At 39.8% G+C, this 72,089-nt stretch overlaps 1 protein-coding gene across 1 annotated transcript; it reads left to right on the top strand.

Moving 5' to 3' along the window:
* Positions 1 to 22,840: 22,840 nt before the first annotated feature.
* On the top strand, positions 22,841 to 63,543 carry LOC131765808 (polycomb protein SUZ12-like). The gene is given in 13 exon segments (XM_067006905.1): positions 22,841 to 23,084; positions 23,292 to 23,399; positions 37,107 to 37,168; positions 37,273 to 37,417; positions 37,613 to 37,903; positions 40,234 to 40,286; positions 40,366 to 40,430; positions 45,003 to 45,071; positions 52,468 to 52,517; positions 55,686 to 55,771; positions 57,549 to 57,780; positions 58,903 to 58,996; positions 63,423 to 63,543. Coding segments are annotated over 13 exon segments (1,620 nt in total).
* Positions 63,544 to 72,089: the final 8,546 nt, after the last annotated feature.

Below are 72,089 nucleotides of genomic sequence, written 5' to 3'. Positions count from 1 at the left end.
ATATCTTAGGGGCTCAGTAAGTGTCTGTTGAATCCATAATTGGAGAGAGAGGACAAGGCTTAGGAGGGCAGATCAAGGCTTTGTTTTCTACATGTTGAGTAGAAGATGGTTCAAACCAGGAGCTCTTGAACCTGATCCTCTTCCCCGGTGAGCGGGGATACAACCCGAGCCCCCTGCAGTGGAAGCGTGGAGTCCTAACCTCTGGACTACCAGGGAAGTCCCCCGTGTACCTTTAACTGAGGTCACAAGCTCCAGCGCAGAATAGGAGGCACACGTGAGGTGGATGAGGTCGATTTGCTCCAGTGTGAGGCGCACGGCATCCTGTTGGTGGGTCTGGTGTGGGACGTAGGCTGACCAGAACTGAGGGAAGGCCAGGGCTTGGTTTGGGGTTTGGAACTCCTGGGGCTTCTCATAGCCTCCTCAGCTGGCACAGCACTCACTGTGCCCAGAAGTCACCTGTAATGCGTTGTTTTTTCTGTGGTACTTGGATGCCCGTCAGGGTGGCTCACGGTGACCCCTGTAGCCCCCAGCATCCATGGCATGGCACTTTCTAGGTCACTATGGTAACATAGTTCTGATGTGACTAACCTGTGGTGTCTGAGGCCCCCAAACTACCCCACTATTCCCCAGCAGCCACGGTGGCACCCTGTGTGTCCCCTTGGTACCTGCGCATCCACGAGACTGTCTTTCAGCCTGTCCAAGGTGGTCTGGCTGTGGCTGAACTTGTGCAGTTTAACATCCTGGAGCCCATTGTGGTGCAACTGCCTCAGGACCAGGGGCATGTCGTTGTGGCTGGAGGGAGGTCAAGGCAAATGTGGGGGGGCCCTTAGGTTTTGGGATCAGGCAGGACACATTGCCTGGACTGGGGCAGCCTGGAGGTGCCCCACCTCACACTGTCACACAGATGATACTAGGAGCAGCTGCGGCCTGGGCTGAAGGGTTCCCACGAGGGAGGGGATGACAGAGAAGGGGAAGGGCATCCATAGATGATGGAGAGGACATCCAGGGGTGGTGTGATGGAGCCTCCCCACTAGCTCTGCATGCTCCAGACCTCCTCTCCTGCCCAGTGCGAGGCTAGGCCCCCACCGGCCCCCAGCAGCCCGCACACACTGCAGCCACCCGTCCCCAAGCGGGAAGTCCAGCATCAGGGCCCGCGTGCGCTCCCGCGGATTTGGGGTGCTGGAGGTGGCCGGCGTGGTGTGCACGCGGGTTACCGGCCGCAGCAGCAGACCCAGCAGGAGCAGCAGACCCAGCAGAGGCCACTGGCTGAGTGAGCGAGGAACTTTGAGGTCTCCCGAGGGCAAGATGCGCAGGGCCAGGCAGGCGGGCACAGGCGGGTCTGAGAGGGCGATGGGGTTGTGCCCGTCAACACAGGCCACCCAGTGGCGCGGCCTCGCGAGGGGGCCAAGTTGAGGGAGGGGATACAGAGTCAGAGGACCCTGTGACCTGTGTGTGGAGAGCCACGATCTGTGAAGCCCAGCAGCTACAGGGCGGCACCGCCCTCCCGGCCCCTGCTTAGAGGGAGCTCCCACGGGCTCAGCTGGCCTCTGCTGAGAGCCCACTGTCCTCCCATCGCGTGTGCCGTCTGCCCCCGGCCCTCTTCCCACTCCCACTGCTCCGAGGGGGCGCCCTAGGTTGCTCTCCCCCACCTCTAAATTTCCTGTCCAAGCTGGGGTGTTTCTCTCAGAGGGCCACCTGCAGCCGAGGCCTCCCGGGAGCACACCTCGTCCCCATCCGCCTGCAGCCGGCCCCGCCCACGCCGAGAGCTACGTGCGAGTGTCTCTGTGGCCACAAGTCCTCTGAGCTCCTGGTTTCCCGATACTGGGACATTGGGGCTGGTATGGGGGAAGAGATAGTTTCTGGAAATGGGGGGATAACCTTGTGAGCTCTGGATTCAGGAAGGCGCCCTCTGCCCCTGCCCTTCTCTCTTCACCTACTTGACTCTCCAGCCTTCATGACCATTCTCTGTGGACTTCAACCAGCACCTGGGACCTATCAGGAACCTCCCACACTTCGGTCAGCCAGCCTCAGGAAAGAGCGCCCTCAGGAGTTGCTACACCTCCCCAGGGCCCGAATAGAGGGACTTTGGGGATGTGAACTGAACAACCTTCTGGGGAGAGTCAGCGACCCTTTTACTCACCAGAGCAGGAACCCAGTCCGTACGGTATATGAATGGAAGGATATGAAGTCATTTCCATGGCAGCAGAGCCCCCAGTGCAGCACCCTTCCTCCCAGAGCTGCTGGCTGTCCTTCTGGCCAGGATCCCTCCTACCTCAGCATGGAAGGCCCGGCCTCGTGGAGAAGTATAGGTTCTGAGGAGAGATCTGTCACCTGGCTTCTCTTGCTACACTTGCCTTCTCTCGTGGCCCTTGTGGCTCTAGCTTTCCCAGAAACCTCAAGGGCTCAGTGCCTGTGCTTGCTCAGAGGCCGCACGCCATTCCCCTTTTCCAGCCTCAGGCCCTCCCCGTTGCTGCCTCTGCTAGGGGCCCCTCCCCCCCACCCCACACACACTGGGGATGTGCCTTCTCACAGAAGCTCAACCACTGAGATGCTTTAGGGACTGTGCCCAAACTCCTTCATCCCCAGCCTCTCATGTTTTTGCTCTGATCCCTGGCACCCCCTGGAGCTGTTCTACCTTTGAAACCTTTCCCGGGTGGCAGGAGTGCCTAGCACAGGGGTAGTGACCTAAGTTTGAGCAGTGGCGACCCTAGAAATCTGTTACAGGAAAACATTTTACTGAGCAGTAGAGGACCCCACTGGGGACAGAAGGGGCTGGGAATAAAGGAGCATGTGAACCTCGGGGCAGGGTGCGTGCTGCTTGACTCTCCATCCTGTTCTTGCTTCAGGGCTCATGGTCCAATCACCTCCGCGGCATGTGGGATCTTCCCGGACTGGGGCACGACCCTGTGCCCCCTGCATCAGCAGGCACACTCTTAACCACTGCACCACCAGGGAAGCCCTAAAGTAAATTTTTTATTTTACCTACTGGGAATAAGTCTTCAAACAAACAAACAAAAGACCTTTGTCCTTCTACATAAGTAATTAACCTTGAGGTAGCATCCAACTATCTCCCTAGAAACTTCAAAAAGATCAGTGATTACCAGACACAGTGAATGAACCTGAGGACACGGGACGGGAGAAGGGTAAGCTGGGATGAAGTGAGAGCATGGCATGGACACATATACACTACTAAATGTAAAATAGATAGGTAGTTGGAAGCAGCTGCATAGCACAGGGAGATCAGCCCTGTGCTGTGTGTCCACCTAGAGGGATGGGATAGGGAGGTCGGGAGGGAGTCGCAAGAGGGAGGGGATATGGATATGTAGGTATATGTATAGCTGATTCACTTTGTTATACAGCAGAAACTAACACACCAGTATAAAGCAATTATACTCCAATAAAGATGTTTGAAAAACAAAGATCAGCTATTACCAGGCAAGACTGCTTTTGGTAAAAATGACCCACGGTTTGTAACTGTCTCTGGACGAGGAGAGCTATGAATGGTAGAGAGCCACTGCTCTGGGTTTTCTTGAGCATTTGCCTCCTGAAACTGAGCACAGTTCACAGATATACTATCTGGAAGCTGCACCTATCCAGGGGTCCTCTATGGCAGTGTGGCTCCTCTGCCCACTCCCGTGCTCTCATGCCCTCCCACCAAAGACAAGCCTCCGAATGGCTGACAGTACTAACACTGTCTTGTTGTATCCTTTGGAATCAACCAGTGCCAAATGTAGCCGATTTTGAGTCTCGTGTGCTATATACCTAATACTCCAGAACACACACTGAAGCACCTTCACTATAAAATGTTGTACTGCTGGGCTTCCCTGGTGGCACAGTGGCTAAGAATCCGGCTGCCAATGCAAGGGACACGGGTTCGAGCCCTTGGCCCAGGAAGATCCCACATGCCGCGGAGCAACTAAGCCCTTGCGCCACAACTACTGAAGCCTACGTGCCTAGAGCCTGCGCTCTGCAACAAGAGAAGCCACCACAATGAGAAGCCTCCGCCCCACAACAAAGAGTAGCCCCCTCTCACTGCAACTCGAGAATGCCCGCATGTGGCAGCGAAGACCCAATGCAGCCAAAAATTAAATAAATGAATAAATAAATATTTTTTTTTTAAAATAAAAATATCATACTGCTTACACAATGTTCACAAGAGAAGTCCTTCTCTTAGAAAACTTGAGCACCTACTCTGTGCTAATCACTCTTGTAAAATCTGTATTAATATTTTCCCCTTTATGTTTCTGAAATCCTCAGATTTGACTGCCTCCAAACAGAATTCCTCTCAAAGAACTGAAGAGTTTCTTCCACCATCAGCTAAAAAGAAACTTAGTCCTTCTTGCTCACAGGTACAACACCTGGCACAGTAACTAGTTCACAGTAGCAGGGATGAACTAAGAGGCAGCTATTCGGGAATAAAAACTGCTGAGGCCAAGTTCATATCCTCAAGTTCTCAAAATAATTCTCTTAGGTTTATCAAGCAAAATAAATTACAAAATGGCTTGAGTCTACAAAAACGATAGAAAAAGAACTGACAAGGATTTCACCATACCTGGCTTGTTCAAATGAATGGGCAACATGGCAGAGAATACCTTGCTAAGTTGAACTTTGGTAGCCTGGAAAAGAAGAAAAATTCTACTTCCTACACAGCAAAGTCATTGCTATTAGACTCTAAGTGATCTGCACTGTACCCTCACCAACTGTGAACTCCAATGAGGTGACATCTGCTATTGCTAAGGACATATAAAGAAATACAGATTCACTCAGGGTTCTCTTCTAACTAAACCACTTAACATAAACATTTTAAATATCTAAAAAATGTTTTCAACTTTACTGAACATATATGCATAAAGACCCTTTTCTTTTCAGCTGATATAGAAGCCATTTATATAGTCATTCGAATATGCAAATGTTGTTACACTGACGTTCAGCCTTCTTGGGTTCTTTCCCCATTTGTTAACTTTACACACCTTTGGAGAAAACATGGAGTTCAGTAGTCAAGCATGAGGTTTAAAATGCAGACTAACCAAAAGCAGGAAAGAGGGACCAAGACAGGGCTGCCCAATACTCACCCACTTCTTACAAAAGACTACATAAGACAGCCAAAGTGGAACATCATCCTGCAAGAAAAGCAATGGAGTAAGTTGCCTGAATTTGAATTTTATATACAATACACCTTTGCATTCATTAATTTTGTTTGCAACAGAGGCAGATTTCAGAAAATCCAATGTGCCACATCCCTCAGCCTATTAGGCTGTTCCTTACCCGCCTTAGATCTCTTAGCCATGACAACTTGTTCCGTCCCCCCACTCCCACCTACTATGATCTAAGACAAAATTTGTCATCTATCCAATTTGTTCAACGCACTTCTGAAATGGTCTCAATCAGAGGCAGCAAACTAAAATTTGTCATTCCCAAGAATCCAAAGTACTTCCCATGTAATATATCCCGATCCCAGAACCAAACTTGAAGAAAACCAAGTTACTGAGGTGCTGCGCCTACTCTAACCTTATATTCCACTTCCAAGTACCCCAGCTCGGGGTACTTTAGAGACATATCCAAATCCCAGACAATTTTCTGAGCCTTAAATATGAATCAAATCGACTGTTTTCAGCATCATCCTCACAGACTAACTCTCAGGTAATGCGATCAATTTTCTTAATGGTTTGATAAGTGGTTTCAAGTCATGGTGTTATCATTAGAATAAGTATTGAGATACCCAAGATAAGAATCCACAACCATACATCTGAATATCCATATTCATAATACGTATAATACACATCTTCACATCCCTTACAGCTAAGGGCACTCTGAACACTTACTTTCCACTTGGCTGATGCACGTCGGAAGACACCTTGTACCCGGTGTACGATAGAATTTTCAATCTCATCCTTCTTAAATGAATACCCAATATGCTAAAAAGGGACATTAAAAAAAACCTCAGCTTAATCCCATTTATCCAAAGCAGCATGCCCAGTTGATTTTTTTTTTTTTTTTTTTTTTTTTTTTTTTTGCGGTATGCGGGCCTCTCACTGTTGTGGCCTCTCCCATTGCGGAGCACAGGCTCCGGACGCACAGGCTCAGCGGCCATGGCTCACGGGCTTAGTTGCTCCGCGGCATGTGGGATCTTCCCGGACAAGGGCACGAACCCGTGTCTCCTGCATCGGCAGGCGGACTCTCAACCACTGCGCCACCAGGGAAGCCCCCCAGTTGATCTTTAAACAATACTGGTAGAGAAAGCAAATAATTACAAGTATCATTATGAGCACATCACCACACAATTATCAATGCCAACTACTTCCCAAACCCAAGTTCTAGCTTTGCAGTCACACTATTTAATTCTATATTTTTTTCCAACTTCCAGAAAATCATCTACTTACAACTCGTCTTCGCTGGATCTGTTCCAAAAGATTGATTTCATACTATGAAAGAAAAACATACAAAAAAAGAGAAAACAAAAAAAGTATAACCTTTTATATAGAGGAGATGCATTTAGTCAAAATCATAATGTAAATAAAAATTAAGAACATAAAACAGAAAATAATTTGCTATCAAGAAACCTAATTTACAGTAAATGTCTAGCATTCACTAAAAATTCACCTTACATCTGCAAAACTCAAAAATACATACATTAGCATGCATCTAAACATCTTACATACAAAGAAAGCATGTTACTAAAACTCTAAGACTTCTAAGATTTACAATATCAATCTAACTTCCTAGTCTACAACAGTGTGTTCAAACTTTTAGGAAACTAACCATTCAAAAATTTTAGCTGATGCACAAGCAAATAAAGCAGATAAACAGGGTTGTACTAGCTGAAACAGGGCACCTAATTGGCTCTCCCTACCTTCGCCTCCAAAGGACCACTGAGAACTTCTAAGACTCTCCAAAAAGCACTACTATATAATTCCTCTCTAAGCTTGAAGACTACTAGAGACAGAAGGCACAGAACCTTACAAGATTGCATGCTTCATTTTAAAACTGTCTTATGAAATATTTGAAGCACACAGAACATGCATGCAGCTACCACACAGCTACGTCAAAGCCTACATTTTACTATATTTGGTTCAAAACGTTTTTAGAAATAAAACATTTCAAATAAAGGCAAAGCCCCCCGTGTCTGATTCCACTCTTCTCCCTCTCCAGAGGAAATGATGATCTTGACTCAGGTGTTTATCATTCACAAGCATGACTTCAAACTTTATTATAATGCTGTCTTGAATGCTTTTAAACTTTATACAAATGATATCATACTGAACTCATCACTCCATATTTTTACTGAACATTATGACTTTAGATATATCCCTGCTGTCATGTGGAATTCAAGTCCATTCATTTTAACTGCTGTATAGCATTTCTTTATACGAACGTGCAATTTACCTATGCTTCCTCCTGTGATGCGTATGTTTCCAATTTTTCTATTACAAATAGCTGCAATTAATATTCTTGTACAGATCTTCTTGTGGATATATCCAGGAACTTTACCACTAACATATAAGCTCCCCAAGGCCATGATTTCTGTCTGCTTAATTTATTGTTGTACCCCATCAGTGCCATGTACGTAACAGGTACTCAATATATACTGTATGACTGAATGAATGAAATTGCTGGGTCACACAGTACACGGATCTTCAACTTCATGGGATATTGCCAAACTGCTCTTGAAAGTGGTGGGACAAATTATATGCTGATAGTGTCAGTCTTTAAAACGTTTATTAATATGATGGATATAAAGTAGTACCGCACCCTGGTTTTAATTGATACTTACCTGATTACTAACGAGGCTAACATCTTTTCAAAAGTTTACCAATGACTGATGTTTCCCCTTTGTGAACTGCATGTACCTATACCTCCAGTTGTTTTCATTTTCTTTCCATTTATTTGTCATTTCTTCTTGATTTGTAGTTTTTTACATATTCTAGATTCTGACTATATATGTTGCAAATATTTTCTCTCATTTTGTGGCTCATCTTTTTACATTATTTATGATGTCTTTTTTGCACAGAAATTTTTTACCTTTAACGTAGTCAAATCAATCTTCTCTTTCATGGTTTGTGCTTTCACAGTCTTCTTCATTTTAAGAAACTTTTCCCTACCAGAATGTAAACTGGTACAGCCACTATGGAAAACAGTACAGAGTTTCCTTAAAAAACTAAAAACATACAGTTGCCATATGATCCAGCAATCCCACTCCTGGGCATACATCCAGAGAAAACTATAATTGGAAAAGATACATGCACCCCAGTGTGCCTAGCAGCACTATTTACTATTTACCAAGACATGGAAGCAACCTAAATGTCCATCAACAGATTTGGATAAAGAAGATGTGTCATATATATGTAATGGAATACTACTCAGCCATAAAAAAGAATAAAATAATGCCATTTGCAGCAACATGGATGGACCTACAGACTATCATAGTAAGTAAAGTAAGTCAGAAAGAGAAAGACAAATACCGTATGATATCACTTATATGTGGAATCTAAAATATGACACACATAAACTTACTAACGAAACAGAAACAGACCCACAGACATAGAAAACAAACTCAGGTTATCAAAAGGGAAACAGGATGGGGGAGGGTTAAGTTAGGAGTTTGGGATTAGAAGATACAAACTACTATATGTAAAATAGATAAACAACAAGATCCTACTGTATAGCACAGGGTACTACACTCAGTATCCTGAAATAACCCATAATAGAAAAGAATATGAAAAATATGTATACATATGGATAGCTGAATCACTTTGCCGTCCACCAGAAACTAACGCAACATTGTAATTCAACTATACTTCAATTTAGAAAAAAAAAAACCTTTCCCTACCTGAAGTCATTCATATTTTTTGTAGAAGATTTCGTTTTCCCACCACATTTAGCTATTCAATTCCATAGGAATTTATTTTTGCATGAGGAAGGGATCTAATTTTATTTTTTCAATGTGGATAATCAGAACCTCAATATAAAATGCCACTTATGTCTCATAGCAAGTATATGTGGTTGTGTGCAGGCAGAGAGGGTATACATGTAAGAGAGGTGTGCATGTGAGTTGTTATATCTACTTACTTATTTCAATTTGTGCTCTAAAACTAAACAAATCAACCTAATCCACACATAGCTCTTCAAATATATGAAGAGTGAAATTATTTGCCATTTCTTAAGTCTCCCTAAGGTTAAACATCTCCATTTCCTTCAATGATTCCTCCCAGAACAAGGTTTACATCCTGGCTGCCTTCTAACCAACCTCTCAAAGTCCTTCTTAAAATGTCATCCTGAGCTGACAATGCTCCAGACATAGTCTGACAAGTGCAAAATACTTTTTTTCGAACCATTTCGAAACATTCTACTGAATGCCTACTGTTTGCAACCTCCTCTGCTCAGCTGACTTACCCAACACGCCACTTCTATTCATTTAATCGCTTAGATTATATGTTTTGACATGATATACTTCTTGATCTATTTTGATATAGCAATCTACTGAGCCTTAGGACCTCCTTCAAATACAAGATTCTTAGCCAGATCTCATATATTGTTCATTCAGTAGGTTTTTTTAAAAGCTAAACTTAGCTAAACTTTTATAATGTTTATTAGTGTTAAAGTATAAGATTTATTTGTTTGGGTTTTTAATTTTATTTATTTATTGGCTGTGTTGGGTCTTCGTTGCTGCACACGGGCTTTCTCTCATTGCGGAGAGCAGGGGCTACTCTACATTGCGGTGCATGGGCTTCTCATTGCAGTGGCTTCTCTTGTTGTGGAGCACAGGCTCTAGGCACATGGGCTCAGTAGTTGTGGCTCACAGGCTCTAGAGAGCAGGCTCAGTAGTTGTGGAGCACGGGCTTAGTTGCTCTGCGGCATGTGGGATCTTCCCGGAGCAGGGCTCGAACCCATGTCCCCTGCACTGGTAGGTGGACTCTTAACCACTGTGCCACCATGGAAGTCCCAAGGTATAAGATTTATAACATCTTATTATTGGATTCTTTCTGAATTCTGATTTTATCATCCAACACATTATTCTCTCCCACTGAAAACTGATCTAGCATGTGTGTGTGTGTGTGTGTGTGTGTGTGTGTGTGTGTGTGTGTGTGTGTGTATTTTTGGGGGGCGGTGCTGCGTTGGGTCTTCGTTGCTTGTGTGTGGGCTTTCTCTAGTTGCAGCATGCAAGCTCTAGAGTGCAGGCTCAGTAGTTGTGGCGCATGGGCTTAGTTGCCCCACGGCATGTGGGATCTTCCCAGTCCAGGGATCGAACCTGTGTCCCCTGCATTGGTAGGCGGATTCTTAACCACTGGACCACCAGGGAAGTCCCAAGCATGTATATTTTATCTTCACTCAAATCTTCCATTCATTTACAGGACTGAAGAATCTTGCAGCATACCTCACCTCTCTCTAAATCGACAGGCCTCAGGCACATAAGCGTTAACTTCCTAACCACGTGCTATCATCAAACTCACTTTCCTTTATTTTTCCCCACAAGACATAATTGATCAAACCTCTTGCTGAAATCCTGATACACTGGGTCTTTGTCAGACTCTGATCTACTAACCCTATAGAAGAAAAAAAAAGTTCAGTTTGCCAAGGACCAAAGCCTTAGTGGAGCAACACTATTACCAAATTACCTCTATTCCTGTTCAAAAATTACCTGTCTAATCATCAGTTCCAGAATTTTGTAGAAAACTGACATCAAGCTCACTATTCTATAACTGATTTTAAATTTGTGAGGGGATTAAAAAGTAACAAAATTATTCACTTACTTGAACATAATTGATAAAGTCTTCCTTAAAAAGAGTTCTTTCCTATATTCTGTATTCTAGATCTGAAGCCTTTTTAATGATAGCCCTTAGGAGAAAGCCATTTAAAATGTAACACTTGGGCTTCCCTGGTGGCGCAGTGGTTGAGAACCCACCTGCCGATGCAGGGGACACGGGTTCGTGCCTTGGTCTGGGAGGATCCCACATGCCGCGGAGCGGCTGGGCCCGTGAGCCATGGCTGCTGAGCCTGCGCGTCCGGAGCCTGTGCTCCGCAATGGGAGAGGCCCCAACAGTGAGGCCCGCATACCACAAAAGAAAAAAAAAAATGTAACACTTGAAACAAGAAGTTAAATAAATAACTTTGGAATTTTTAAAGTATTTTTAATATATTTGAAACATCTATTTGCCAAAATATATAATTCCCAAATAATTATCCTTCATAAGCAAGTACATATTCTTTTATTTTATAAATTTATTTTTATTTTTGGCTGCATTGGGTCTTCATTGCTGCCTGTGGGCTTTCTCTAGTTGTGGTGAGTGGAGTCTACTCTTCCTTGCTGTGCAGGGGCTTCTCATTGCGGTGGCTTCTCTTGTTGGGGAGCACGGGCTCTAGGCATGCAGGCTTCAGTAGTTGTGTCTCACAGACTCTAGAGCGCAGGCTCAGTAGTTGTTGCGCATGGGCTTAGTTGCTTCACGGCATGTGGGATCTTCCCGGACCAGGGCTCGAACCCGTATCCCCTGCATTGGCAGGTGGATTCTTAACCACTGCACCACCAGGGAAGTCCCCATATTCTCTTACATAATTATCTCTGTGTTCTTTTTTATTATTATGAAAGTATAGTTGATTTACAATATACTAGTTTCAGGACTTCTGTGGTCTTAAGGGCATGAAGATGTACCTTAAAACTTTCATGAAAATCACCTTAATCGATTGCCAGGACCACTGACATTCCCACCAGCAAAGTAAATAATGTTAAGTAGTACTTTACATTATTTATATGTGCTATTAGTAGAGATTTCTTTTCCTCCTAATTCAAGTCACTTGGGCTTTAATAATCATCAAATTTCTTTCCTAAATCCTCTTATTTCTGAATTTTCAACAGGTAGATATAAAAAAAAAACCTACATTGTCTCTACCTCTATCACTACTGCAAAGGGCTTATGGGAGAAGACTCACTGTATTTAGCTAAGGAATGAACTAGAGTCCACTCTTATTAAAGAGTCCACAATATGTTGCATTTCATAAACAAATGTTTACTTTAAGGTTCCCATAGCCAAAGTACAACATTCGCAGTCATTGTAAAATGAAGAAATAGTCACAGTAAACCATTAAAAACTATTATACAAATTAATGAGTAACAACTATATACTAGTTGTTGGCTAAGCCCTGGGGTAAAATATAAAATCGAATTAAATGATCCCCATCTTCAAGTCTTGTTAGAATTATCTACTCCTCCTGGGCTCCCACGGCTCTCTGTTCACATCTCTAGGGCAGTACTCAACTACAATCAACTTTGAGTACGCTGCACTGTGATCAAAATGTTTCACTTGTCTGTCTCCCCCACAATACTGTGTCAGGGCAGCTAGCTCTTGATGGGCGGGTATCCTGGTTTTATCCCCTTTATAGCCTCAGAACATCCTTCATGAAGAGCTGTCAATATGTTTGAGGGGTAAATGGACGGATCACCTTGCAATGAATGAGAAATTAGTTCTGGGCATCATCAGAATCTGGAAATGGGCTTCTACCACATTAAAAAAAATAAACACAACCCAAGTGCCCCCTATCCCTGCCCCCCGCCACACACACGCCCCAGCCTCCCCCTACCCTCCCCAGCCCTTCCTCTTCCTCCGTTCTCTCACTTAATCTCTGCACGACTGAACAGTCCAATGAGCTCCAGCTGTTGCAATTCGGGGAGTCGATCCTCTATGCGTTCCTGAATTATCTCCGCCATGAGGTCAAACTCTACAACCTGGAAAAGACCTTCTCACAGCCAAGACGCGCAGGAAGCTCCCACTCCCTATTCCAGGGACCCGGCCTTGATGCTCGCACGTGTTGATGTAAGGTACGCCCCAGGTCCCGCCTTTTCCGCTTCCGCCGCCTGGCTGTTGGACAGGGACCCCTGGCTCTCCCCCTGGCGGCTGACTGTGGGTTTGCAGCGAGCACCGCCCCCCTTCTCTGGAGGACAGGAATCGAGGGGTGGGGCTAGGATGGGGGCGGGGCTCAGTGCGCGGGATCTGGGATCGCAAAAATCACCTCGGGTCTAGAGGGGTTACCTGAAAGGGGCGTGAAATGCATTTTCTGCAAGATATCGCCTCCTTTTATTCTGCTTTCCAACACCAAGAACCAAAATACAACCAAACCGGGGCTTCCCTGGTGGCACAGTGGTTAAGACGCTGCGCTCCCAATGCAGGCGACCTAGGTTCCATCCCTGGTCAGGGAACTAGATCCCACATGCATGCCGCAACTAAGAGTTTGCATGCCACAACTAAAGAGCCCGCAAGCCACAACTAAGGAGGCTGCTTGCTGCAACAAAGACCCAGTGCAACTAAACAAATACATAAATATTTTTTAAAAAATACAAACAAACCGAAGGGAAAGGCTAGAGGATATCATAAAATTATAGCAAACATTTCAATGAGGCATAATGAAAATTGTAGGGGGCGCTAAAACGGATCAGGCTGTCCCAAACACTATGTCTTTGCTTTCAACTAGATTTAGTAAACCAGTGTGATCCTGGTTTTCCATGTGCCAATTAGACGGCTGGTTGATTTTTAAATGGGGAGACATTTTTATTACTTAAAAACTATACTGGCTTTGTAGACGCAATCTTTCAAAATATGGCCCTGGGTGCGTATCAGAAACTGTATTTTTTCAGAAGAGGGAATCTTGGTATTGAAAAGTTTGGGAGTTACCCAAAGAAGAATCAATACGATATAGACCCTCCTTCAACCTTTGCCCAAGCAACTTAGCATTTCTAAGAGAAACGTCAGACAACCGAGCTTGAAAGCGACATTGCTGGTGTAATTACTAAACCTAAAATATTAACTACATGGCTCAGTTCTTTTTAAGTTCTGGAAGATGATTTAAAAAAACCACAGCTGGAGTTCTTGCTAGACCTGTTTACTTCAACATTGGCATTAGCACCTTGATCCTCCGTGTGATTTATTAAAGAGGAATATATGCTTAGCAAGAGTTCCACCCTTGACCCTTGTGCCTTTCCTTTCCACTGGTCTCGGAATTTAGGCTAAGGTTGGCTTGATTCTTGATTCCCTCACCTCTAAGACATGAGGGAAGTGGATGTAAAACAAAGATGGAATTTCTTTGTAATAGGAAAGTCTTTAGGGGCCTGTGCTAACAGTAAGAGCAGGAATGCCACTAGAAAGTAAGGTCCATATGGGCAGGGGATTTGTGTTTGTTTTGTCTACTTCAATACCTGGGCACTTAGAACAATGCCTAAAATATAATAAGCACTCAATTAGTAAAATCATGACAGAATAAGAAAATGTACTAAATGTTCTTTAGGTCCAAAGGAGTCAGCAAGCTCTGAGAGATTGTAATCTTTCCTTTCAAGGCAAATTTGATGGATAACTACATCAAATCAACCCAACTATAAACACTTTCCTCCCTTATTTTCAAATTTAGCTTCTATGTTTATCTTGCTCTAGGAATTATCATAACTATAATGGCAAAAACTTCGTGCCTCTTCTGCATCTCATAATAATAGCTATCACTTATTTAGGACTTACTATGTGCCCAGCTCCTATATGCACTGTTCTAAGTTTCTTATATATTAACTCTTCTACTCCTATCACAAACATTTTAAAATATCAACACAAGAAGGAGCTCTTGAAGAGGTAAAAAGCACCTTATAGAGAAAGATCAATACAGCAGAAGAAACTGTCTTTGCATAATGGCCACTGGGTCTCAGAATACTTAGCTGAGCACACCTTCTAAGTAAGGAACCCAAGGGCCTGAGAAAAAGTGCTCTTGAGTCTGGAGTTCTAAGGTGTACCTCAGAAAGCTTGACATATCTTTACTCCTTTATTTGACCTTTAAAATTCACCATAGATGTCAGATTTGTAAGCAGGTATGGACTGGTAGGGGGCACAATGGAGCCTTCTGGGTGCTGGAAATTTCTATATCTGATCTAGGTGGCCATTATATGAATGTATACGTATATAAAAATCCATCCATTGAGGTATACACTTAAGATTCATGCACTTGCGGCTTCCCTGGTGGCGCAGCAGTTAAGAATCCACTTGCCAATGCAGGGGATACGTGTTCGAGCCCTGGTCCGGGAAGATCCCAGATGCTGCGGAGCAATTAAGCCCGTGCGTCACAACTACTGAGCCTGCGCGCTAGAGCCTGTGAGCCACAACTACTGAGGCCCACGTGCCACAGCTACTGAAGCCCGCACACCTAGAGCCCATGCTCCACATCAAGAGAAGCCACCGCAATGAGAAGCCCACGCACCGCAACAAAGAGTAGCCCCCGCTCACTGCAACTAAAAGAAAGCCCGCGCACATCAACAAGGACCCAATGCAGCCAAAAATAAATTATTTATTTTTAAAGTTATAAAAATTATTTTAAAAGATTCTTGCCTTTTATGAAAATTATACTTTAAAAGAAAAAATTAATGACCAGCTCTCTCTTTGAGGATATTGTTCTCTTCAAGAGCTTCAACTATTATTTTTAGGAGTGTGGCAGGGTCAAAATACTGAAACACAAAAGACAAAAGCCTTCTCCCTCTCTGAAAGACTTCATTTGAATTTTGCATTCTAGCCCACGATAGATTAGTATTTGTTCGAATATAAATTATTGTGGGTTTTTTCCCAGCTTGTCAAGTAAGATTAATCCCAGAAGGATGTAACCTGCTCACCCCACGTTAGAGAAACACTTGGCCCCATTGCAATGCTCGCGAGACAGTTTGGAAAATAGTGAAGAGGGGTCTCAGTTAGGGTCCCAAGACAATCTTTTAAGGAGTCTGGCAGATGAACAGTAGCCAGATGTTTGCAAATCAAGTTAAAATTTCTATTATGGCCTTCAAATTATTTAAATGTTAATTTCAAAGTAAACTTGAGCTCTTCCCTAGAGTATTCATTGTCACGTCTGAAGATTAAGGTCACCAACAGCTCAGTGGTTAAAAACAGCAGAAAAGGTAATTCCTTGGCAGTCCAGTGGTTAGGACTCGGCACTTTCACTGCTGGGGCCTGGATTCAACACCTGGTTGGGAAACTAAGAACCCAGAAGCCGCGTGGTGCAGCCAAAAAAAAAAAAAAGAACAAAGCAACAACAGCAGAAAAAGAAAGGTTCCTCTCTTTTTTCCATTATTCCTGTTGTTATTATTATTAGGTGAAGAGAAGTACCTAATTTCAGTGATAATGAGAGGAGAGACGCCTGGAATCCCATCCCCCTACCTTGTTCAAAGTCCCCTGCCTGCTTCTCCCACACAGAGAACCCTGGTAGACTTCAAAGTCAGAGCAGAAGTGATAGACAGAGTCTGGTCTTTGATGCCTAAGAACATCGTATCCCTCAGTTTGATGTGAATGCAAAGTATATGTACCTTTCAAACCTTTCATGTTACCTCACAGTTGCTAACAACAAAGCTGAAAAGTTTGAGGTGACACACATCAAAATATTTGGAAACAGGAACTTTTCATTTCTTTTTCTATCATATATAGCTTCTTTTACTTTGTGAACCACACTGGATAGTAAATTACTTCTGGCACGCAGCCTTGTCAGCTTGCCAAATTTCAACCGGAGCAAGTTTTTACGGCCGGGCTAATAAGCCCTGAAAATTAGGAGGTAAGTATAATGGAAATAATGACATGGTCTTTAACTGCAGGAGCCTAGAATGACAACGTGAGAGTGTAATAGATTCTACTTTTCAAAGTTTTTTTTTAATTCTAGTGAAATCCTTTTTAAAAATTTTAGGTTCTTGTAGTTCAAAACACATGTAAATGGAAAGAGTGTCTTTTAATTGGTGAAAAGCATTTTTGAGGTTTTTTTCCCCTGTGGCTTAAGTTATTGCTTTTTGCAAACTCGAAACAAACAAAACCAAAAAGAAAACCAAGAATATGGTAGTTTGAGGATAACAACCTACTATTAAAACAAACTAAGATCTTGAAAAAACATGTTTGGAAATGATTGGCTTCCAGGATGGGGCCTGGCGATTGTTTGTGTATGAATACATTTCATCAAAACCATAGCTCATTAGTTACATCAACTTGTTTTCAGTTTGCCCCCAATCCAGATAGAATCCCCAGTCCCTGCTAAGTAACTTTCAGGTCTTTATGGAACAAATCTTCAAAAGATGGAAAATTAATATCACATTTAATTGTTATTGCTGAAAGAAACAGGTAGTATCTATTGCAAGGTAGTATCCATTTCTCTAAATTTAATTCTTACATCCATTCCCCTTGCACAGTTTACAAATGACAAGGAAAATTCTTTTTCCCCTTCTCGTTCTGCCCTCCAATTAGACCTGGACTGTTTAGCTTCAGCATCACATGCTCAGTCCCAAACTGTTTAAGCAAAGAAGAGGTTTGGAGTTGTGTTGTGTGTGTGTGTGTGTGTGTGTTTAACTATACTAAAATAATATGGCCTTGCTCCAAAACTGCCAGCTCTCTTATAGCTCCCCAACTATACTGTGCTGTTTTATACTTCTATTAACACTCACTATTTCCTGTGCCTGGGATGTCTTTGTCCCCTTATCCACTTGGCAAATTTAGCTCATGGGAAAAAAAAGGAAGCCTGCCCTTAATGCCCCACTATCCCATCATCACCACCAATTTGTGTACTTATGTATATACATTTATATAAAGGGCTCAGTCTTCCTGTTTTGTTTTGTTTTTGGCTGCACCATGAGGCTTGCGGGATCTTAGTTCCTTGACCAGGGATTGAACCCAGGCTCCAGCAGTGAAAGTGCCAAGTCCTCACCACTGGACCGCAGGGAATTCTACTAAAGGGTTCAATCTTTGAACCTCTTTTACTCCGTTCTCACTAATTCTCTAGGTCCATAAAACAAGAAACTTATCTAGGTCCGTAACATCAGATGTCATCTTTCAGTGCTGTCCAATAGAATGCCAGTGATGATGGGAATGTTCCACATCTGCACTGTCCAATACAAGAGCCTCAAGCCTCATGCGGCTGTTAAGTATGTGAAATGTGGCTAGAGCAACTGAGAAACTGAATTTTTAATGTCATTTAATTTAAATTTAAATTGCCACATGCAGCTAGTGGCTGTCACATTGGACAGCATAGATCTATGTGACTTCCATATTTCTAACACCAGTTCATAACTGTCCCCTGAACTCCAGACTCATGCCAGTATACCCAACTGCCTACTCAGTATCTCCACTTGCAGATCTTACAGGCATTTGAAAATTAGTACATTCAAAACCAAGCTACTGATGTTCTCCCCCAGTATCTGCTCTTGCTGTAATCTTCTCCATCTTGGTTAATGGCAATTCCATTCTTCTAGTTTCTCAGACCACAAACCTTGCAGTTGTCCCTGACTCCACATCTAATTTGTCAGCAATCCTCTCTGTTCTACAAAATATAGCCAGAATATGACCTCTCCCCAGCATTACTACTGCAATCATCCTAGTGTACACCACCATTATCCCTCACCTGGATTATTGCTAAAGCCTCCGACTCTTGTCTCCCTGCTTTCTTCCTGGCCCTCTTGAGTCTGTTCTTAACAGGAGTCTATTCTTAAGAACAGCCAAGGGGCTTACCTGGTGGTGCAGTGGTGGAGAGTCCACCTGCCGATTCAGGGGATACGGGCTCGTGCCCCGGTCCGGGAACATCCCACATGCCGTGGAGCGGCTAGGCCCTTGAGCCACGGCCGCTGAGCCTGGCGCGTCCGAAGCCTGCACTCCGCAACGGGAGAGGACACAACAGTGAGAGGCCCGCGTACCGCAAAAAATACAAATAATTTTAGAAAGAACAGCCAATGTTATTTTGTTAGAATATAAGTTAGACCACATCACTCCTCTGCTCAAAGCTCTGCAGTGGCTTCATGACTCAGAGTAAAAACTAAAACTCTTCCACAAGCCTAGAAACTTCCTACAATCTGGTGCCCTGCCCCTCCCTTTCCTTTCTGACCTTATTTCTCACCTGCTCTAGTTTCCTCCACTGCAGATACATTAGATTCCTTGGTATCCCTCCACAGGGCAATGCAGGGCCTTTGCACTGGCTATTCTCACTGCCTGGAATTCTCTTATGCAGATAAATTCTTGGCTCATTCTTTCACCTCCTTCAATCTTTCTCAAATATCACTCTCTTGGGGAAGCTTTTCGTATTTAAAATTGCAGCTCCTATCCTCAACAATCCTTAATTCTACTTTCTTGCTTTTTTTCCCTCCATATCACTGATCACCATCCAACATGTTACAGTAGTGTTTATTATTTGTGTCTCTTCTGGCTTACACTGAAACAGAAGCTCCATGGAGCTGACATTTTTTGCTGTTCAATCTCCAGGGTTAGGTGCATAGTAAGTGCTCATTACATATTTGTTGAATAAATGAATGAATATTTGTGCAGTTTACTACTTAGTGTGTGCTGTAACTTTTTTCTTTAATCTACGTCTACCCTGTATAATACTGTGACTTCCATGACAAAGAGAACAAATATTTTATTTATCTTTGAAGTCCCTAAAACCTAGTGTTGGAAAACATTAGGTACTCAATAAATATTCACTGAAAAGAAACAACTCTACTAACACATACTATCTAAGAGTCACTCGCAGAGTTTAATATGCCCAAAACCCTTCCTGCAGGAAACTGATCTACCCACAGCTACTTTTTTCTTACCACCTGACCCTGGGCAATTTGCCACTACTGCTCAGACCACAAGTAAGCTCCTGACTCAAGAACAACCCTTCCATTGGCTGGCCAAAAACCTATAATGTACCCTGGCATGAAAAGATGAAATGAACTAACTTAACTTTCCCTCTTTGGATTCTGAATTAAGAAGTAAAAAGAGAATTACGTGGGGCTTCCCTGGTGGGGCAGTGGTTGAGAGTCTGCCTGCCAATGCAGGGGACACGGGTTCGGGCCCTGGCCTGGGAGGATCCCACATGCCGCGGAGCAACTGGGCCCGTGAGCCACAACTACTGAGCCTGCTTATCTGGAGCCCGTGCTCCACAACAAGAGAGGCTGCAACAGTGAGAGGCCCGCGCACCATGATGAGGAGTGGCCCCCGCTCGCTACAACTAGAGAAGGCCCTCACACAGAAACGAAGACCCAACACAGCCAGAAATAAATAAATAAATAAATATTTTAAAAAAATTACGTGATGGGAACATGTGAGTTAAAACAAAAGAGAATCCAAGAATTAAAGATAGGAGCTTGAGGAGCCTGGCAAGGCAAAGTTTTAAGGTAGCAGAAACTACATTAAGTAGAAACTCCGAAATATAGAAAAGGTGTACAGAGTAAAAGGGGATGGGGGAAGGAACACAGTACCTAAGAGAGAGTCACTGAATAACATTAATAAGCGTGCCCTGGAATGAGGATCCACAGACTCCGGCAATTGAAGTCCCATTTGAACTGTTTTGAATCCAGTACTCTTGAAATTCTGGGCCCCTTCTTGCTCTCTGTGTCACGATAATGCCCAGTTGCTTGAGGTGCCTTAAAGAGATTGTCCCTGTAATTTACAACCCTCAACCTAACTAAAACACCATTCTTGGTTCATACAGTTGCGGTCACCTGTCAAAGAGTGAGAGTATTGCATTTTCGTATTTTCTACCAAATGATACACTTGAGATGTTCTTCAGAGCCTTTGACAATTGACCCTTTGAGCTTTGAACCTTTATTGGGAGGCACAGGGACAAATGTTCTCTTCAGAGCTGTTTGGTTTCCCTTAAAGTCACCCTCCTGTGGCAAGCCAGGATCCACGTATACTGTGAATGTACCTTGCTTTAAACAGATTTGAAACTCTGGATTTACAGCAATAGATTATTACGGGGTCACTTTTAACAATCTTTTATTTATTTATTTAATCAGAAAAGTCACATACTGTTAGAAATTCAAAGCATATTCTTTTCAATAGTGAGGATTTATGAACTACAAGAGTGCCACAAACCTCAAGTTCCCTTGCTATGTTTCAGGGACTACCATTGGCTTGGGTAAACACAAAGCACCCAAGGAAAGGTGCTTTCTGCTTCAAAGACTTGGTCACAATCTTTCTCTTTTTCCTTCTCCATGAGTAGCCCTCCCCCATGGGTCCACACAGCTGCCACTACCCAAGGAAGCCAGCTATTTCAAAATGCATTCACTACTTTGCTCAAGGGGCAGTGGGGCATAACCGTTAACACAACCAGCTTTATTTTGAATACGTTTTGGCAGTATCTACCAACATTTTAAACATGCATGCTTAAGGCCCAGCCGTTGATGCCATTCTGACACCTACAAATCTATCCTACAGAAACACTAACGAAAATGCACGAACATATACATATAAGCAGGGTCACTGAAGCAATGTTTGTAATAGCAAAACCTTGGAAAGATCCTACATTGTCTATCAGGGAAGTGGTTAAATGAATTAGAATACGTCCATACAATGGTATACTAGGCAACTATTAAAGAGAATGAGGAGTGTGTTATGTAATGAAATGGAAATAGGCCTATGACACGTTGTTAAATCTAAAAAAGGCAAGTTGCAGAACAGCAGTTATTGTATAATCCATTTTAAATGTGTGTATGTGCATGTTAGGAGCAAAATAAAAAGTTAGAAGGATTGTCCACCAAACCATTCACACATTGGTTACCTCTGAGAAGTGGAATGGTGACTTTCTACCTTACTATATTGTGGAGCAATATAGCAAAGGTGTATTATTTTTGTCATTTTTATTTAAATAAAACATTTCAATAAAGAGAAAAGAAAAATGAAGGAAGAGGCTTCAGAATCAAACTCTGGTTCAAATTCCAGCTGTATCATCTTTTTCAGGTTATTTGGGATATTAAAACGAAAACGTGCTTTATCTTACCTTCTGACTGACTTCACAGCAATTGCTTGAAATACCTCAACTTTTACTGTGCACATTGTTTTTAAACACCAGAGAAGATTCTGCCTTAAGGGACTTAGGATCCGTGTTTCACGTGAGGAATACTTTTTGTAAGGTGAGTAATTTCATTCCTTAAGTTATCTGTTTGCTAATAAGGTATTCATAATAAAGAGGGCATATTCTGTTGCTTTCGAAAATCCAGCTCCCTTTTCTCCCCTTCTCACCCCAAGCCTCCACAACCTGGGAGCTGTCCAGGTACAAATTAACATGTACAAAGACCTCTAGGTGTTCACACAAGCAGCTCTATTATTGCTCTCTCCTTTACAGCCTTGGTCTGCTCAAAAACCCATATTCAAATAGGATCACATCCACTCCAGCCCTTCTGCACACAGGTATTGTGGCAGAGAGGCTGCTTTTGGCTGCAAACCCCTTTATTCACTCTAAAATAACTTCATTCATAAGGTTCATTGAACAACTAGCTTGTGCCCATCACTGAATCTGACAAAGCATTTTTGCCTACCTGTCACACTAATCCTTCCTGAAACTCTGTGGGTGGGTGAAGCTTCATTTCACAGATGAGCAAACCAAGGTTCCAGAAGGTGAAGAGACTTGCCCAAGTTCACACAGCTAGTCAGTGGGGGAGTCTGCTGGGAAATCTAGGCTTACTAAAGGTCTCCAATGGTTCTTTATCTTTTTCCTTTTTTTGAACTAACTAGTTTTAAAAGTCAAATAGTACTCTAGAACATGTAAAGGAAAACAGCCTTCCCCTACCCCACACGTCCCCTCTCTCCTATTCTAACGCGCCTGTGCAACCACGTGCAAAGTTTTCAGCTCTGTCTACTGGTTTACCTCCAGATTTCTAGATAAACGCATGACCCGTGTGTTGCACAGATTTAACCACGGTATAACCAAAACACCACTCTACCGTCCACTCCCTTTGCTTGCTCTTGGTTCCTGGGGTCCCCCACCCCGCCCAGCGTGGAAACTCGATCGGGGCCCCTCTCTTCGCTCACATAGTCTCCAGCACCTCCGCTGCGGTAACTAGGCTGGCCAGGGCCAAGGGACCACCATCGGGACCCAGGCCGGGATGCGGGCTGAGCTGTCAGCCTCCTCTGGCCCGGCCAGGGCTCACCCCAGACCCCTCGAGGGCTGCGGACAGGGAGGGCTCCGGGCGGCGGTCGGTGTCTGTGAGCGAGGATTGGGAGGGGGCGAGAGGCTGGGGTCGCAGGAGAGGGTCAGGGTCGGAGGGTCGGAGGCCCAGGGCCTGGCCCGCGGGATGAAGATCCGTGTCAGCGGGAGAAGAAGGTCTGGGTGGGGGGCCGAGGGCCGGGGTCAGGGGACAAGGAACAGAGTCAGGGATAGAGGGCCCAGCGGGCGCAGCGGCGGAGATGGGCACTGGAAGCGAGGCGGAGCGGAGCGGAGCGGGCGCCTCCCCACCGGGCCGCGGTGGCCCTCGGGGGCCTCCTGCCGGCCGTCGATAGAGCGGCCTCAGCCCCGTGGACAGGGCGCCGCCCTCCGCTCCCGTCTGGTCCCCGCAGCTACTCGGCGCCGCAGCCCGGGCCCAACTCGCCAGCCCTCCCCTGCTGCCCGCAGGCCGTTGGCCTCCCAGGCCACGGATTCGCCGCAGGAGGCGGCCCGGGTCGCAGGTGGCGCGAGTTAGGCACCAGGGCTCCGGGTTTCCCGGCCCCTCGGCCCGAAAGCCGCCCCCGAGTTCGGGGTCGAGGGTTGCACCCCTGTCCCTTCCTCGGGGGACGAGAGGGTCCACAATCCCGCAGCCTTGCTCCAAAGAACTGCTGCAACCAAGCCCTCCATTTTTCCCTTCTGGCCCCGTTTGTATGTCCTTTCTCAGACTAAAGGGGTCCAAGACTTGAGCAGTTTCTGAGGGAAATGTCCTTTGTTTATGGAGGGGGCAGTCTGTTTCCTGTTCAATGTGGTATCCTCTTAGCAGTCTCTCACCAACTCTGTCCCCTTTTCTCCACACACACTCATCCTCCCCACACCGTGGGTTAAAACAATTTTTAATTTACATTATTATGCATTGAAAATACTTTTCACAGTGGGTCTGAGTAATGCACTATGATTGTATCTCCTGTCTAGTCCCTAGAGTTAATCACTGTCTCAGGTCTTTGTTAAGCATTCTACATGCTGTATCTCACTCATTTTCCCCCAAACTGTAAATCTCCATTCATTCATCAGGTAAAATACATCTTATTTTGTTTTTTCTCGGGAATCTTCCCCCCATTCCAATCTTAACTGTTGCTCACTAAGCCAATTGCACAGCTGTTGTTCTGGGCTTTCCCTTCATCGTCATCCTGGGAATTTTCCTTACCTTTTTGTGTGAGTCCCCTGTGTCCTGGATCCCATGTCTTGTTTTTTCTCCCTCGTTTTGGTGCAGCACATCTTCTGCTAGCTTCCTGAGAAGGAGTGTAAAGGAGGTAATTTTATTTGGGATCTTGCATGTCTGAAAATATCTTTATTTTACCTCCTCACTTGATTGAAGTGATCATTTGTCTGGGTATATAATTCTAGTTTGGAATTCATTTTTCCTTACAACTATGAATTGTCTTCTAGCTTCCAGTTATCTCAACAGTTATTGTTGAGAAGTCTAATGAAATTCTTACTTTTGTACATGACCCATAGTCCTTTGTGTATTACTGTATTTTATTTCTGGAAACTTTGATTATCTTCTATCTTTGGTGTTCCGAAAATGCCCAATGATATACCTTGCTATACATCTTTTCATTCATTGTGTTAAATACTCAAGGGCCCTTTCAATTTAGAAATTCTTGCCCTTTAGTTCTGGAAAATTCCTCACTTTTCTTTTTTTCCTTGCATTACTCATTAGATCTCTCCCCTCCACACACACATACTCTGCTCCACTCCATCCGGATGTCTTCTCTGTTCTTACTTTCTCAAACTTCTCTTATCTGTACATCAGACTCTCCAAATAATTCTAATTCTCTCATCTTTTCTCTTCCACTTCTCATGTCTTTATTTTCCCTACTGTCTGCAGATTTCTTCATCTCTATTTTCCAAACTTTTCATTACCCCTTGGCCAATTTTGCCTTCTAAACAATGGTGTGCCAGTAAATGACTAACAACCAACTCTCCAAAGGTGGGGTGGGTGTGTGTGGGGGGGTGTGGAGCCTTGATTGGTAGTGCTTGCCCATTTTCAAAGTGTAAATATTTGCACAGTGGCTGATTTTAAGCTACCAACATTATACCATTGAATGCAGAATTGGGAAGAGAAGCACAATAGTATATAATTATACTAGTATTTCTATAATATAGATACAAGAGACAATCTCAAGAGCATAGGTGATCATAAAATATCAATAATAAAATAATTTGGAAGTGATGGGTTTTGAGTATTACTTTTATTTTTAATATCCTTAATTTTAACCTTATATAACCTAATTTTAAATAACAACTGTGTTTAACAAATGGCTTACAAAATTCCTCAAGATCCACCAGTTGGCTCTTGCAAGCTGGTATGAGCCAGCTCCTGCAAATTATTGTTTCAAAATAAAAAAACCATGGTCTCGAATGTAATAAAATTAAATCAGAGTAATCCTCCATATGCAGTTCTGATCACATCATTCCCCTGAGTGAAACTCTTTATTGCTTCTCTGCCCTCTGAAACCCTCAATTCAAGGCTCAATTCACATTCTACCTTTCTTATTTGTTCATCCAAAAATATTGATCCGGTATCTGCTAAGTTCTAAATTAAAAGAGGCTGAGGATCCAAGGATGAATAATATAACACTACTATATTTAACATAGATAATTAATGAGAACCTTCTGTATAGCACAGGGAACTCTACTCAATGTTCTGTGGTCACCTAAATGGGAAGGAAATCTGAGAAAGAGTGGATATATGTATACGTATAACTGATTCACTTTGCTGTACAGCAGAAACTAACACAACATTGCAAAGCAACTATACTCCAAGAAAAATTAATTTTTAAAAAAGGATGAATAATATACATTTCCTTTCTTTGATGTAGTCCCAGTGTAGTAGGAGAAGCAGAAACCTAAATACATTCTATAGAATGTGGTAAGTACCTTTAAAAAGGTATGTACAAAGTACTATAGGAATGTCTAGCAAATGAATAATTCAGCCTGGGTGATCTACCAAGAAAAAACTCAGCATGTTTTTCCTTGTCTTCTAGGTCTACTAGTGGGTCAGGTTTTTAAATTTTATTCAGCATTATATATTTTTCTCATCACAAGCTCTAAGAGTAAAATGGAGTTTTGATTTTGAAAAGTGCTAGTGTATTTTTTTTTAGCTACAAGAGATGTCCTCAGAATAAACTGCTGGTTAATCCAGTTAAGTGCACAAATTTTAGACTGAACTTACAGAGGATTTTTTAAAGCTATGTATGGGAAAGATAGGCATATTAAAGTATGTGGTGCTAAGTTTCTGGACCATATTTACATGTATGAATAGAAGAAATGTCATAGAAATAATGTAAAACATAAATGGAAGTAATAGAATATAAGGCAGTGGATGAAATACACTTAAAAGTTGTAACTGAGCTCTAAGAAGCTTTCAAGAAATCATACAGGTAGAATTTCATAGGACTAGCAATCTTCTTATCAGAGGATCACAGAGATTTTTCTGACCCAAAATATTTGAGGCTATGATCTCATTCCAGACTGAGAATAACTGATCCAGTGGAATCTTCTAATTGTGTAAAGAAATAGGCCCAGAAAGTTGAAGCGACTTTTCTAAGGCTATGTAGATGTTGGTTGAGCTAGGATCCGAGAAGCTAGGTGACTTGGCTCCCACTTCAGTGTATCTTTCCCTTTAAATACTTTCAGTATTTACCTAGGGGCAAGCTCTGATGTCCACCAAGCAGCGCTGAAGCAACTTTATGTAGATATATTCATTTTTTGTTAATTAGTTCAACAAACATTTATTGAATGCCTTTTCGGCAATAGGCTTTAAAGATACACAGATGAATTAGATGTTAGCTAATAGGGTAGACAAGCACATACACTATGGGTAATTTATTCTATCTGGCAAGATTAGGCAGTATTTTCATGTCAGAGGTGACATCTAAGTGAAAATGATAAATGTGCAGAACTTTGATGAGGGAAGGGGGGAAGGCATTCCAAGCACAGTAAGAAAGTATAGAAGTGCTCATGGAATAATGCTGAAACCAGTATGACTGGAGAGCAGGCAGTACAGCCAGGAATAGAAAGAGATGAAATATGAAAGTAGGAAGTGTTACAGACAAGGGTTCTTGGCCTACCCCAATCAACAGAAATTGACCAGAGGCCAGGCAAGAATTTCAGGCAAGGCTTTATTGGGGCCCCTGCTGCACCAGGGGGGAGTGAAAACAAGTAACAGGTTCCCTTGCTTGCTGGCTCCCTGAGGGGGAGCAAGCTTGTTCCTTATACCGGGTGAGGGTAGGGGTGTGTCCAGGGGTGGCTTAGGTGTTTTGCTCACTCCTTAAGTGGTGTTGTGTGCAGGGGAAGTGCGCAGTACCCTGCTTTTGCTCCAGGCTCTTCAAAATTGGCAGTTGGGTTTTTTTGGTCTCTGTATCTTTTGGATCCAGAATTTGCCCCAGCTGTGCCTGCATGCAGTCCCATATAGTTTCTTTGTATTTTATTGCTCGAGGAGAGGTGTGTCCATGTGCAAACACTGCAGCACTGCAGCAAAGGGTCCCAGGTCCCAGCCTGTCTCAGAAGGACTCTGATTTTGCAAGCCATTTTCCTGAGAAATTAGTGATATTTATTAACTTTGCAAAAGGCCCGATCATAGTGTTGTTGGAAGCAGGATTCAGTAGCTTAGGCACTTGAAAAAGTCTTCAAGACTCATGACTTTCCAGACTACTCGCTATATGCCATAATCCTCGAGGAGATACTCTTGAATTCACAGTGTCAGGAAACATTTATCCCAGAATAAAACAAGTTCCCCAACTCTGTTTGGGGTTTCATGGTGAAGTTCCCTCTGTTCAGGATATATTCTGGGGCTTCCCTGGTGGCGCAGTGGTTAAGAATCTGCCTGCCGATGCAGGGGACACGGGTTCGTGTCCCGGTCCAGGAAGATCCCACATGCCGCGGAGCAGCTGGGCCCGTGAGCCATGGCCACTGAGCCTGTGCGTCCGAAAAAAAAAAAGATATATTCTGTTCTCCCTTCTTCTGCTCAGACACGTCAGTAAAATTTTAAGATTTCCAAGAAATGAAAACTAGCTTCTAACGAGAAAGAAAAGGAACTCTTGAGTATATAATTGAGTGTATAAGAAACATAATTAGAATCAGAAAGATATAACTGATACTACAATTTTCCAGGAGCCCTTAACGTGAGAAACCTGAAACATGCCCCTTATGATGGGGACTCACGTTAAAGTAAAGAAGAAGCCCCCAGTCTGGAGAGTGAGCTCTGCCAGGAAAGAGGAAGGATAACTGAGAAGTAGACCTTCAACTAGTTTGCTGTCCCCATTGCCTGTTTCTCTCAGTGTTTGCTGGGAAGGGCAATGAGCTGTGCCACCCTTCCTTTTACTGGGGGATTTGGTTGTCACCTCTCTCCTCTGTAACATTTCAAGTTTCCTGGGAAAATGAAATTAGTTCTTTCTCGAGCATATGGCTGATTCACTTTGTTGTGCAACAGAAACTAACACAGTATTGTGAAGCAGTTATACTCCAAAAAAGATCTATTTAAAAAAATGAATATCATGTTATATGTCAATTATATCTCAATTTTAAAATAAATGAAAACCTGCATGTTGCAAAAAAGAAAAGGTGGTAGCACCTGTTAAACACACAAGTAATTATATTAACAGCACCATCTGGAGCTTCTTGGGGTAAGTGCTCAGGAAAGGGAGAGAGATTGAAAAGAACACGACGACTACTATTGAAAAGCAAACATTAAAATAAAAGAAATAGAGTCTGAGACATCAGTACAAACTCAAGTTTAGCTTAATGTAATAGAGATGACAGGCAGAAATAATTACATATTTGTGTGTATGCACATGCTAGAATACATACACATATATCCTATCCACTGAGAGGGCCTAGAAGAAATGACACCTCAGAAGCTATGAGCACACCCAGCACCCACATCTTGGTTTCTCCATCATTTTATCATAATGAAAGGAACCAGAGGTCCTTAGAGAAATGGCTGCTCTAGGACTGGGGTAGGGAATATACAAGATGAGGCTGGCACTTGTCATAGTACAAGAAAGTAAGAAATGGCTAAAAGCAAAACACAAATGATGGTGCTGTGTCAAAGGGGCACATCTCCCCAATGGCCAAAGCAGCAACGATCTGAACAACAAATTAAATGGTGTAGTACTGAATATAGCCCAAAGTATCCAAGTAAATATCCATAAATAAATGATTGCATAAATACAGAAACGAGGGAGAAAAGTCTTCTATACAGAGGAATTGTAAATAACTTACAAAGCTACTCCCCCATCAAGGAAGTGGAGCTTAATTCACCACCACAACCTCTATCACCACACCTGAGTGTGGGCTTCACGTGGGGACTTGCTTTCAAAGAGTAGAGTGGAGAAGACTGTGAAATACTTAGTTGTTCTGGTGGCTAAGGTTAACATCATCAATGACAATCATGTTGATAGCAGGTACCCTGGATATGAAGTGATGAAAATGGCAATTCATCTCTGGGATCTTCCTCCCCAAGACCCATAACCCCACTCTATTAGAAAAACATCAGACAAATCCAAACTGAGGAATATTATACAAAATACCAGTACTCTTTAAAACTGTCAAGGTCATCAAAAACAAGGAAAGTCTGAGAGCTGTCACAGGCCACAGACCAGAGGAGACTAAGGAGCGTGAGGAACAAAAGTAATGTGGTATCTTTGATGATGACAGGTGGATTGATAGGTAGACAGATATAGATGATTAACTTTATTTGTGTATGTGTTTTCTTTTCTTTCTTTCTTTTCTTTCTTTTTTTTTTTTTTTTTTTTTGCCGCGAGTGGCTTGCGTGGATCTTAGTTCCCCGACCAGGGATTGAACCCAGGCCCCTGCAGTGAAAGCATTGAGTCCTAACCACTGGACAGCCAGGGAATTCCCTAGATGATTAACTTTGGACACAACAGAAAATATCCATATTATTGAAACATCCATGGAACATTAAAAATAATTGACCATTTGGGGCCCTGAAAAAAAGACTGGGGACTTCCCTGGTGGCACAGTGGTTAAGAATTTGCCTGCCAATGCAGGAGACATGTGTTCCATCCCTGGTCCGGGAAGATCGCACACGCCATCATGGGGCAACTAAGCCCACGTGCCCTAGAGCCCACGTGCCGCAACTACCGAGCTCATGTCCTGCAACTACTGAGGCCTGCGTGCTGCAACTACTGAAGCCCGTGCACCTGGAGCCCATGCTCTGCAACAAGAGAAGCCACTGCAATGAGAAGCCTGAGCACCACAACAAAGAGTAGCCCCCACTCGCCACAACTAGAGAGAGCTTGTGCGCAGCAACAAAGACCTAACACGGCCAAAAAATTAATTAATTAATTAATTAAAAAATAAAAAGAAGTAAAGGTAATTAAAAAAAAGACTGAACAAATTCCCAAAAGCAATTTATACAGGGCTTTTTTTTCTTCTTACCATAGTGTAACACAGAATTAATAGAAGATGGGTTATTGTGCAATTCACCTTCTTACCCGGCACTATTCTGCACCATTTGACATGTTTTGAGCTGAATTTGTTAACCCTTTTTTGCTCCATTGGAGAAAAGATAACACTATTTGCCTTTTGTTTATTGATCATTCAGGAACCAAAAGTAGAACCCGAGTTTTATGATTTTTACAGAAAAGGAACATTAGGATGAATTTAACTTTGTTATAGCACACTAGAAGGTGATTTCTGTGATTTTCTTAGAATTAAAGAACGGGGATAACTTTAACAATAACCTATATCAGTGTTTCTTGATTTTTTTCCCTTGATATCTAATTTGATTTTTGAAAACTTCCTATTCCCCTACCCCTGTAACCCATGTCTATCTTTATAGGGAGATGTGCCTTAAGAACACTGATATCTGGAAAACTGTCTATCTCTTCATGTACCCACTGATACAGAACTTTATTTTCACTGATTATAGGGTAAAAACTGCAGATAGCTTTGTTTTTGCTTTCCAAAAATAAAATTATAATGTTGAACATGATTTTCCACATTACACATGATCTACCTTCAACTTCCAGGGATTCTGTTATGGACAAAAATCACTGGTCTAAATCAATCCTTAATTTTATATTTGAGAAAAGAAAGACCAGAGAACGTAAATAACTTTCTCAAACTCACACTGTGAAATAATGACCAAGTCAAGTCTTGATTGATAGTATAATGTTCTTTCTCCTAAGTTTGTTGCAAAGTGGAACTTGAGGAAAAAAATAGATTTTAAAAATAGAAATAGAGCCAGAAGCATTTCTCTCCTAGTAAGAAAATTCTCCTCGAAGAGTACGCTCTGAAGACAGCTCAACCAAATTAAAATTCGCCTCTGCGTGTCAATTTTGATCCTGATACACTAAAAGTACAGAAACAATTTATCTTGATATCAAGTTGAAGTCACACTCCCCCAATCGCTCTCTCTCTCTCGTCACTTACAATGCCTCTGTGATAGAAAATGGTTACAGAATTCTGAAATCTATTGTCAAATGCTTTTATGACCTCAATGAATTTTTTCCAGGCACGTAGAGTACTAACTATCCCAGTGGCAACAGGTAAGGTCTGTGCTGTTCTATCAAAAACAGCTGCTAAAGCACTCTGCGGTCTCTTCAGGACACCTCTCTTATTCAGCTCAACCATGAGGGTGGCAACTTTCGCAAATTAGTCACGTGAATAAGTTATTGTAGGAAGCCTTGAGTATGAAGAAAAAAAGTAGTTCAACCAGGAATAACAGCAATGTTTTCCCAGGGTCTAGTTCCACTGAATAGTGTGCAAGCAGAAATAAAATTCTGAGTCGAGTAAGGTGGATGAGGACTTTTTTTTAATGAAGTACATACCAAACATCCTAAAGAATACTGAATGTATAAGCTAAGAGGCAGCTTTTCCACAAATATTTAGCCCTATAGATTCTCTCTCGGCATATACTTAAACCTCCTGTGTGATCTTGGCAAATTAAACTGTGGAACTCAGTTTCCTCAGGTGTATAAAAAGAGGCTTAAGCTAGATACTATCTAAGTTTCCTCTAGCTATAAAATTTGTTTTCATCTAATAAATTAATTTATAAACAGTAATTGCTAAATGTATCCTACAAACAAAAACCATATCATGGAAAGAAGAACAATATTTGTAAAATGACAACTAGCTAAAACTAAAGACCTGTATCTCTTAATTTGTTCTGATTAAAAGTAGTAATCAGCAATTGTAAAATGAAGGTGAACTTATAAACTTTAAATGGAAATCCAGACTATACCATTATTATGGAAGTGGTATAATACCTAGTTTTGTTGATATTATTTATGAAGAATGGTGACATAGTAATGCTCTTTTTTTTCCTCAGAAAATGAAGGAAACATTTAGTTTGGAAACAATCAGTTCACACAAAGATAAGGGGTAACAACAGCAAGACTGAATTTTTTTTTTCTGGGCAGGGCATGCGTGAGATATACACAGATTTTTTTCATCTATATTTCATTACTATTAAAGTAATCTTCATTACTCTTAGCATACTCTTGTTTTTAATGGTGTCAAATTTTGAGGTGAGTATAGCCCGGAATGCATTATTAGTGTCATTTTAGCTCATTGTTTCTCATTATCAGGCTTGGGAAGGTAGCTGAGTGTAATGCGGTGGTTTTCAAAAAATATTTTTTCAGCAAGTAGATCCATTATCTTCAAACAAATTATAAACACATAAAAGCAGAACAGATCTGATTGAAGATGAACAAAAGGGGAAGCAGAGTCCACACTGTTTCCCTTGAGGTAGATTTTTGAAACTCTGGGGCTTCCAAAATGCTTCCTAGATACCTTTGTTATACTGGAAAACACATGGGGTTTTGAGTTCCCTGTAACTGGGTTCAAATCTCAGCTCACCCACTTAAAAGCTGTGAGATGGGGAGAGAGTTACTGAGATTCAGTTACTCATGTGTAAGAGGCTAACAATAGTAAATAACATAACTGTTTATGATTGTTGTATGGATAGAATGCTCAATAAATATCAATTCACTCCTGCTTTTGTTTAAAATTAAAGATAAAACCACCTGTCCTATAGTTTTAAAAATGGGCATAGTAGCTATCTCCAGATGTAGGCCTCCCAAAATTCAGGTTTAGATATTTCCAATTTGTCTCAGGTGGTTTTTCCTCCCTCAAGTTATTAGTGTCAAGTTTCTTTTTGTCTCAGGGGTTCTAACTATGCCTTACTAGCACCCTTATTATATCTAGTTAAAACTAGATAAACACACACACACACACACACACACACACACACACACACACAAATCAGGGGTTTATTATGAAAACCCCATAATACACAGTGAACGTTCCATGGTTCTTATAGTTTTCTTTTCTAGACAAAGGAAACAAAAATGTGCAAGCTTTTGATTTTAAACTTCAAATAGAACTGTTAAAATTGTTCTTTCACACTAACTTGTATTAGGAGGTTATTAGTATTTTTACTTTGGAGGCCATTCCTTTTTAAAAATCAAATTTGATTATATCTCTCCAAGAATTTATCAGCAAATATAACTTCAGTTCACTCAAAGCAAGACTTAAACATATATATATTTTTTCTGATATAGCTTTTGTTGGCTTAGATTCAGTGCTTAATCTTAAGGTGATGGGAGTGGATGGAGGATAGAAAGACACTATACAAGTAAAAAGGAAAACTGATACCTAGGTTATTTTTCAGCAAATGCATTCAATACTGAGGATCATTCATTCCAGTGCATCAGAGGCAATATTTACTAATTTTTCTTGACCTAGAAATGACACGTGCAATATTTTATATCTCTAAAGCTCTCCAGTTTCATGGCATGATGGTCAAGAGTGAGAGCTCTGGAAGCAGATTGTTTGGGTTAGAATACCAGCTCCATTAATTGTCTTGTGCAAGTTACTTAACAAGACTTGCCTTTGTTTCTTCAACTATAAAATGGGAAAAATAATAGTTACCAACATCAGAGGGTTGGTGGGAGGTCTGAATGAGTTGGAATTGTTAAAAGCTTAAAATACTGCCTGGCACATAGTAAGTACTTAATTATTATTATCAGTATTTATATTTATGCACTGGTGTCCATTCCTATTTATCAAAACTCATTGGATGAGCCCCTCTTCTATGCCAGGCACAGTGACAGACACCTCAGTTGCTAAAACAAATCACCCATCATCTCTGCCCCCAAGAGCTTACAGCCAAGTAGAAAGAAAAAGACTTGATGCTGTGACGCCAAGTTGTAAATCTGTATCAAATTCAGGGAGTCCCCGAATTTAGAGGAGAAAATAAATTACCTCTTTATGTACATTAACCTCTAACTGAAATTTAGCATTTCCTTCAACTACTAATATAGGTGACAAATCACAGTACTGTTAGCAATGCCTGTGGCTTTGTTTCCAAGAGAAGTTACAGATATTTTCATATCACATTACACTTCTTGCAGGTATCTCAAAATATTATTTGCCCTCATCACTGCTTTGAAATTATGATAGTCATAAGACTGACCTGCTGCTAGATCTTATTTAGTAAATTTAAAAAGAAGCACCTATATTAACACATCACCACTTTGTTGGTTTCCCTTATAATCCAATACATTTTATATTTGTGCATTTACAAAAGAAGTTTTCATAGGCTCCATCAGACTGCCAAAGGGGTCCATGGAACAAGAAAGGTTAAAAATCCCAGCACAGAAGTCTCTGTAAGGCCAAGTGGGGACACTGATGAAAAAGGGCACAATAGGAAGGAGTATAAAATGATTTTTTTGGGTAAGAGAAGCTAAGTGGTCTTCAGTTTTTAAAACATACTTAAAAACCATCAACTTGAGATACTAAGGGTAACTTTATGCTGATTGCAAAAGTGCATAGAAATTGAATTTTAAAAACCTGGGTCCAGGGACTTCCCTGGTGGTCCATGGAAGTGGTTAAGACTCCGTGCTCCCAATGCAGGGGGCAGGGAACTAAGATCCCCTTTGCTGCTGGGTGCAGCCAAAAAAAAAAAAACACAAAAAACAAAAAACAAAAAAAAACCTGGGTCCAACTCACAGCTCTGCCACTAAATGAGCAAATCACTTAACGTCTCTGAGACTATTTTCTCTTCTGTAAAATGAAACTAGTGCCAATTTCATAGGATCATTATGACAAAGTGAGGTAATATACATAAAAGCATACTCACAACTATAAAGGTCAAAATGATTGCTCTTCTTCTTTCCTTGCATGTATATCTAGTCCTGTGCTAGGAAATATAAAAGAAATGAACAGGGGCCTTTGCCTTTTAGGAGTTTACCAATTCCAAATATGCATGAAGGCAGAAACAAAGGAAACCCTGGAAAGCAATTCAAATTCAGTGTGAGTTAGGGGACTAAACATACACCTGTCTTTGACAGTGAATTGGCATCGAAAGTCTCAAAAACTGTTGCCACACCAACCTTAAAAATAACAACACAAAATAAATAAGCTGGCCACAGAAGTTACCAATACTGAGGTGATATACAGACATTTTACCTATAGGACAGAGTCTGATTAAGAGTACTGTAATGTAACCAAGAAAACCCCTCAATTAATTCTAATCTGTCCGAGGGTATAAGGATTTTTTTTAGTGTTCTACAAAGCAGACTACAAAAAGGGAGAATTTGTTACTATGCCCCTCCCATGGAATGGATGGCTTTGATTCTCATGACCAGTACTGGTAAGCGACTGTACGTTAAAACCATGTCCATGCTGAAGCCTAGAACGCTACCATGGCATTCCTAAAGGAAATACCCTTTAAGAACATCCCAACTCCTTTGGCCGCATTTTTCTGTTCATCAAAGATTTATAACCTGTGACTCGGTCTTTTTCTTTGACTGTACCTGTATCTCCACCCTCCCGTCATCCCAAAGAACCCTGTATAAATGACAAAGACTGGTAATTCTGCCAGTTACATTTACTGTTAATTCATAAATGAGCATTCTGGTTTATAATTTGATATCTTGCGATTTGCTTAGTGTGCTTTAGTTCTCCAGACCCTGACTGAATTGATGAAACTTCATTTTCTAACCCTGTAAAGCTAAAGATGAGCAGTTTAGCAAGATCTAAAACCCCACAAGCCTCTAGGGGTGGCACTAATCAGAGAAGGCTTATTTGAGAAATCTAAAGAACAAAAGAAAACCTTTTTTTTTTCTTGGTAGGGGCGAATATTTTTTTAAAATACTGAGTACAGAACAGCATAACAAAGAGAGCATTCTGAACTTTTTGTCCGACTAAAAATATAGACTGTACTTAAAAATCAGCAACAGGTATACATAATTTCAGATGTGTTCCTGAAATGCCAAATTTTATACTACAGGCATCATTTGTAGAGCTCACTTTCTTATGTAGCAAATGCATTGTAAAATCAGCACTTTGGTTATTTAAATAACCATTCCAAAGGTACTTGCTTTGTAAACAGCGTTTTGAAGTGAATTCTAAAGGGCTCAAAGCAGGCATTTAAAAATATTATTGAAAGTATGAAACGGCTCTGTTTACAGATTAGAATTTTTGAACATAATGTTTCATTTTAATGTAACACAAGATTACAGGATTTGACTTGGAAGAACATCCTTAGAGATCATCTTGTCCGACTTGAAATTCAAATCTTGACGAGTATTAGCTCAACTCCAAACCCGTCCGGGCCTATGCATCTCTCTTTTTAAGCGAGACCGGCTGAACACCGGATCCCCTCTCCAGTTTTGGAGCGCAAAATGAGCAGGTTCTCAAAGATGGGTGTAGGTACTTCTAAGAAATCATCCAGTTTGTCCCTCTGGCCACTCCTGTGGTGTCCGGGAATCAAAAATCTAAGTGTTGCTTCCAACACGTTGAGAAGCCACGACCGCTCTCAGTAACGATCCGGATGCCTCACCGCATCTACAGAAAATCCTTTTCCTCATTTGACAGGACATTCCTGCTCCCTAGAAATCGCTCCCTTTGGTGGAGCCCAGCGGTGTCCGAGAGCAGCAGCCGCAACCCCTTGGCTGCCCCCAGTCCTCTCCAGGGCTCGCTGGGTGGGATTCGGCCAAGGGTGGCTTGAGTCACGTGGTGGCGAGGGGACAGGGGAAGAGATCCTCGCCCCGCGAGCCCCTCAGACCAGAAGCGACCCGACCAACCCCAGGCAGGCCCCTTCCTGTGAAGTTAGAGACTCGATGATCCGGCATGGATCTCAGTTCATTTAATGAGCCCCTCGACCCCCCAGCACCCGCCCCGCCGTTCCTCAGAGGCCTGCCTCTCCTCAGGGGTCCTGTATCCCCCGGGGGTGGCGACTGACGACGCTCAGAAGGCGAGAAACGGCTCCCTAAGCCGCTCGCTGGGTCCCTCTCACCCCACAATGCACCGGGGCCAGCAGGAAGGCCGCTCCAACCCCTAATTTTCCCGCGAATTCAGTTCAAAGAGGCGGCAGGGCCCGCGGTCAGCAGCGCGCACGGGCCAACCAAGGTGCGCCTGCGCGAGAAGCGCCTCCGCGTGACTGACGGGGGAATGCGCGGGCCAACAGGCTGGGCATCAGAGCGCCGGGCGGGGGAAGTGAGCGGTCTCCCGAGCGGAGCGGGGCTCTCAGGAGGAGACACTTTTTTTCCCCTCCTTCCTTCCCCTCCTCTCCTCCTCCCTTCCCTTCCCCTCCCCTCCCCTCGCCTCTCTCGTCCTTCCCCCCTCGGTCCGCCGGAGCCTTCTGGGGCGAGCGGTTGGTATTGCCGGCGCTTACTCTCTGGGGCCGCCCGGCGGGTAGCTGGCGTGGGGGAGGAGGCAGGAACCGCGAGGGCGCCTCAGGAGCACGGCGGTGGGGGAGGGGGCGGCTCGGGGCCCTGCGCGGCGTCCGGGGGAGGCGGCTTCGGGGGTTCAGTGGCGGCGGCGTCAGGCGGCAAATCCAGTGGTGGGGGCTGTGGAGGCGGCGGTGGTTACCTGGCCTCCTCCTCTTCCTCCGTGGCGGCAGCGGCGGGGGCCGCGGTGTTAACGGTGAAGAAGCCGAAAATGGAGCACGTCCAGGCTGACCACGAGCTTTTTCTCCAGGCCTTTGAGAGTGAGTGTGATGAAGGCTTTGAGGGCAGGAATCCCCACTCTTGCAGCGTTAGGGGGCCGGGACACTCGTGCTGGGACCCCCTTCCTCACCGGGAGTCGGTTTGATTCGGGAGTGGAGGGCGAAATTGAGGGGGCCATTCCGCCTTCCGGGGTTATGGCTCGAGGGGGCCCGAAGTCTAGGGCCTTTGAGGGAGGTGGATTGGGGGTCCAGGTGAGGTTCGTGCCTCGCCGAAGATTTACACGCGAGCTGAGGCATGGTGCCCCGCGTTGAGAGCAGGCTGCTTTTTAGGTGGGGAGGTCACAGTTGGACTGTACAGTTGGATCTACCGTCAGATCCCAGGACTAGTTCTTGCTTTCTTTCATGCCTTCCATACTCTAGAAGTACAAGGCTGTCGGTTGTAGGGTTAGAGGAGCCAAATTAAGCCTGTGAAGAGAGGAGTGCAGTAAAATCGACCAAATTGTCATTAGTCTGAAATGCCTTCGCACTAACTTGGTGCATTAACATGGCACCGTTTGATGCTCTACACCTTTCACATCTTTCCACCTGTTTCATGGGTACGTAAACTGAGACAGGCAGTGTTTAAGCATCTTATTTCTCTCTAGACGATCTCGGATTTCTGTCCGTTTGTAGTTGTCTTCATTTCGGGACATTTTCTGATGTCAGTTTCTGTTTTTAAGGTCTGTTTCGAGGGCAAAGCTACGACTTAATTTGGGAAGGGGGCAAGGTGTCTGGAAAGGAGCAATAAAATATATAAGAAATGTCATGACTGTGAGTAAGCTGAACTGTTCTTGAATGAATATTACATCCTGATGGTTTTCCTCTTTGCTTTTGTATGGATGTTGTAATTTGGATGACCTTTAATAGCTAGATATCTTACAGAGACTTGAAAAAACTCAGCTCTACCACTCAGTGTCTTTATTTACAATTTTTTTTTGTGGCATATGTTAAGGGCTTGGTATCAGCTGTTCTTGGAAAGATGTATTACGTTGTTTAATACCCTTCTTTCATTCTCTCTCATTAGTGCTTCATGAAATTCTAATTGGATTTTAATACAAGGAATTTCGGTTTTTATTGAAATTCGTATGGAACCTGCTTGAGAAAGATTCACATTATTCTAGCGTTTGTTCAATATACTTTCAGAAATCTGGAGAGGCTTTCAGTTGGAAATATGGTGGAGAACTACAGCACAGTGATGACAGTAAACATACATGTTTGCAGCCTTTCTAAAGCATCTCATCTCCTTTTAGTTTATTTGAAACTAAAACTAAACTAACTGAAGATTAAGTGGAAATTTAAAAAATTCTTTCCATATGTAGTGAGAAGACAAATCCTGCAAGAAAGTTTTAGCTGTTTTGCTTTTTTGATGAGTCTACTTCAGAGAGATGAACTGTCATTAAGAGTTAGATATGGTCACAAAACAACTTGATTGTTCTCTAATATTGATCTTAGTTTCTGAGAAGTTTATATGCTTTGATGTATTTACTAATATAGTTAGTCATATTAGGTCATTTTTATACCGCTTTATTTAAAGAAACATAATACTAACAGGTCATTAATGTAACTGCTATTATGGTACTTGTATATAAAATATTTTCTATCTGTAACCTAAGTCCTTTATAACAGATTTTAACTAAACAGCATTAAAAACACTGTGGGAATCTGGTACTTTAAAAATATGTGTTGAGGCAGTATTTACATACTGAGGTAATATTTACACTGAGCAAAGTAGAAACCTGAACTATAACTAGCAGTATTCATCGAAAATTTTAGCTAATTTATGTCTTGGATTTCACTTTGATTATATCTGTATTAGGACATCTATCCAGGTAACGGTTTTTTTCCATTTCGGCTTACTACTGTACAGACTTTTGAAAAGACCAGTTAAAAAGTGAACATTTTATTTTCTTATTTGGCTTCAATAAAGAGTTCCTTTACTGAATCCAACTCCTTCACTTTAGCTACATTTTAGAAGGAGATGGGTTATAAATAGTTTTAATTAAATAAATTAAATGAATATAACTACTTCTTTTCAGTTCTTCATACAGCTAGTTTAAAAATAGCTACCTTAGAAATGCAAGGTTTAAGAACTAGATTGTAGAGAAACTTAAAGTAAATGTAGATGCATTTTGTGAATGTATGCTGTAGATTGAATGTCTTTTGATCTGATCGTGCTTACTTATTTTCTTGATGTAAATGTTCACTACATAGTTTCCATAATAGGTTATGGGTTTATATATTGGTTTATATAACATGGTCTGGGTTGGTATTTTCTTAACAATTTAAGTAATAAGTAAATTTAGATAACTTTGGATTTTGTTTCTGTTACCTAGAACCAACACAGATCTATAGGTTTCTTCGAACGCGAAATCTTATAGCGCGGTAAGTAATCAACAAAATTTACTGATATTATTTTTTTCCTAGAATTTCACCTATTTAATTTTAATATTTTAACTTTTTTATAGCCAGTATTTTTGCATAGAACTCTTACTTACATGTCTCATCGAAACTCCAGAACAAACATCAAAAGGTACATTTTATGAATCTTATTTCAAGTTGTTCAAACCATGTTAAAATTTTGTTTTAAAGTATGATTTCTAATGAAAGATTAAATATGAAAACTGAGGTGAAAGAGTGAATTGGTTGCAAAGTGATTTTTAATAGTATCATTTCTGTAAATCCCAGTTGATTGCCAGTTTTTTCCTAACAAGTGATTTGGTAATGGAGTAAATGAAGTGATTTTACTGACTAATGTTTTTTACTCTGTGCTAATAGTTATTTTCAAGTTTGGTAGAAGTTGAGGATTTAAGTATTTACTAAAGGGCTCATGGGAACTATCTTTGATACATAAATTTAACAGTTAATGTCTGAATATTTCTTATATGTTCTAACAATAAAGAATTCACTTCTATGAGGATAGGTTCAGAAAGTCTCATTTTATGTCTTTGGTGGTTGTCTTATTAAAAGGGAAATACTTTTGAAGTCAGTAGGAGGAATGTCTTTAAAAACTTCTTAATCTTAATCACCTAGTCTTAAAGTGGAATCTGAAGGTGTCAGAGAGCTTGTTTTTGCTATGTAACATTTAACCGTATATAATTATAGAATGGTAGTTTCTTGTTCTGCACCCATGACTATTTACTGAGCATATCAAGTGAACAACTTTACATTTAAAGGAGGGAACCTCTACTAAGCATTTGGTATTGTCATAGTTTTGACTTAGTAAAACCATTAAGCTTTTCAATAAACTTTGAAACTAAACTCCTTTGGAGACTCCTACTGGTTATTAAATAAGCACCGCTTTTTTTACAGCAAGACATAGTTTAGCTTTGTAGATATATCTAGATGTATTTTGAAGGATTGAAACGTTAAAACTATTTGTCTTCTGGTAATCTTTCTGAATCGAGAGAGAGAGAGAGAGAGAGAGAGAGAGAGAGAGAGAGAGAGAGAGAGAGAGCGAGCGAGCGCACATTGCATTTAAGGGGTGAAACCTGCCAGGTGCCTAAATAACTAGGAAGAAGGTGATGAATTAAGCAGCAGAATTATGTCAGCTCTTTACCTGTCTACTCTATGCCAGGAATCAGGAAAATTTTTCTCTAAAGGACTGGATAGTAAATATTTTAGCCTTTGTGGTCCAGGAAACGGAATTGAGGATATTAGGTAGTATGTAGGTACTTACACAGAAAGAGAAAACGAATATCAACATTTTTTTTAATTGATGAAATTCAAAACATAATAATTGAGTGCAGTGTTTTCTTTTTTTTTCCTTTTCTTTCTTGGGGGGTGGGGGTTGCTGCACGGCTTTCGGGATCTTAGTTCCCTGACCAGGGATTGAACCTCGGCCCTGGCAGTGAGAGCGCCAAGTCCTAACCACTGGAGCCAGGGAGTACAGTGTTTTATAATATGTGCCTACTAGTGAGAAATGTGGGATTCTTTTATTTTTGTGGGGTAGGGTGGGAGGGATAACATTTAGCTAATTGGGATTTAGAGTTACTATTCTCTGTTATCAAATCACTTGCAAATGTTTTATCTGTAAAAACCATTCTTAGCTCATGGGCTGTGCAGAAACAGACAACAGGCTGGATTTGACCAATGGTCCATAATTTGCAGACCCTTGATTTACTCTATAAATCTAGGTGAATTTGATTTAGTAGTAAACTTTTTCTTTAAGTATTTTTAATATGGAAGATCAGTTACCATGTAGAGGGCTTCCCTGGTGGTCCAGTGGTTAAGACTCTGTGCTTCCACTGCAGGGGGCACAGGTTCGATCCCTGGTCAGGGAACTCAGATCCTACATGCTGAGGTGTGGCCAAAAAAAATTGTTTTTTAAGTACTGCAGTTATCATCTAGAATGCTTCCTGATTTTAATTTTAAAATGATAAAGTGTTTTCAGAATAAATTTGAGTTTAATCCATAAGTGTATTAAAAATATACATCATGTTTGTTTATTAGACTATTTGACTGCCTCATTGTGGGATACATTTCTGTTGTCTGCTAATGAGTGGAGGCAATTTCAAAAGCATGGCAGTAGAAATGAACTTTCTTAATTTAGTACCCCTTAGGTAAAAAAATTTCCTTTGGGACAGTTTTGAAGCAGTTTGCCAGCCAAGAAACATACATTCCATTTAATTTACTTCCATGTAAAAATGCATTAGGAATCACTTAATTCTTTTGTTGTATGCCTGGCATATATAAGACAATAAGACTGATTTTTAACAAATTATACTACAACTTAATATCTTCAAATGAACGCTGTCCTTTTCAAAGTAAGTTGGTGAATTTGGAAGGTGATGAATTCAGCCCAGCGATTGTGGTCTTTGTTCCAAATGTTTTTGGAACTGCTTTTACAGAATTGCTTTTAGTACAATCCCTTTGCTCAGAATGTGTTTGGAACTCCTTTTGTACTGTTACGCAACAACATCATATTCATTGTTGGAGTACACTTATGAAGTTGTACAAGCAGGTGTAACATTAATCTGATATATTTGTTAAACTTGCCTTTTACTTTAGTTGCACTTCATAGAGGTATTCAGATTCTGTAGCCTGACACTACACTGGCACAGTGGAAATACTGGTGAGGACAACGGCGTCTTTTATTGAATCCATTTTAGTAGGTTTTATGTAAGCTGTTTCTGAATCCTCCCCCGAAAATGTCTTGAATTTTAAGAATATTCTCCTTTATGATGACCTTTTGATAACTATTTCCCTTGTTAAATCTGAGCTACAGTAGCAGTACCTTTCTAAAGAAACAGAAATACTTGGTGTTGGGAGGTGGGGCTGCTTTTGTATAGTTGCCTATACAGTTCGTTTTGTTTTTCCTAAGGAATGCTGGGTTACCTGTATGATCTATTCAAATGGTTGTTAATATTCAGTTTTCCTATGTACAGCTGCATAAAGTTGGAAGAGGTGAACCTTGTGACCTACAGTCTTAACTTTTCTTCCTACAGACAGGGTTTCTTCTTAATCATTACACAAAGATAAACATATTATTCTAAAAAGTTTTCAGTAACTTTACAACCCTCCTCAGTAGTACATTTCAGTATTTATACTGAAAAGTTCTTTGTAACTAGCCTAAAAGAATCCTACATTTTTCTTCTTTCTTCTCTCTTATCTATGGAGATTGAAAATGTATTGCCTGCCATCCTTCATAAAGAACTCCTTACTGTGCTTTATTGGGGGAAACTTTAATATTGAGGTTTTCAGTAACTCTAAAGGTAAGGAGAGAAGCTTTTTTTATAAAAAAGATCTTTTGTTAATGGAGGCTATTTATTCACCTGAAATATAGATCGTATCAATTCTGCTCTTCCTATCAGTGTTTTACTACAGTATATTTACATTAACATTTCTCTACTGATAATTTTTATTATAGTAGTTGAGTACAATAGCTGTTTTTGAGGAATGAGCATATTAGTAATTTCTAATATCTGAATTCAAATTTTATAAGAATACATGAATCTTTCCAAGTTCTATATTTGAAGAAAATATATGAGTATAAATAGAAATATTTGTTTCCAATTAACATATTTGGGTCTAATTTTTCAGCCTCTAGAAAATGTATATAGTAGAGCACCTTAAGAACTAAGATGAGGCTTGTTTTAGAATCCATTCATTCTTTTTTTTTTTTTTCCAGTATGCGGGCCTCACACTGTTGTGGCCTCTCCTGTTGCAGAGCGCAGGCTCCGGAAGCACAGGCTCAGTGGCCATGGCTCACGGGCCCAGCCGCTCCGCGGCATGTGGGATCTTCCCAGACCGGGACACGAACCCGTGTCTCCTGCATCGGCAGGCGGACTCTCAACCACTGCGCCACCAGGGAAGCCCTAGAATCCATTCATTCTTAAATTGCTTGCTAAGGGTGTGGTTATTCTTAATATAAGCTTCTATTTTATTGGAAATTACTTTTTTCTCTTAAAGTTGTTAAGTTAAAAGCTGATAATTTTGTTATGATTTGATGGGTATGTCCTTTAAACTTCAAATTTTTTTCGTGATGGTGACAACCATCTCTTTAAAATGACATACTTAACTTTAGCCATTGCTGCTAATCTTGGAGGATGTTTTACTAACTTCATATTTGTTTTATGGAATATCCATATTTGTCAGGTTACTTAATGGAAATACAAGTGTTTCAAAATATACATAATTTGCATTTGTTTGGCTCAGTCCAACAAATGCTTGAACACCTACCAAGTATAAGGCAATATGCCAAGCACTATGTGGCTTTCCTTGAAGAAAACAAATCTCTGCCCTTCAGGAGCTGATAATCTAGTAGAAATAAAATATTTACGCAAGTTTCACGTTTAGGAGACTAAATGTCAAAATAAATGTAAGCCAAGTGCCATAGGTGGGGAAAAAATCACTCTGGTTTGGGAATAATTACAAAAGGTTTCGTAGAAAAGTTAGCATTTGAGATGGGGCTTGAGGGCTTGTTTGCTGTATTACAACATAACACTGTCTCGATAGTATTCATTGTTATGGCTAACCATCCCATAATTTATCTTATTATAAATAAAATCAGATCTCCAACTTGCCTATTATAGTGACAGTAAAGTATAATCTGTTTGTTTTTCCCAGTTGAGAAGTGATTATTTTGTTTATCTGTCTCTTCCAGGAAAACATTTAAAGTTGATGATATGTTATCAAAAGTAGAGAAAATGAAAGGAGAGCAAAAATCTCATAGGTAAGATAACCTAAAAGTTTACATGAAGTGACATACTTGAGGAAAGAGGAAAAAGTACAGTGATCATTTTCCTAGTGATCACCTCAATATTGTAAGGAGTTAGAATGAACCTTAGACCTCACTTGGTCCAAACTCATACACAGATCAGGGATTACTTCTGTAGCATCCCTGGCAGAGAATCAGTTCTTAAGCCTCATCTTGAATATCTCTAATGCTGGGAACTCACTGTTTTCTAAGGCAGTTCTGTTCATTATTGTTTTTCTCTACTACCAATTTCTTGCATTCTGAATCAGAGTTTCTGTAACTTCTGTATTTAGTGTTAATCCTACTATCTCCTCTAAAGAATGATGGAGACTCATTTTTTATGGTATATGCTAGGTACTGTGCCAGCTGCTTCACAACATCACATGTCTTCTAAGTAATCATCTACAATTCTGAGAGAGGCTCTCTCTCTTTTTTTTCCCCATCTTGTCCTTGCTCTTATTTATAACTTTCAGGCAAAATATTCTTAACTTTAGTTTATATTTGAAATATGTTTATCACATGATAGTTTCAGAAACCTGGCCCTTTGGATGGAACCTTCTTATTGTCTGTTTTCACATGTGTTACCCAGAACTAATCCCTAAATGTTCTGACTAGCCTAATATCTGCCTAGGCTACACAGTATGCTTCCATTCCTCGACAGTATGCTTCTATTTGTTCTTTCATATGAAAACTAAAGAAAGTTGAATATTATTCTAAAGAGAAACAGGGACTTGGGTGGTATTTGTTTATTCATTGACTACTTTTAGGAAGAATGTAGAACTAAAAATACTGGATTAAAAAAAATGGAATTGGGAAAATTGCCACATGGATTTTTCTTTTTCTCTTGAAGTTTTAAATCATATCTTGCCAGTTTAGATAGGATGTACACTGACTTAATGATGCTTCATTTATACTTTCTCATTTTTGTGACTAGTATAAGATGTCATTTTTCAATTGCTTTTATTTTAAGTTTGCCTTTTCAATTAGGTTATTTTACTGGAATTTTTTATTGCATTTTAAAATTTTTGTATCAGTATCTTGCAGTCTTGTAGGACTGAAGTGTAATTTATATTTCCATATCTAGGCAATCTTGATTTGTAAATAGACTTTGATAGTCCATTCCCAAATCTTTACCTAATCTGTTATTGCCCAAGGAATACCTTACAATACAGGTTTATAAAGACTGAGAATATTCCCAGCGCATGCACTCTCTATTCTTTGCTTGAATTTCTATTCCAGATCGTTGGCTGTTTACCTACCCTGGACAGAGCTTTTGGGATCCTCAGGGCCTTTTTAACTTATAAAGTATAAAGCTGTAGTCAGAACCTAATGTGACATCCTCACTTCTTTTCTTCTAAACACCTTAATAGTTTGCCCTCCAGGTCTTTCAGGGCTCATGTGAGAAGGAAGAATGAACCAAGAGGAAGAAAACTTGACCCTTTTCTTCATCTTCCCCATCAGGGTTCTACCTTCATCACTGCTAAACCTTACTACTATCTCATTGTGACCCTGGCTTTGATAAATATTACAGAACTTCCTTGATAGTGTGTGTTGTGAGGAAGATAGATTATACTGGTCAGTTCTCTCTGAATAATCACTCACCCAATGATTATATTTCTTTCGACCCAATGGGTTCAATAGCTAGGCCAGTACTATAACAGGGGTATTGTTAACCAACTCACAGAAACATCAGAGAGTTGCATAGAATTCCTGCTTGTAATTTTGAAAAGCAACTTTTTCACTCTTTAGGATCTAGCTGGGACCAGTGAGTTGGTCATTTCAACACCCAAGATCTTTTTTATTTCAAACAGACCTAACTGTTAGAGCTGACCATGCTTATTTAATACCCAGTGAGGCACTTTAGGCCCAGGAGGTACTGAGTTACTGTACTAGGTGCTTCAACCGCCCCCCTGGCCACCATCTTTATGAATGTCTCATTGTTGCTCCCCGAGTCACTAAAATTAATTGAGAAGTTGCTTCATTTTAAGTTTACCCCTAAGGCCCTGTATTATTAAATTTCTTCAGTGTATTTCTCATCTCAAATTAGGCATAATTGGTTTAGTAGACCAATAGGTCTACTAAACTTATCACATAGGATTGTAAGAAGTTCTCTAGATACCAGTATATAATGCCAGCATTGTAAAACTTTACTTGTAAAATCTATGGGCAAATTCCCTGAGAGAACAAAATAAGCCTTTGTTGTTAATTCGTAGATGTTAAAATCTTAAATCACATACACAAAGGTATTTCCATCTGTATGTTTATTCTTTACCATCTCAAACATAGAGATCTTGTTCAGTTTAATTGGATCCTGGGTCTGTTCAGTAGCTACTGTCTGGATGTCTCCCACTGGAACTCATGTTCTTTTAGTACTTCCACAGTTTTAATGTCTCCACTCTCAAACCCAATGTATTTCATTCTCAGAGTTCCAGGAGAATATCAAGATACCCCAAATTACTGTAGTACTACAGCCCAAAGCTTAGAACAGTCAAATGCCTGACCTGTTTATGACAGTTGTAGTGACTTACAAACAAACCCAAATTCCTGGCATTGTCTGTACAAAATAAAGTTGGTGTCCCAGGATCTCTTTTGTGTTTTATACTCTAGATCTATATTTGTCTTACTTGTCTCAGATAATGGCAGAAATTTATTAGGGGAAGGAGCTGATAGAAAAAAGAAACATGGGACATTTCATGGTTTTCACTTCTTTAAGGTAACCATTTGTGACAATAGACCAGAATTGCATTTGTAACCTTAAAACTCAACCATAACACCCACCAACTATGAAGATTGTTTCTTTTCTCGAACAGTGGCTTCTAAAAACTCCACAGCAATTAGCAAATTTTAGAAATTCATAGTGGTCAAACTACTTGACCAGGTTTTTCACATAGTCTAGTGACCAGACCTCTAGTCTCCAGGTTTTTCCTAATCTTTCTCCTTGCTCTTTTGGTGTGGTTATGTATATTTAAAATATCTTTATTTTCTTTTTAGAATTTCTGATGTAATGCCTTATATTCTGTCTTCTCCGTCTCTTGTTTCTGGCATGCCAGTATATTGTGGGTTTTGAGTTTATTTTGAGTTTTGACCAAGCGCCATGGTTTATTGGTATAAATCTCTGATCTTTCTGTAGTTTTCTGTTCTAGCAGGATCCCAGGGGGTCTCTTGGGCTATTAATCCTACCAGTTTTGGAATTCTCTAGTCATATCTCTTGTCTTCTAAGTGCATCTCCACTGACTGAAAGGTATCATGAAAAGATTTCCAAGTTGGAATTGCTTCCAGAAGTATTTCCTGTGGTCAGATTAGAAGCATTTCCACTTAATCATTTTCTGTTCCTGGTCTACTGTTAGTAGCTGGAGAAATCCCCTCCAAAGGTAACTGAACTAGAACATCTACTAGATATATTTTCAAACCTATGTTTTTAGTAGGTTGATAAGGTAAAGTACCTTTCATCACTTTTTGTTGTTGTTATTACAACCTAAACTTCTGAATTAGTAATCTTCCTTTTATCATCTTTTTGTACTGTAACAAAGTCTGGGATTTTTTTCTGGGATTCCCATTTCCTCAGTGTACCATGTCCCAGACCCTATCCTAAGTCCTAGGGGATATAATAATGAGCAAAACAGATGAAGACCTTGCCTGTATGGAACTTATTGGCATTTAGGAGAAAAAGACGTCATTCCAGAATAATGGGCTTGATGCAGTCACCAATTCCTCAGCTTTATAATACATCACAGCATGACATGTAACAGTGTAGATGCCAAATAGCTTATCATCACACTTGGGCTATTTTGAGGTGATACAGCCGTGACCCTAGAAATGAAGCCTTACACCTGCCACTATCAGATTAATGTGTACAAATTCAAGGCCCTAATCTTGGTTTCTTTCCTGCATAAAAATGTTGGTCCTCCTGTGGCATCTGGCTGTTCTTAAAATTTGAGTTTCCTACATGAATCTCATCGCAAAATGTTAGTCCCTTATGAATTTAAATGTACTCAACCTTATTCTGCAGACTTCTTTAGAATTGTCAGGTACTTGTGTTTAGACTCTTATCCCCAAATTTCACATTCCCCCTCTAGTTTCCTGTTGCCATATTGCTTGCTTCCTAAGATACAGATAGGGAACACATCAGGAAGAGGAACCAAATCCTTATCTGATATCTTATCTTGATCACCTAAGCTAGATCCTTTGCTGCCTAAAACTAAAGAGGCCTGACCTTGTTTGTTTCTTCCCTTCTCATTCCCCTCTTCTGATCCAGTTTAACCAATTAAGATGTGGACACAGTAGCAACAAGAGAGGGAAGAGGGTAAATCAGAAAGGGAAAGAAAACTGCCCTTTTTCCTTGGACTCAGCCATCAACTAGGCCTCATTGTTACATTTTATTCTAGGTCCATATCAAGAGTGTTTACTTTTAGGAGGGGAAGGAGGAGGGGAAATTGTGCATAGCAAATCACATTCCCAAGTTTGTTTTTTAAGTTGGTTACTTGAAATTTGGAATTCCTTTTCTCAAAGAAATGTTGTAATGGTGGCTGAATGTCCTTGCCGTCTTTTTTTTTTTTTTGTGCTTGCCATCTTATTTAACTTATAATGTAGCAATTAAAACTGTGTCTCAGACCATCCTTTGGTGACCTTTTTGTTTGTTTTTAATTTCCAGTCTTTTTTGGATGGATACTTTTGTAAATGTACTGATCACATACTTGGATGTTATGTCAATGTTAAATTTTTATGAAAGTGGTTAAAGTCTTATTCTCAACTTCTTGCCGTGTTGTGGAATGGTAACAGTATCCCGGATGACCTCAGTCTGCAGACCACGTTTTGAATAACACTAATTTAAAATATTTTCTGGGGTAGATCAATGCAAGGTATTTCTGTCATTTCACAGTTGGAACTTAGAATCGCATTCCCTATAAAAACAATGTAAATAATACTATAAGTACTACAGTATAATGGGTCCTGATCCCTGACCTTAGAAATCTTATTACTCTAGGGAGGACATCATTATCCTTTTGAAAATCATTTGTTGAGTGCCTTTCTGTAAGACACTGCTAGGTGCTAAGGACACTGATATGTCAAGAGAGAATGTGTGTGAAAAATTGTGACAAAAAAAGTGGTAAATACAGGTGCTTGTAAAGGAAATTAAGCTCTGGGATGTTTGGGGATGGGTCTTTGTAGAAGAGGGAGAGGGTATTTTGATGGATTGTTTAGTATTTTATCCAAGCCTCACAATCTTGAGAGAGGTTATCTCCTCATTTTATAGATATCAGGTCACAGCTAATAACTGGAGCCAGAATTCAAACTTGGATTTTGTCATCCTATTCTACTTTCCTATATATGGCTTTAGAGGTAAAAAGGAATGGGAACCATATTACAGACAGCGGTTAGACAAAAGATTTCACAGTTGGGGACCCATTAGAAAATTGGAGAAAGGAATGATTCATACAAAATCATTTTAAGAAAATTTACCTGGCCTTAGTAGGTAGGTTTAACTGAAGCAACTAAGAATAGGATAAACTGGTTGGGACTAATGGATTATCTTCTAGCAAGGAAACTGTAGAATATTTCTCTCTTTCAGTTTTGTTTTGGAGTTTCACCAATTCTGCATTGTTAGGTTACATTTATGGAACAGTTTTGATAGGAAAATGCTAATTATCTTTTAGTAAAATGGCACGTAGATTTCATAGATGGTAGATATACTTTTTAAAAATCAACTTTGGGTATAATTAATATTCAATAAAATACACTCACCCTAAGTATATAGTTTGAGTTTTGCCAAATGTATGCATTCGCACAAGCATAACCACAGTGAAGATATAGAACATTTTCATTACCTTGAAAAAGTCCTTTGAGCTCCTTTACAGTTGATCCCCTTAATGTACTTTTTTTTTGAGGTATAAATGATATGCAGTCCAGTTCACTCTTTGGTGTATAGTTCTGATGCATTCAGTCAGGTAACAACCACTACAATTAAGATAAACCCTACAGATTCCCTCATGCCCCGTTTATAGTCAACTCTCCACTTCCTCTGTGTTTTTGAAATGTATCTGATACGTGTTAGAAAGTAAGATACATGAATTAACTGTTTTCAAGAATCCCATTTTAGTTTCTTGATACTTAAGTTATAGTTGCTGTTCTTAGTTTTTCTTTTCTATGTTTATGCTTTCTAACTCTGCTTGGACCCTTACACTTCTACTCTACCATAGTCATTTTGTTCTCTACTGATATCCTAGCATACTTTTCTTAGTACTGTTCTAGAAATGCCCTTCAGGACCCCCACCTTGTAGTTTTTTTAAGCATACGCTTTCATGGATTACCTCACTAAGAAAATAGAGGTATCCTCACATCTTCTGTTGAAATATCTCACTTACCTCCTGTTTCTCTAAGAAGAAGAGTCCTGGGCAAAGTTACAGAGCTAACCTCTTTATAACATGTCCTCATTTCCAGTCATTACCTGTTCCTTAACACTCACTTGCCTCAAAGTCTTTACATAACTCTTCCCCTCTGATTATAAGGATGCGTAGATTGTCACCATCATTTAAAAAAAAACACAAAAACATACCCTTTATTGATCCTTATTGCCCTTTTACTGCTATTTACTTTGATTCTTTAGTAAGTTTCTTGAGTAAAAGTACTGCTTCCCTTTTCCCAACATCTGTTCTGGAAAGTTATGAATGGTTCCTGATCACGAGATAGATTGCTCTTTTTCCAGTTGAAAGGTACTATAAAAGCCTGTTGATGTTTTTGTTTATTCTATCCCAACTTACTAGTTTTTCCACTGGTAGTAAATATTTTTCAAAACAAAAGGATCATTATAGTTTATGCTTCCTTTTCATTGCTTCTAAAACTAAAAGTGAAAATGACAAGTTGAAACAGTAAATTACAAATCTATAGCAGATTTGTGATTGTAATATTTCATCCCTAATTGAAGTAGAAAGTGATGGTTCTGCATCATTTGTTAGGAGGTTGAAATTTCGTAGCTTGAAAATACTCAAAAACTTTTGCCTGGATTCAGCTACCGTTTTGACGGGTGGGAAGGGAAACCTGTCCCCATTTTATAGGTAGAACACTGAAGCACAGTAAATTATCTTGCCTCTTATTTGGTGGTTTATTTTTTTCTGCCTTGCTTCTTTGGTGTTTTTGTTTTTATTTGTGTGTGTGTGTGTGTGTGTGTGTGTGTTTAATGTGTATAGACACACTGTATTGGATGTCATACTTAACAGGGAGAGCATGGGGTCATGGGCTTGAACAGAGTTAAGAATTAGGCAGCCAAATATTTATATATTAGCTGAAGTAGCTTTGATTTCAGTGTTATATTTTAAAGTTTAGGTTATTTTTATTATAGAATATTAAAGTGATAAAATTTTTTTGTTCTGTTTAGCTTGTCAACTCATCTGCAGCTTACATTTACTGGTTTCTTCCACAAAAATGGTATGTACTTAAACATATTGGCATTCTAACAACAAAACACCTTTGTGACTGAAAAAAAATTGCGTGTAAATTCAGAAAATTATATTTAATGGAAAAGATGTTGATGTTGATAATTTAATTTCTCTTTAGTGGATTTCTCCAACAGTTTCAATTATTGCTTTATTTGGTCAATGGTGGGATATGGAGGAGGTAACTTGCAACTCATTAAACTTTAAAAGTAGTAGTTCTTAAATTTTAGTGTGTGTAGAAGCATTTTGACAGTTTGTTTGAAATACATATACCTGGACCCTACAGGGACTCAGATCTAGCAGGGTTTTGGTGGAGCTTAGGAGTCTGCATTGTAATAAAGCACCAAGGTAATTCAGAAGTAGGTTGTCTGAGGAACAAGTTTTAAGAAACTCTGGCATTAAAAAAAATGTGTCAATATATATGTGTGTAACTGAGTCACTTTGCTGTGCAGCAGAGGTGGGCACAACGTTGTAAATCGACTACACTTCAATAAAAATAAATAAATAAGAAACTCTGCCTTAAAAGTTTTTTAAAAATTGTAGGTAGACTTTATACATAAGGTTGTGTTCATCGCCTTGTTTTCTTATTGCTGTCTTGCTGTCTATTTAAGTTTTAAGTAGATTTTTAAATTATTAAAATAATCAGTGCTGTGTGGGATCATTCTTGAAGGTAAATGTTAGCTTCATCTGGCTCATATCTAAATAGATGAAATCCCAGCTCTTACCGCTCAACCGTACCTTTTAGGGCTCTAAGTATCACAGTTTTAAAAATGCTGTGTAACATTATCTTACCCAACTGAGAGCCATCGTCTTTCCAAAGATTGTAAGTAGAAAATAATGGGAAGGACTTGTAATGAAATTCAATTTCTTAGATTTTTGTCATTTTTTTATTTCCAACGTTTTTCAAACTTTAAATTATAAAGACTAATGATGAGAATTGTAATTAATTGCCTTAGAACCTGGAATAGGTGAAGAGTCTCCTGAGTAGAGCCCTTTCTGCATAAACATTTTGAGTATTTTTAATACAATAATAAAACAACTGAAACAACCACTGCTACCAATGGGATATATCAATGTGTTAGATATTATATAAAGAAAATTATATAGTCGTAAATGTTACTTCATTAAAAGAGGTGAAAGCGTACTGGGTAAAGTTTCCGTTGGTTTCAGAATGAATAAAATGCCTCTAGGCTTGTCCATCTTAAATTTGTGTGTGTATCCTTTAATAATCAGGTAATGGAATAAAACCTTTATAAGAAACAGGTCAAGTTGGTCATCCTTGGTATTGTTTAGTAAGAAACAAAGTTTAATAATAAGCAGAATGGTTATATTAGAACAGTTTGATAACTAGTCAGGTTTTTAATGTAAGAAATTTGAAGTCTGGTCATATCTGTATTAGCAGCTAATGTAACTTTACTTATAGTTTTGCCTTACATCTGGTCTATTTAAGTAACCTCAGTAGCATTTTCATGTTTTTTTCCTCCTAAATCATTTATAATCATCTTGTAGAGATCATATTTCTAATCACTCATCATACTTTGTCTTCTGTGATACTTAAAAAGTACATGAACTCTAATACTTTAGAAGCTTATAATTTGAATTTTATAGGTTTGTTTGCCCTTTGTTCTCAGGGACTTCTATAAAACATATAAATTATTCATCACTGAAATCATTGATGGATATTAATCGAATAATATTTACTAATTAATATTATTTAATTAATAGTAATTGAATTTACTTGAATTAGTTAGTTGAAATTAACTGGAACATGGTACGATAAACTTCTTTCCCATCTACATGGCAAAAAAGTTCAAAAATTGCACAAATTCACTTAAACTTTATTTTCTTGATATTACTGAAGTAAATGAGAAAGTAAACTCTGTTGATACTTCTATTTCCAGAAAATAATTTCCCATTGTAACTTTGAAATGAGTGGAAGTTGGAAAGAAGCAGATATATTGCCTCCTTTGTCTATTCAAGGTATATTTGTAGTTTTTTTTAAAGAAATAATATTTTTAAGAAATCAGGTTAGAAAAGCAACATCACAATCCCTAAAATATGATTATTTTTTCTTTTGTTTTTAAATGAAGACTTTTGTTTAGCAATTACTACTTGAGACTGCTTAGAATGAATACACAAAGATTATTAGGGTAGTATTTTCATGGTGAGTATTGTTCAGAGAGTATTTTTGTTACTGCATTTTAGATATTCAGTTATTTTTTGGTATATTAAATTATTTTTATCCTGGCTGCAACTTTCAAGAGACTGATTGAAATGTATTTTATGTATATACCCTGAGTAAGAAGAATGTTTTCAAGTAGAAAGAAGTATTGTCCAAAATCTCAGAACAAAAATTATTTTATTTCTGTATATGTTTATAGATTTTTCTGTAATATATAGAGAACTATATAGAAGTGTACATAGTAGTTCAATATATTAGGAACTTAATGATGAATGAATGATTAAATATTAAAGTTTTTTGGACTATTAATGCCTTTGGGATTAAAGACAAGCTGTAGGGAAGTATTCTGGAACCTTAATTTGCAGAAACCTTTGTTAGAGTTCATTGATATAGAGAATATAGACTATTACTTTAAAATTAAATTTCCTAAACATTATAAACCAAGAGATTTCCCTAGGTAGTAAATAATATCTTAATTTTTGCTATCCCATTTAGGCATGTAAGTTTTATGTTTAATATTTTTTGAAAACTTTTTTTAATCCCTTTGGTTATAAGTTTCGATCAAATCAAAGAGCCTTTTAAGTTTAAATATCTGAGCATTCAAAATGAAATGAAATATGTAAAAATAGTAACCAGTTCAATTTAAATGTATCTTAAACTAAATAATTTTTCTGATAGATTTTAGAAGAAGGAAAAAAATTTTTAATGTTTATTTTGTGTGTTACCTCGCCTGAACTATTTCATTTGTGCTTTCTACTAAGAAGCCTTAACTGTATTTGTCAAATTTGAAACTGATTTTGGGAAACAGGAATGAGTAAACTTCTGAGAAGACTTCACTATAGGAAGTCTTTTTTGTAAATTCTCAGACTTCTTAGGAAAATGAATACTATTTTTTTAAAAATAGATTTTAATCATTTCTCGGCCTTTTGGCTAAGATCAAGTGTAAAATAGATTTTAAAGTATTGATTTTCTATTTAGATAAGCCATCACAAAATTCAGAAAATGAACAAAATTCTGTTACCCTGGAAGTCCTGCTTGTGAAAGTTTGCCACAAAAAAGGAAAGGTAATGTATAGGATGCTACTGGTAGATGAAATGGAATAATTTTTTTCATTGAATATGTTTATGCATATATATTGTTTATGCATATAAACCTTAAAAGCTTTTAAATATGTTGATGGCTGAATTGTAAAACTGATAAGCTCTTTTGCCAACCTCCCATATCTTCATGTTTTTTTCTAATCTGGCTATAGGTATCTGCATAGAACCTTCTGTTACAGGAGTATGACAGTGAAGGGAAGAAGCTATCTTTTAGCATCTTAGGACATAAATTCAGTTGATTCCTGCCACTTCAGCCTCTTAGCTTATTTTTTGTAGCTATTTGTACACATTAATGTTTTAAATAAGGTCTAAGAGAGAGTTTTTCCCAAAAGGATTATATTGTAACACTACTCTCAGGCAAAGAAATTTCTGTTTCTAGCATTATCAGCCATTAACTTATAAATATATTGCTTCAAGTTTTTATTTATAAGATGAAATCATTTCACCGTCGAAACAAGTATTATGGTGGTTAAATTTCTGGGCAACCCACCAAAGCCAACAGAGATACTTTTAGTAGCCTTAAGTCCTTGGGTATTTTAAGAATGGGAGGGAATTCCCTGGCGGTCCAGTGGTTAGGACTTTATGCTCTCACTGCAGGGGGCCTGGGCTCCATCCCTCATCGGGGAAGTAAAAGCCCACAAGCCATGTGGTGAGACCAAAAAAACGAGGAATGACCTGTATAGAGGTTCTGATTGCTCATGCTCTTCCAAAATCAATCACAGTAAGGTGATATGGTGAAAACTGTGCTAGAGCATTGGTATGGAATAGACCAAGGTGATGGGAGACAGCAGTGTAAGTACATATTAAAAACTCTATAAAGTTAGCTAGTAATACTCCACGCTCTCACCCAACACCCATACACAACAAGTAGTGATGTGAAAATTCAAGATAATATTATTATTTAGACAAAAAAATGTGCCTGTAACTATAGTATGATCCTTTTTGTGTTTAAAAAAAAGTAATAGGCATACATATTTTCTTCAGAGGATAAATACAACCAATTGCTAATATTAGTCTTCTCTGGAGTATAAGACCCGGGGAGGGGGGTGGAGGCGACTTTTATTTTTCTCATTTTATATTCTTGTAGAGCAGAATTTTAAGACCATAAGCATGTATTCTGTTTGTTTTTAAAAAGAAGTTACCTAAAATATGTACTATATTTTCTTGTTAAAAAGGTCTTCTGCATCTTGCAATTTTTCAACTTTGCTCTTTCGGCATAACTAGTTATATAATTACAGAACATTACTCATAAGATGATTAATGTTACTTCTTATAAACAATTATTTAAATATATGGATTTACTATTTCTCAGTGTTTTTGACAGTGGGGTTATTGTAATAATCTTTTTTCATTTCTAATAGTCCTATCAGTCATTTTGTTAAAATAGAATATTTAAGGGGAAAAGATTAATTTACATGAGTTGTAATATTTTAAGCATGGTTTTAGTTCTATATTTCTAACTTAAAACTTTCTGATGACCATCAGCTAAATATTAGATATACTATTATATCATTGTTTTCATTGTATTGAGGATATCCTCAATTGGGCTAATATTTGAAAGATAGTTGATCCAAATTTTCTTTTTGCTTCATCACAATTTTCAGATGTATGGTTAGAATTTTAGCATGCCATTTGGAAATCACGGCCTATACCATATTTCCTATAGCTGTGATTAGAGGTTTTATTGTAATTCTTACAATTGCATATGCATAAATAAATATAATAATCTTTGCCTTTGCAGGATGTACGTTGTCCAATAAGACAAGTTCCTACAGGTAAAAAGCAGGTGCCTTTGAATCCTGACCTCAATCAAACAAAACCTGGAAATTTCCCGTCCCTTGCAGTTTCCAGTAATGAATTTGAACCTAGTAACAGCCATATGGTGAAGTCTTACTCATTGCTATTTAGAGTGACTTGTCCAGGAAGAAGAGAGTTTAATGGAATGATTAATGGAGAAACCAATGAAAATATTGGTAATTTTTATTTTAATAATTTTACTAGATTTTGTTGTTGGAGATTAAGGTGATCAGTGAAAATGATTGAACTAATCCATCTTCATAGTATTCGTAATTGTGTACAGAATATTTCTTTTTTTAGTTATTTTCATAATTATTTAGAGGGAAAAGTGGTACAGAACTAGAAATAAATGCATGTGTTCTAATAGCATGGCCTTTATTTATTTGCAAATCTCTTATAGTCTAATGAGATACTTAATTTTATGGTACATTGGCCTTGCTCTTAGACTTTTGGCTATGATGTTGTACTAGGTATTTAATCTGTAAAATTCTCATTGTTGTATGATGAAACATTTCATGCAGCAAAATGAAAATACACACACACATATATATATATATATATGTATATATAAAACACTGGATGGAAAAGACTGGTGTTTAAATTAGTCTCTCAGCAAACAATGAATTCATTCCCCCCTCAACATTTTATTGTGAAAAATTTCATACATATGGAACAGACAAAAGAATTTGGTAGTGAGCACCTATCTACCCACCACTTAGAGTCTACAGTTAACATACATCTATCCTTGTATCCTCCCAACAGTTCTGAATCCACCTTTGAGGTAATCATTCAAACAACATATAGGTGTTGGGAACACAGAGATGATTAAAAAGTCCAGTCCCATCTTCCAAAGGCTCATAACCTAGAGTATGGAGATAAACATAAAATATAATTGCAGCTAAATGATATGTGGTATAATAGAGGTATTTGTGAAGTTCAGGGGAGAAGCAGCTTGGAAGAAATAATCTTTGAGTCTTGAAGTATCCTTTGAAGTTCCTGGAAAGTAACCATGAATGAGGAGGGTTTTTTCTCCTTGCCTAGCAATAAAGATCATTCTGAACAGAAAATAACATTTGCAAAAATGTGGAGTTAATAGTGTCAATGAATATCAGGAAGTAAGGACATACACATAAGGTTGAGACATAAAGTTGAAGAGTGTTTGGATATTATTATATTGCAACTTAAGTTTATTTGTACCTCATTTGGGATAAATGTAGTATGTTATGTGAAGGGACTATATATCATAAATCTGTTTTTGCTTGAATATTTGATTCATGAGAAATGTTTGTCAAATTCAGATGTCAATGAAGAACTTGCAGCTAGAAGAAAACGAAATCGTGAAGATGGGGGAAAAACATTTGTTGCACAAATGACAGTATTTGATAAAAACAGGTAATGTTGATGGACAAGCAAGGCTCCCATGTTTTAGAAATGTTTTTATTTTGAAGCAGAATATAGTGATGATACTGTTTCTTTGCCTTTGTTTCTCTTTATTCTTATGGATGAAAAAACAAATTTGCAAATACTGAACTTTTGTCTTTATCACCTAGAAAGCAATAAACGCAGACGAGGAACTATTTGAATGGCTCAGTTAAGATTGTTCATTCAGCCAGTATTTTCTGAGTGTGTCCTCTTTGTCAGACACTGTTTTAGGCAGTGAGAAGGCAACAAAACCCCTGCCCTCATGAGCTTAACTTCTAGTGGAGGAAATAGACACCACCCCCCAAAATTGTATCAACTAATGTCACTTAGTGGGAATGCTGTGAAGAAAAATAAAGAGAATAAATGGTGGTTTTGTAGAGAAAGCCTCTGAGGAAAGGTCATATTTGAGCAGAGACCTGAATAAAGTGGGCCCCATGCAAATCTTGAGATTATGTATTTACTAGAGTTAAGGAAGAAAAGTGTGTGAAATCATCGTTTGGCTCTGTGTGCATTTGGCACAGGGTAGCAAGGAGCACTTGGATTTATAATCATCTCTGCAGTTTTCAGTTGGGAATGAAGCATCTTAGTGCCAGTAAAAGAACCTCTGGGAAGCAAATACAGTATTCTTTTTTGATAGGGTTGAAGGGTGAAACTTATAATATGTCATGATTTCTTGTCCTAGGCTGCTCACTGGTAGTTAACACAGTCCACCATCAGGTATAGGAGAAAGAGCCAAGAAAAGCAATGAGTGTGTTTCTCCTGCTCTTTAAAAAGTAACTTGTTGCTTTAATGTAATCCACTTATTAGCCACTAGGGTAAAGACAGGTTATAGGGCTTTTAATGGGAAAGCAAAGGTGATTAGGAATAATGCCATGGATTTTGCTACCATATTGTCTTAGAATATATCACTTAATGTCGCTTAATGTTACCAGCAGAAACCAATATAGTGTTTTTTTAAAGTCAGAAATTTGAATGTAGATCAAAAATTTAAATGGAGAACAACAGAAACATATATGCTAAGAGATAGGGGTTGTGTCTGTGGGAGAAGCAATTAGGCTGTTGTTGCACACTGGGCTTCATCAGTGTTGGTAAATGTTCTATATATTTTAGGCAGCGTGAGGGTAAGGGTACATTCTTTTAAGAATTCTTTCTACCTTCCTTGTATTAACATATTCCTTGTACGTTAAAACAAAGAAACTGCTTTTTAAAAAAGTACCAAGAGGAAATCATGGGAGAATTTTCCCCAAACTTCTTTTGAAAATTTCCAAACCTATAAACATGTTGAAAGAACAATGCAGGTAGTAATACCCGTGTACCCTTCACCTAGATTCATCAGTTGTTAACATTTTACCACATTTGCTTTATTTGTGAGTGTATTTTTGTGACAAACCATTTGAGGGTTAGATCATGACGCTGGATTTCATTCCTTATTCATAAACACTTCATTCAGCGTGTATCTCCTAAGAGCAGGGACATTTCCCTCCATAACCACAGTACGCCTATCATATTCAGGAAATTTAACATGATACCAAAAATACAGTACTCTCTCCCCAGTTTCCTGGATAATGTCCTTTTCTGTTCCCTACTCACCCCAGTTAAGGATTGCGATCTGTCAGTTGCCATATCTTTTCAGTCTCCTTCAATTTGGAACCATTTTCCAGCCTTTTTTTTTTTTTTTTTTTTTTTGCCTTTTGTAACAACACTTTAAATACAGGCGTGTAGTTTTGCAGAATGTTTTTCAGTTTGGACTTTTGTGATTGTTTCTTTATGTTTAGATTCAGGTTAAACATTTTGGGCAGGAACACTCATTGGTGATGTGTTCTTTGTGGACGTCACAGACACAGCTGATATTAGGTTTGATCGCTTGGCTAAAGTGGTGTTTACCATATTTCTCCATTGTAATGGTCCCTTTTCACTTTAATTAATTAATATGCAACCTCTGTAATAATACATGAAACTGGATAAATATCCTTTTTCTCCCAACAGTTATTTTTTAACGCAATAGTTTAGCATCCATTGATGATTCTTACTTGAATAAATTATTCTATGGCGGTGGCCACATGGTAACTTTCTATCAGTTCTTCCATGTTTGGTTTGTTGGCATTTTTCTGTGAAGAAGAACGTTCCTTTTCTCAACCTTTTTTTAAATCAGTATGGATTAACGAATTCCACTTTTATTCAGTCTGTTTTAATCTATTGATGTTGCTATATTAATGCTCAAATTGTCCCAAATTTGGTGAGGAGGAGCCCCTCCAAGCAGGCTCCTAAGTCCCTTTGACTTGTTTTTATTTATTTATTTTCTTGTTTTCTGCAGTATTCTTCTAGATATTCCAGGCTTTACATTCTCCTTTTCCTACCTCTGCTCTGGAATTGGCTGTTTCTTCAAAGGGTCATAGTTCTTTTCAGTAGAGGAGAAGTATTTGCCAACCAAGATCTGAGGAGTTAGATGTTTTAAAAATTCTTTTTATAATCTCTTGAGAAGCTAAAGTCTCCTTAAAGAATGACTAAAATTCAAAAGCCATATTGAAAGAGTATGAAATATGGAGTGAAATAAAAAAAAAAACCTTCTTCTGAAAACAAAAACACCATCATAAGCCAAGTCAAAATAAAGATAACAAGTCAGGAGAAGATTAATTTCAACTCATAATGTATAGATAGATGCCTCATTCCTTTAATATAAAAAGATTATACTAAGTAAAAAGAAAAACACCACAGGCCAGTAGAAGAATGAGGAAGGGATATCGTGAAAATGTTTACAAGAAAAGAGAATATATATGGTTTTTAAACAACTAAAAGGTAAAACATCTGAATATAAAAGTACACTGAGATGTCATTTTTTCACTTAGCAGTTTGACAGATATCAAAAAACTTGATAAAGCACTGTTGATGAGGCTGTGGGGGAAAAGGCCCTCTTCATAGACTACAGGTAGGAGAGTACATTGGATTGTAGCTATCACATGTTCAGCCATAAAATAGAATATTATGTAGCCATGTAAACATGCAGGAGGAAAAAGTCCTTTCCATTTTAGAAGTATACTAATGTATTACCTATTCAAATTAGTAAATAAAATTATCTTCTAAATTATTAAGTTGAACAGCCTTGTTGATAAATTATTGAAGTAGAATAAATTCAGTAGCACAGCATAAAGACAAGAATTCTTTTTTTCTTTTTTCTTTTTTTTTGCGGTACGTGGGCCTCTCACTGTTGTGGCCTCTCCCGTTGCGGAGCACAGGCTCCGGACGCGCAGGCTCAGCAGCCATGGCTCACGGGCCCAGCCGCTCTGGCGGCATGTGGGATCTTCCCAGAGCAGGGCACAAACCCGTGTCCCCTGCATCGGCAGGCGGACTCTCAACCACTGCGCCACCAGGGAAGCCCAAGACAAGAATTCTTAAGGCTCAAAATCATGCGGTGTTAAGAGCCAGACTTTGGAGACAGATTGCCTAGATTCTGTTGCTAGCTCTGGCTACTTACTGTGTCATCTTAAGGCAAGTTATTTAACCCTCTCTATGCCTCAGTTTCTTCTGAACAATGGAGTAATAACATCTACTTCATAGAGGTGTTGGGAAGATTAAATGAACTCTGTAAAGTCTTTAAAATAGTGCCTGGCATATAGTAAGCACTCAATAAATGTCAGCTAATACCACCTAACAGAATTTCTCTAAGACTGATGAAGAGATGCCAGATTCTTGATATACAATTAATTATTGAGTATGGTTGAAGAATGGTATTTAGGTTAGTAGTGTTTAATTGTATGGAGAAAATAACATAAACTATGTATACACACACAGATATGTACACACACATTAAAAGTATACTGTGAGTATGGGTAGAATTTCATCGATTCTTTGATTCAACCAGTATTCCATTTATTCATTCACCTATGAAATGTTTATTGAGCACCTGTATGTGCCAGGTGCCCGCCAGGATCTTACAGTTAATTAGTTTACTGGTCAAGTATAAAAGTCAAGAATTCTAGTTCAAGTACTTACAGTAGTTAAAGATAACAGAGACCTAATTCTTAGCTGTTCCCTAAAGCAAGTATTATAACACCGTTGTTACCTTGTTTTTAAAAGTATAAAGCCTGCGCACATGCTTTATACTTAACATTTAAAACTTAGCAAGTTTTAAGACCTTAGGCCTATTATACTTTAAATGTTTAAAGTTATATCTGAGTAGCTACAGTAATGAAATAATTCTCTAGTAATAATTATCAGTACAAATCATTAAAATTTCTTTTGTCAGGAATGGAGTGTAGGTATATCTTTAAGTCTTGTTGGGCATGTAAGCTAGTTTATAAATTTAATAAGTGCTTTTTAGTATAAATCTAAAGATGTAGAATTTGTGTACTTACAATAATAGTCAGGTTACTTTAAAGTGTATGTGTTTGTCTAACAGGCGCTTACAGCTTTTAGATGGGGAATATGAAGTAGCCATGCAGGAAATGGAAGAATGTCCAAGAAGCAAGAAAAGAGCAACATGGGAGACTATTTATGATGGGAAGGTATGGACTACTTAGAAGACTGAGCATGTTATAGTTATGAACTCCCATTTTTTATTGATGTTTTCTTCCCCAAATGCAAATTCACATTGGAAGGAATTCAGGTTGGAAGGAAGAAGTCCTTTCTTTTATACTTTGAAAAACACAAGTCAAAATTATCTAGTTCAGAGTATTTAATGGAAGGCATCATCCTTGGAACCAGGTTGCCAGCTTCAAATCTCCACTCCTAGCTATGTGGCATCTGGCAAATTACTTAATCCCCTGTGTGTCTCGGTGTTCTCATTTGTGAAACAAGGCATAGAATTGATGAATTAAATGAAATAATTAAAGATGCTTAGCACCATGCCTGGCATAAAATAAGTGCTCAGTAAATGTTAACTGATATTTTCAATTCCATTCATAGTAACAGCAGGTAACATATGACTAATTTATCAAGAAATCTTCAAATCTTAGATGAAGCAGGCTTAAAATAAGTCTTCTAAGAGACTTAAAAAATAAATAGGCATACATACATTTCTTGGATAGGCAGACTCATCAGAATACTAATGTCATTTATTTCTAAATATATTAGATCAGTGTACCAGCACAAGCAAAATCCTGATTTTTTTAAGCCTTAAATTAGTCTCAAGTTAACCTAGAACAATATGTAATAATACTAAGGAAAATTATGGAAAAGTTTTTTGAGAACCTTTACTTACCAGATAACAGAACATAGTATAAAGTTAAAAGAACTTAAATTTATGGTAAAATCTTAGCAGTAGATAAGCCCATCACTGAAGCGTAGTCTTGAAATAGACCTGTATATTTTGAATTTAATCTATGATAAAATTGGTGTTAGATCTGTGTGGGAAAGATAAACTGTTCATTATCCATGTGACAGAATTGGTCTCTAGCCATCTGGAAATAAACTTAGACCTAATAAATTCCAGAAGGCTCATAAATGTAAATGTGAAAATTAACACTCTATAACTTGGGAAAAATATAGCTGAATATTAATGTAATCTTGCTATGAGGAAAGCCCTTCTAGGTATGCTACAAAAGCTAGAAAGCATAAAATAAAAATGACTAATTAAAGTGAATCATATACTGCACAAAGCTAAAATTGAAAGCAAATGATGGACTGGGGCTAATATTTGTAACATACAGAAGGCTAATATGAATATGCAGTTAATAAAAACATAAGCAATCTAATTAGAAAAAATGGGTAAAAGTCTGACAGTTCTTAAAGCAGCAAATATAGATGACCAGTAAGCTTTTTAAAAGATATTCAATGTTACTAGTATTCAAAAATACGCAAACAAAATCAGAGATACTACTTTTGACTAGTAGTTTGACAACAGTTACAAAGGGTTGAGAGTTTCTAGTTGGAGACGTGAGGGCACATGCTCTCAAATAATGCTTTAATGTAAGAATAAGTTGGTATAACCTTATTGGAGGGCAGACTGGCGATACAAATAAAAATTTTAATTTTGTATATAATTATTAACAGTTTTATGTAACAGTTAATTTTCATTCTACAGTTTTGTTACAAGGTAGCAACTGTTTAACTGAAAAGATGTAGATAACAAGTCTTGCCTGAATTTTTTTTTTTTTTTGCGGTACGCAAGCTTTTCCCTGTCGTGGCCTCTCCCGTTGCGAAGCACAGGCTCCGGACGCGCAGGCTCAGTGGCCATGGCTTGAGGGCCCAGCCGCTCCGCGGCACGTGGGATCTTCCCGGACCAGGGCACGAACCTGTGTCCCCGGCATTGGCAGGCGGATTCTCAACCACTGCGCCACCAGGGAAGCCCCTAGGTGATGGGACTTTAAATAATTTTTATTTCTTTATACGTATCTACAGTGCTTGAATTTTCTGCAGGTATTATCTTTCTGTTTTAAATTTGTTTGTTAAAGTTTGTTACGTTTATCCATGGGAGAGTAAGGATTATTATATGAGTTGTTGGGTTTTCCCAAGAAATTGAGGCAATATAAAATGGGTATCCTTGTAAGTCAGGTCATATAGATTTGCTTCTTTTCAACAGCTCTGTGTTATTGTTTTAAATAAATGTCCCATAATTTACTAAACCAATGTCACTTCAATGGATAATTTATTTTACTTTTTTTACATTTCACAAATGTTGTAGTGAGTATACTTGTATTGGATTGACCACAAAGTTCGTTCAGGTTTTTCCATAAGATCTTAATGGAACACCCAAACGAACTTTATGGCCAACCCATACGTGTATCTTTTTGCATTGCAAGTATTTTTATAAGATAAATTCCTAGATATGGATTCACTGTGTCAAAATTGGTTTATATGATTACACTTTCACTTCATTCCGGTCTAAAATTATAGTTTTAAGAGGGTTATTTGTAATAAAGATGTAGAGGGAGATTGGACTTGTGTGGCAGTAAAAATAAACAGGAGCCCATCGAAGGATTTCTGTGAAAGGGAATAGCATGAAAGCAGTCTTTGAGAAGATTATTTGGTCTCCTGGATATGGATTGGGAAGTAAAAATTAGAACCAGGGAGAGCAGCAAAGATACTGGACTAATAAGATAGTAAGGATCTATATACTTGATGATGATGTAAGAAAAGCAGAAGCAAGAATAGGGGTCAAATGTAATTCTGAAATTTTTAGTTTAGGGTCACTAGTAGACTGATAATGCTTGGAACAAAAATAATAGCACCTTAGAAGGAAAGAAAAGATAATACATTCAGGTCTAAAAACATATTTTATTTATTTATTTATTTTTCTCAGAACGCAGGCCTCTCGCTGTTGTGGCCTCTCCAGTAGCGGAGCACAGGCTCCGGGCTCGCAGGCTCAGCAGCCATGGCTCACGGGCCCAGCCGTTCTGCGGCACATGGGAACTTCCCAGACCGGGCCACGAACCCGAGTCCCCTGGATCGGCAGGCGGACTCTCAACCACCGCGCCACCAGGGAAGCCCTAAGCTGCACTTTTTTAATAAGCTTCCTGGGCAGTCGCACAACAGTGGTCCATGTATAGAGTGACCAAATTATTGTGTCTTCTCGGTTGCTTTGGGGAGTCAAAGTGGGCAATATTTAAAACTGCAGCAGGCATATGTAGAAGCAGGGAATATTCAAGGCAAACAGAGGTGTATAGTAATTGTATGCATGAATCAGATTTGAGAAAAGCTAGCCTGGTGGTTAAAGAACACAACGCTTAGGACAGACAGACCAGAATCTATCCTACTTACTTGTGTGAGTTGGACCAAGTTCTTTTATCTTTCTGACTGTTTGCTCATATGGAAAAGAGGTATGGCTGTACATAGAGCACAATATTCTATTTTGGCAAAAGTTGCTCTGGGTCCATTTGTGTTCTCTGCAACTTAACCCTTTCCAGTCATTGTACAAGCATTTTTAAGTCGTTTGATGAAGTATTACATTTGACTTTCAGCTGTTCATTACTTTGGGCAAAGCTTCTATAGTGCTGCAGAGGTCAGAACCTATGCAGAGATAGTGAGAGGATGCTATAAGCTTCTTCTGCCGGTTTTGTAAAAATGTTTAACCTTTTCGCCTCTTCCTCCACCTGCCACCAAGAGATGAGAAAGAAGGCAGAGGCTGGAAATGCACACCAGGCAATACTGTGTCAGTTTGCCTTTTCTTCCGCTGCCAGTACTTCCCAGAGAGATTTCACCAAAAGTGCCTAAGCTTGCCATGGCCATTGTTGTGCAGGAATTTTCTATCTCTTGCTAGTCACATCCCCTTTTCCTTCTCCTGGGGCTTAATGGATGTTTGGGGGCAGGGAATAAAATGCAATACAGTGAAGTGTATATTCTGATTTAATAGGCTTGGGTTGAGGTCGGGCCATTGGTAGTTTTTAAAATCTCTCCAGATGATTCTAATGTACAGCGAGGTTTCAGAATCACAGTTATCGATGAAGCACTTTGGGAATTGCAAAGGCATTGCAGAAATAAAAAGTGGCTATTGGTATTCCTTCACTATTCCTGCATTTTCCTTCCTGCATCAGGACTGTTGTGCAGGTGCTGATCATTTTCTTTTCAGCCCTTTTCGCTGTTTGCCTAGACCCTTCATCCCTCTCTCTAACCTCACACCCTACCTCCTTCTTGTCATTCACCCTGTAGTCCGTCATCTATTTGGGATTTATCCTAAACTTGGTGGGAAGCCATTGCAGGGTATAAAGAGAGAAGTGGGGTTGGCAGAGATGCCTTTTTCAGACACCATACTGGCTAGTGTAAGAGAATGGCTAGGAGGGGGCAGGACTGGCATTGGGGAGACTCATTAGGAGACTGGCTTTGTGCACAGTGGTGGCCTTGGAGGTGGAGTAAAGCAGGCAGGTTAGAGTCCTATTTGGAAGGTTAGTGATGGCTTGGAGGTGAATAGGAGTTAGTGATGAATTGGATGTGGGGAATGTGGGTTAAGGATGTGGAATTGGGTAAATGGAGGTGCTACTTACTGAAATGGGAAACGTTTTCTGCCCCTATACTGGCCTGATAAACACCTTCTCACCCTTTAGACCTTGAATCAGAGATGCTTTCTTGTTTTATTTAGTTGTATTTTATTTTATTGCATTTTTGTTTGGGCGGTGATGCCAGCTTGCAGGATCTCAGTTCCTCAACCAGGGATTGAACCCAGGCCGCCTGAAGTGGAGGCACGGGGTCATGACCACTGGACCACCGGGGAATTCCAGCAGATATTATTGCTTTTCATTTTTTTTCTTTTTGTAATATAAGTTTTCATTAATTGATTAATGAATTAATTCATTAATTAATTTTTGGTGGCCATGGGGCTTCGTTGCCGGGCGTGGGTTTTTTGTAGTTGCGGCGAGCCGGGGCTTCTCTTCATTGCCGGGCACGGGCTTCTCAGTGCAGTGGCTTCTCATGTTGCGGTGCATGGGCTCTATGCACGTGGTCCTCAGTAGTTGTGGCGCGTGCGCTCGGTAGTGGTGTCTCGCGAGCTTACTTGCTCCGTTGCATGTGAGACCTTCCCAGACCAGGTTGAAAACCCGTGTCCCCTGCCTTGCCAAGCGGATTGTATTTTTTGTTTTTGTTTTTAAACATCTTTGTTGCAGTATAATTGCTTTACACTGGTGTGTTAGTTTCTGCTGTATAACAAAGTGAATCAGCTGCATGCATACGTATATCCCCACATCCCCTCCCTCCTGCGTCTCCCTCCCACCCTCCTGATCCCACCCCTCTAGGTGGTCGCAAGGCACTGAGCTGATCTACCTGAGCTGTGTAGCTGCTTCCCACTAGCTAGCTATTGTACATTTGGTGTTGTATAGTTGTCAATGCTACTCTCTTACTACCTCCCGGCTTACCCTTCCCCCTCCCTGAGTCCCCAAGTCCATTCTCTATGTCTGCGTCTTTATTCCTGCCCTGCCCCTAGGTTCATTAGAACCTTTTTTTAAGATTTCATATATATTTATTAGCATGCGGTATTTGTTTTTCTCTTTCTGACTTTCTTCACTCTGTATGACAGACTCTAGGTCTAGCCACCTCACTGCAAATAACTCAGTTTCATTTCTTTTTATGGCTGAGTAGTCGTCCATTGTATACATGTGCCACGTCTTCTTTATCTATCCGTCTGTCGATGGACACATAGGGTCCTTCCCTGTCCTGCCTATTGTAAATAGTGCTGGCAGACGGATTCTGACCCACTGTGCCACCAGGGAAGTCCCCAGAGATTATTTCTTTAGGGAGGCCCTCCTTAAGCCCCATCAGTCTCTTCCCTGCTGCCATAGTCTCCCACAGCATTACATAACTGTTCCTTCTTAGCACCATACACAGTTTTAATTTCATACATATTTGTAAGTTCCCTTTTTGTAACCCTGTGTTCTAAAGGACCTTTCCCTCCTGCCTCATCATTTTATGTCTAGTGCCTACCAATGCTTGGCATATCTTTGGGTCTCAGTAAGTGTCTGTTGAACAAAGAAATGGAGACAGAGGACAGGACTTTGGAGGGAAGATCAAGGCTTTGTTTACTATATGTTGAGTAGAAGATGCCCTTAAGACATCCGAGTGGGGATGTGTTTTGCGCAATTGTTGTGAGATTGGGATGCCTTTGGAGATGGTCATGGCCAATATTTTAAACCATGGGTGTGAATAAATTTGTGAGGGAGGATGTGTGAAATTAGAAGGGAAGAGGGTCCCCGACTAAGGTGCACCCTCAACATGTGAGAAGAGGTGAAACCAGCAAGAGTGTGAAAAGCAGGGGTAGGGAGAAAAACTGGGAGAGTGTGCGGTCGACGAACCCAGGGAGGAGAGAGATCAAGGAAGAGGGGAGGCTCAACCATGCCATGTGCTGCCAGCCAAACAAGATTGAGGACAGACAGGTCAGTGTCTCATAGGTTGAGCAACTTCGAGGGAATTGGTGACTTTAATCAGAGCAGTTTTGGGAGAGTGGCAGAGGGGGAGGCCAGGCTGGAGTAGGGTGAGGAGTAAAGAGTTAGTACCTCTGAGAAGAGTATCCTTGGCAAGCTTTGTGGTTTTTAGAGGGGACCATGTTTGCTTAGAATAAATAAAGTAACAGTTATCTCTGGAACATGGGATTTTGATTTTCTTCATTTTACTCCTGTTGCTCTACCTTCAAAATATCTTTAGAATGTGCCCACTTCTCACCACCTCCCCTACTATCTCTCCATCCTGAGCCACCATCATCTCTGACATCGGTGACTGAAGAGCCTTCTCCTAACTGATCTGCCTGTGTCTACCGTGGCCCCCACAGTCTGTTTTTCATCCAGCAGTCACCGTGATCATGGGGAATGTGATCAGTCATGCCACTCCTCTCCTTAAAAGCCTTCACTTTGTTAGCTTGTGAAGAGCTAACAAAGCCCGCAGAGCATCGTTCAAGGCCATTCGGGGTCTGAGGACGAGATGGAAAAGAGATGAGGTGTGCCGTGGGGTGTACCATTCCAGAAGGCAGACTGGGACTGATGCCTGCCAGGGAGTCAGATTCTGAATTTGATATAGACTGCTCTAGCAACTAGCAGTGCTTAGATCTGTCTAGAGAGTACTGGGTGGTCTGTCACTGCAAAGTTTCTGTATAGACTGATGACCACTGATTGGTGATATGATAGAGGGAGGCTGATATAAAGGATGCTCTAAGATATTGTGATTCTACACTACTTTTACGATTCTATCCCAGACCTCAGAGCTCCTCATTTGTGAGCTACAGAGCTCCTTGGATGTCTGCTCTGACATGTTTCATCCATTGACCTGTGCCACTCATTTTTCAGGTACAGAACAAAGAATCGCTTTGCAAAAGCCCGAAGGGATACACTGAAAGAGTGATCGGAAAAGAATAATACATAGGTATGTATTTGAATTGACTTTCTGCAAATATTTGAGACAGGGTAGCTGGTTAGTGGCTGCTTTCTCATGCTCGAGCCCTTAGAATGTGATCACCTCAGAATGTCATAGGGACTAGAGCCAGTCAGAGCCTGTCTGTCTCTGCGCACAGCCCCTAGTTTCTTCTTGTCATTGCTTTCGATACTGTGTAAGGCCCTTGTCTTTTCCTCCTGCTCACAGCAGACATTGAGTAACCTCTAGTTGTTACTGAGATGCATATTTCACAGTATAGTACTTTAGAAATGAGAAAGGTTTACTTATTGTGGAAACCAATGTCGGCTCTTGGGAGTGTTAGTGTCACTTGGTAATGTTTTTCCTAGGGCTGCCGTGGTAACTGACGTTGCCTGGTTACTCCCTAAGGTTTGAAAAGAATTCTTCCTTGGATCTCAGGTGATAGTGGTACATTCCTTCATTCATTTATTCATTCAGGAAATATTTTCTGAGCACTATGTATGTGCCAGGTACGTTTCATATGGACAGTGAACGAAACAGAATTCCTGCCGCAGTGAACTGTATATTCTGATTTCATTGGTTTGGGGTGAGGCCTGGCCATTGGTAGCGTTTAAAATCTCTCCATATGTTTCGAATGTACACCGAGGTTTGAGAATCACAGCTATAAATGAAGCACTTTGGGAATTGCAAAGGCATTGCAGAAATAAAAAGTGGCTATTGGTATTCCTTCACTATTCCTGCATTTTTCCTGCCTGCATCAGGACTACTGCACAAGTGCTGATCATTTCCTTTTCAGCCCTGTTCGCTGTTTGCCTATACACTTCATCCCTCTTTCTAACCTGACACCCTGCCTCTTTCTTGTCTTTCAAGCTCCAGTCCATCATGTGTTTGGGATTTGTTTAAATGTAAGTTTTGATTAATTGGTTAATGAATGAATTTATTTATTTATTTATTTATTTTTGGTTGCGTTGGGTCTTTGATGCCGGGCATGGGCTTTCTGTAGTTGCGGCGAGACGGGGCTACTCTTCATTGCGGTGAACGGGCTTCTCAGTGCAGTGGCGTCTCATGTTGTGGAGCACGGGCTCTCTGCACGCGGTCCTCAGTAATTGTGGCACGTGGGCTCGGTAGTGGTGGCTCGCGGGCTTACTTGCTCTGCGGCCTGTGGGAGCTTCCCGGACCAGGGAGCAAACCCCTGTCCCCTGCCTTGGCAGGCGGATTGTTTTTTTGTTTTTGTTTTTAAACGTCTTTGTTGGAGTATAATTGCTTTACGCTGGTGTGTCAGTTTCTGCTGTATAACAAAGTG

This window comes from Kogia breviceps, chromosome 11 (genome assembly GCF_026419965.1).
Source record: "Kogia breviceps isolate mKogBre1 chromosome 11, mKogBre1 haplotype 1, whole genome shotgun sequence".
NCBI classification, from domain to species: domain Eukaryota; kingdom Metazoa; phylum Chordata; class Mammalia; order Artiodactyla; family Physeteridae; genus Kogia; species Kogia breviceps.
The sequence above is the reverse complement of the archived record's forward strand: the minus strand, read 5'-3'. Positions and strand labels throughout refer to the sequence as shown.